The 60,948-nt window shown below is 41.9% G+C and overlaps 2 protein-coding genes across 4 annotated transcripts; both read left to right on the top strand.

The window, feature by feature from the left end:
• Positions 1 to 2,747: 2,747 nt before the first annotated feature.
• On the top strand, positions 2,748 to 37,485 carry LOC135548823 (prolyl 4-hydroxylase subunit alpha-2-like). 3 transcript variants are annotated; one of them, XM_064978780.1, is made up of 15 exons: positions 2,750 to 3,011; positions 20,942 to 21,044; positions 23,725 to 23,821; positions 24,023 to 24,174; positions 27,280 to 27,417; positions 28,109 to 28,348; positions 29,374 to 29,573; positions 29,890 to 30,066; positions 30,281 to 30,351; positions 30,473 to 30,572; positions 30,795 to 30,848; positions 32,037 to 32,102; positions 33,160 to 33,228; positions 33,529 to 33,625; positions 36,972 to 37,485. In XM_064978780.1, exons 2-15 carry the CDS (start codon positions 20,960 to 20,962, stop codon positions 37,040 to 37,042), a joined length of 1,617 nt encoding a protein of 538 aa, XP_064834852.1. In that variant the 5' UTR covers positions 2,750 to 3,011; positions 20,942 to 20,959; the 3' UTR covers positions 37,043 to 37,485. The 3 variants fall into 3 exon arrangements, 2 of the variants coding, with proteins under 2 accessions (XP_064834852.1, XP_064834854.1); XM_064978782.1 differs by lacking the exon at positions 32,037 to 32,102 and adding an exon at positions 31,920 to 31,973; XR_010456894.1 differs by lacking the exons at positions 33,529 to 33,625; positions 36,972 to 37,485 and having other exon boundaries at positions 2,748 to 3,011; positions 31,920 to 32,102; positions 33,160 to 33,193.
• A 3,078-nt stretch (positions 37,486 to 40,563) lies between these two features.
• Positions 40,564 to 51,699, top strand: LOC135547886 (prolyl 4-hydroxylase subunit alpha-2-like). Its single transcript, XM_064977098.1, has 13 exons — positions 40,564 to 40,700; positions 41,221 to 41,378; positions 43,491 to 43,622; positions 48,635 to 48,874; positions 49,084 to 49,259; positions 49,474 to 49,662; positions 49,751 to 49,821; positions 50,102 to 50,201; positions 50,323 to 50,373; positions 50,453 to 50,512; positions 50,614 to 50,682; positions 51,049 to 51,145; positions 51,616 to 51,699. Exons 1-13 carry the CDS (start codon positions 40,564 to 40,566, stop codon positions 51,684 to 51,686), a joined length of 1,551 nt encoding a protein of 516 aa, XP_064833170.1. The 3' UTR covers positions 51,687 to 51,699.
• The last annotated feature ends 9,249 nt before the right edge of the window (positions 51,700 to 60,948 follow it).

The following is a 60,948-nucleotide window of genomic DNA, read 5'->3' as shown; positions in this document are numbered from 1 at the left end:
CAGGATGAGCCTGCAGGAAGGGTACCACATGAGGGAGGAGGATGTCTTCCATGTAATGCACAGCATTGAGATTGCCTGCAATGACAACAAGCTTAGTCCAATGATGCTGTGACACACTGCCCCAGACCGTGATGGACCGTCCACCTCCAAATCGATCCAGCTCCAGAGTACAGGCCTCGGTGTAATGCTCATTCCTTCAACGATAAACGCAAATCCGACCATCAATCCACCCTGGTGAGGCAAAACCGCGACTTGTCAGTGAAGAGCACTTTTTGCCAGTTCTGTCTAGTCCAGCGACTGTGGGTTTGTGCACATATGCGAAATTGTCGGTGATGTCTGGTGAGGACCTGCCTTACAACAGGCCTGCAAGCTCTCAGTCCAGCCTCTCTCAGCCTATTGCGGACAGTCTGAGCACTGATGGAGGGATTGTGCGTTCCTGGTGTAACTTGGGCAGTTGTCGTTGCCATCCTGTACCTGTCCCGCAGGTGTGATGTTCAGATGTACCGATCCTGTGCAGGTGTTGTTACACGTGGTCTGCCACTGCGAGAACAATCAGCTGTCTTCCTGTAGCGCTGTCTTAGGCATCTCACAGTACAGACATTGCAATTTATTGCCCTGGCCACATCTGCAGTCCTCATGCCTCCTTGCAGCATGCCTAAGACACGTTCACGCAGATGAGCAGGGACCCTGGGCATCTTTCTTTTGCTGTTTTTCAGAGTCAGTAGAATGTCCTCTTTAGTGTCATAAGTTTTCATAACTGTGACCATAATTGCCTACCGTCTGTAAACTGTTAGTGTCTTAGCGACCGTTCCACAGGTGCATGTTCATTAATTGTTTATGGTTCATTGATCAAGCATGGGAAACAGTGTTTAAACCCTTTACAATGAAGATCTGTGAAGGTATTTGGATTTTTATGAATTATCTTTGAAAGACAGGGTCCTGAAAAAGGGTTGTTCTTTTTTTGCTGAGTTTATTTGACAACAATATGTATTAATGTACATATTGGTTATGATCAGTAGATGATTACAGGTTTTTGTAATAGACATGCACTGATGAATAAGGCCTAATGTCATTGTCAATATGATACTTTTGCAAACAGTTTACTAGTTTGTGAGCAGGTTTTTGGGGCCGAGTGGTTAGAGCATTGGACCAGTAACAGAAAGGTTGCTGGATTGAATCCCTGAGCTGACAAGGTGAAAATCTGTCGTTCTGCCCCTGAACAAGGCAGTTAACCCACTGTTCCCTGATAGGCCGTCATTGTAAATAAGAATTTGTTCTGAACTGACTTGCCTAGTTAAATAAAGGTTAAATAAAAAATAAAACAAATAATCAACAGTGTTGCATTTTTTCCTTTATGGTTTTCATTCAACATTGATCAGTAGACTTGTGGCTTAAAAGAATACAGGCTGCACACAATTGACCTCATAATCTGAATCCGTCCTTTATAATTGATCACTTCATGACTGGGTCAACAATTAATCATCATTAACCAAATGACATATGAGATTGGCACTTTATAGTCCTACAATGCAGTGGTGGAAAAAGTGACTCTTTGTCATACCTTAATAGAAAATGACTCAAGTAAAAGTGAAAGTCACACAGTAAAATACTAGTTGAGTAAAAGTCAAAGTATTTGATTTTAAGTATACTTAGTATCAAAAGTAAATGTAATTGCTAAAATATATTAAATAGCAAAAGTAAATGTATAAATCATTTCACATTCCTTATATTAAGCAAACCAGGCAGCACAGTTTTCTCGTTATTTTAATATATGGATAGCCAGGGGCATACTCCATCCCTCAGACATAATTAATAAACAAAGTGTTTGTGTTTAGTGACTCCGGCAGATCAGAGCCAGTAGCAATAACGAGGGATGTTTTCTAGATAAATCCTGTGTGACTCAGTTGTGAGCATGGTGCTTACAACGCCAGGTTTGTGGGTTTGAGTCCCATGGGGACCACTATGAAAGTGTATGCAGTTCCTCTGAAGAAGAGTGTCTGTGAATTGGACCATTGTGTACGTGTATGTAAATTTCTGACCCACTGGAATTGTGATACAGTGAATTATAAGTGAAAAAATCTGTCTGTAAACAATTGTTGGATACATTTCTTGTGTCATGCACAAAGTAGATGTTCTAACCGACTTGCCAAGAATATAGTTTGTTAACAAGAAATTTGTGGAGTGATTAAAAAATTAGTTTTAATGACTCCAACCTAAGTGGATGTAAAGTTCCGACTTCAACTGTATATACAATTGTAAACTTGCAGAAGGGTGCACCCCTCTGTATATAGTCTCGTTATTGTTCTTTTACTGCTGCTCTTTAATTATTTGTTACTTTTATTTCTCATTCTTATCCGTATTTTTTTAAACTACTTTGTTGGTTAGGGGCTCGTAAATTAGCGTTTCACTGTAAGGTATTCGGCGGCATGTGACTAATACAATTTGATTTGATTTGATTATTATATTACCGTAATTACGCTCGGTCCAAAGAGCATCATGCATTTGTGAAGGTTGCATCATGTAACATAATATACCCAAATGTATTTCTTCCTCCAAGACGTGTCGAACTCATTCTGTACAGAACGTTCCAGTTTAACTGGCTTCGGAGAAATGTCAAGTACAGACAAGTTCCAATAGGAATTGAGTCATGTCCACAGATGTAATCATGTCCAAAATGTAGTTTGATGCACTCGGTAGGCCTTCTATTTTATAATACATAACTTTGGTAATAAGGATCTGCCTACTAGGTGCAACATGATAGCCCTTATTTTATGGTTGCCAACAGTAGCCAAGATATATGGCTCTGATTTAGCCTACTGTTGTAATGCAAAGACAACGGTTTGAGCTGAGGGGTCCCAGAATGAAGTGCGCATTTCGTAGAAGGTTTTTGACCAGGGTCTGTACGTGGCAGAGAAAAAATCTCTGCAGATCACTAACTCCGGCGTCTACAATAGATTTGCACATACTGTTAAAGGTTTAGGATTATTTTACAATCACAAGGGAACGAAAAGGTAAGCGTACATATGCATACTGTCATATCTATTTTTAAATCTGTGTGTTGCACAGAGGAGCGCAGCATGTAATTCCTGTAACATGATGTGTAGGCCTATTGTTGTCAATAACAACTGACCCCTTTTTTGGGACATTCTTGTTGCTAAACCTGAGATTTCAGCAAAATAATTTAATGAACTCGTGAATTGGGTAGGCCTTATACTGGCGTGCTCTTTTTTTGCGCATTCGCTTGCTTTACATGCCTTGTTGGCAACTGTAGCTGCAGCAACAACATATCAACACTGACAGAAAGTTTTGGAAGGTTTAGCCAACATTACATAATTCCATTATAACTTCAGGGTTTTGAGGGGTAGGTAGGCAATATGTATTTAGAACGTGACATTGGCAGTCACCTTTCTCTCAACTGTTTTTATGATATTATTTTTTTCAAAAAACTTTTTCACAAGAAAGACCCTGATGTGTTCAAACGGGGATTTATAGAATAGTCGCCGTCTTGGCTGACGTCTCAGGCATTGTAACGGAGTAAAGTACCGTAGCAAGAACCCATGGGCGCAGACGTCAGTTCAACGTCTAGATTTGTTGTCAGCTAACGTGAATTCAATGTGAAAAAAATATGAAATGCCCTTACATTGATTACTTTTTGCAAATCCAGTCAATTTTCCATGTTGGTTCAATGACATTACATAGATCATTTTGGTTGAAAGACATGGACACAACGTTGATTCAACCAGTTTTTGCCCAGTGGGAAGACTGAGTGAAAAGGGTCGATATCTTTATCAGTATATTTCTGACATTTTATTACACGAAAGGAGTAGACGTACTCCAGATAAGCATGTCCTTAATTTCATAATACAGAGCTAGAATATTATCTGTAATGGGACAGCTTCTACATGCATCCAATCTGGACTTGAATTCTCCTTGCAACCATATGGATCCAGGGAGATTTGGAGTGATATAGGTTCAAGACACGCGCCTGATGCATATTAGTAGAACGTTCTAACTCCGGAAAGGGTATGTGTCAACATGCTAACATGTCTAAGCCTTTACTCAGGCATGAACGAATCCACATATTTTCAGAAATGTATCATATCTGTAATCATTACCTGACCTGATTTATTTCAATAGATATCCTTACATGATATATGAATCAATGTGGATCATGGATATTTTAATGTTTCATCAATGTATGTCTTATCGAAAATCAGCTAAATCTGATTTTATGAAATGTCCATCGCACAAATTATTTTACGTTGTTCAGGCACCGGAAATCAGCGCACTTCTTGACATGAAGGTGACATCTCAGCAAACATTGCATCATTTTCAGTAGTAGGCTATACAAGGCACAAAAAGGCAACCTATTTCATCCAAGTTGCTACTTCCAAAGCGCATCTGGTTTTTCTATTTAAATAAATGCAGCATAGCAAATACAGAGTTCCAATCCCAACACTTGAAAAAAATGCCTGGAATGTAAAATATCGTTATTAACCGGTTCCCATGCTTCTAAAATAACAGTTCTGTTTCGGAACAGTATGGATCCCTTTCTTTTCAGTTTCAGTTCCTAGAAAAATAAAATTATTTTCCGGTTTTCGGTTCTGTTCCCTGAACCGGTACCAACCCCTGCCAGTTACCACTTAATTTAAGGTTAGGCATAAACTTGACAGTGTGCTTTAGGTTAGGTTTAAAATGAGATTGTAAGAAGGGAAATTCTAGAAAGCCGGGTTTAGAATTTTGTGGCTGGGGTAAATAGTGACAATTTTTATCCAGTGGGAATAAAACATTATAGTGTCAGAAAGATTTATATGGATTTAATATTTGTTAAATTATTGAGCATGTCCTCAACTCAAATAAACATCACATTGTCCTTATTTAGCATATCCAAATCATGAGAAAATATGCTATGTAGGCCTACTTTTAGTTCTTGTCAACATATAGAGAAAATAAGATGTCCACATAGGTCTATCTAATGAGTCCTTATCCGGCCATACCATGTATGATATCCGGAGGGAATTCAAAAATGATATGTTCATGAAAGAAAAATATGGATTTCATATTTGTCATTATTGAGCATGTGATGAAAACTCAGAAATCATACTTATTTTCAGCATATCAAAAAGAATTGCAAGATCCAGATATGGACCTCAGCCAAGAGATGCATATCTTGACTCAATATATCTTCTTATCTTGAATATACAGTGGATATTTGTCAACATGAAGAGGGAAAATAGGATGTTACACATCTCTGGATATCGAATGAATCCATATCCGACCATAGGAAAGTGCCATGTGTGATATTTGGACTACTCTCCAAATTTATATATATTCCAAAATCAAGGGCATTATTTTGGAGTTGGCCTCCCACTTTGCTGTTATAACAGCTTCCACTCTTCTGGGAAAGCTTTCACTAGATGTTGGAACGTTGCTGTGCGGACTTGCTTCCATTCAGTTTCAAGAGCATTCGTGAGGTCGGGCACTAATGTACGGTGATCCGGCCTGGCTTGCAGTCGGCGTTCCAATTCATCCCCAAATGTGTTTGATGGGGTTGAGGTCAGGGCTCTGTGCAGAACAGTCACGTTCTTCCACACCGATCTTAACAAACCATTCATGTATGGACCTCACTTTGGTTGATTGAGACTGCTGTCTTATGTATGTTTTCTAACAGTTATTGTGGCCTTTGTGCTTCTCTGATTGCACGGTCACGTTGGCAACGATAGATATTGTTGTCCTTGTTCAATAGAGCCATTGGTCTCGACGATGTTCCTATCTGCCAGGACATTGCAGGATATCTAGGTTTACTCATTTCCCCTGGCTTTGTAAAGACAGGAAATTGTACAGCCTGATGGGAGCCCTTCTTCCTTGTTCTCACCCTCGAATGCAGGCTATGTTACTGTGTACTGTCTATCTGAGATTGCTAAATTATTAACTACAATGGCTGCTTCTGATGATTCCTCTATCCAAGATAAGCTGGATGACGAAACATTTTTAGATTCTTTCACATAGGAACATACAGCCTAATTCATTTGAGCTGGAATAAACTGAAAAGGAGTTCAGACAGCGAGGAAAAATAATTGCGAGACCAGCAAGCAGAGGCACCAGCCTAGACCAGCTGGACCAGGAGTTGTTTTTCTGTCTGCAGCTAGCAATATAAGGTATCTTTTAAACTAAGCAATGTAGTAGAGTACAATTTGGTGATTGTTTCGAACACAACGGGACATGCTAGTACCACTACAAACCAAGCTATTAAAGTTAACCTAGTTAGCTAGCTGTGTTTGCTATACCTAAAATATACTGTAGTCTAACAGTATAGGTAACTAACCTAGCTTGCCTCAGTGCCTCATATTAGGAGCAAAGCTCGAGTATAGGTAGCTGTGTCCTGGATTGGTCTCGGAGTAATGGCTGTGTTGAAAGGAGTGGGTGTGTCAAAAAGTTTAATTCCAACCCTAATTTAGCGCACCTGATATTAATAATTTTCTGGTCGTAACTAACCTGATTCAGCTTATAACTGAGGTTGGATTGAAAACCTACAGGAGGGTAGCTTTCCGGGAACAGGGTTGGAGAGCTCTGGGTTAGACACTTGACTGAACGGTGTTGTCTACGCCAATGAAAGTGTTTCCATTGGTCAACTTTTTACACATTTAACTGCAATACAGCCTTATTCTAGAATGGATGAGAAAAAAAGTGTGCATCAATCTACACACAGAACCCCATAATGACAAAGTGAAACCGGCCATGGGGTTGAGCCAGTTCCTGGAGAGTTTTACCACTAGTGGTGTCATCAGCAGGATTGTTTGCGCTATCAACATACCTCCAGTCATTCAATTCCAAAAGTTACGACAAACACCTTATACCTGTAGGACTCCGACTTGAGCCATGTCAGTATCGTGGTCGAATTACCCTAGTAGATGACCCTTTGGATTGGCAAGGTGACCTCGGCTTGCAAGGTGGAGGCCAACTGGGCTCAAGAAAGGGCAGTGCTGAGTTCCAGCCTAGGCATTGACAACTGCTTCTTGGGTGTGACCCTGGCCATGACAAAGGAGACATGGGTCTGGCCAGCATCATCCCCCACTCAGAGATAGGAAACCACTCCATAATCCTGCTCTGAAGTGTCACAGAACACATGAAATTCCTGGCTTGGACCTAGTTGGTCATCATAGGATGGGACGTAACACCTTGGCATCTGGACTTTGGAGAGCGCCGACAACTGTTTCCCAACATATCCATCTTTCTACTAAGTCAGCTGGGTAGATTGGTTGATTCCAGTCCCTGTTGGTCTGCCACAGATCCCGGACTAAGACTTTGGCCCGGGTTGTGCAAGGCAAGATATACCCGAAGGGATTTTGGTGCTCAGGCTGAGCGGCACTTGTATCCGGTGTGCAGCTCCATCTCAGACCTAGAGTGGGCTCTTGTGGGTTGGTGCCAGACTGTGGCAGCCATACTTCAATGCTACTTGTCCTAGCTTGTGGCGGGAGGTGCTGGATAACCCTCTGCTGTGTTACTTGCCCTCTGTCATGCCTTGAATCCCCCTTTGGACAAGAGATTCCAGACTTTGTTGAGGAGTGCTTTTGCTTCGGCAGTGGATGAGAGGCTCTGTAAGCAGTTATCCACATAGAAGGCATTCTCCACTGAGTCCCAGACTTCTTTGTCACTGTCTGGGTGCTCCCAGGCATGTCTCTGCAGAGTGTATATGGCACAGCAAGGACTGCATGTGGTGCCAAATGTTAGCACTTGCCATTCTTAGATTGTGGGCTCTGCGTCTCGTTCCATATCTCACCCTATGAAACGTAGCAGTGCGGTGTCGGAAGGCAGCAGCCAAATCAGATAAACATGGCTTTGATGTCTCCACTGATGGCTGTGGAGTCCTGCCAGAACCGGAGAAGGACACCGAGCAAGAAAGGACCAAAGGTTGGTCCAGGCAGCAGACAGTCATTTAGGCTTTGACCAGCATCCTGGAATGAATAGTTGAAGACAAATTGGTACTTACCATATTATCCAGCAATACCAATGGGGAGGGAGATACCAGGATTCACTGGGCGGGTTTCCCTCTTCATGAGCAGTCACTTTGGTGACATCCTGCCTTCACAAGGTTATGAATCTCCCATTTATGAACTTCAGCAAGCTCAGGGTTCTTCAGGAGTCACCATTCTGTCCCAGGGAGTAGTGGAAGTACAGCCCGTGTTGTGAATGACAGAAGAGGATGGTTGGACACCTCTGAACTGTTTGTTCCTCTCCAGGACGGATGAGACTATCCGTGCCTCCTCCAATTCTGTTCTTGCTTGATGCTGCTGCTGTGCCAGGTCTTTGACAATTCCTGTTCCTGTATAGCTTTACGGGCCTGCACGTCCAATAGGTGACATCGTTCATCAGTCTGTAGTTCCTCCTCAATTTCCTCCAATGCTAGTAGTTTCATTCTCTCTTGTAGGACAGTGGTCTGTGAATCTAGTGAATGGAGGTTGGCAGGGCCCAAAGGGGGTATCCACTGGTCGAACTCTCACTCCGTCTTGAGTCACTTCATCGAGAGTGCCTCTGATTTCCCATGACTTGAGGGTTGAGCGGACCCCACCTTGGAGAGCTGGTCCAACTGTGCTGTGGGAGTTACCTCTTCCATGGGTTCTCCCAGTAGACCACCCTCCTGTTCCGAAGCAGTTTCCGGTCTTTAGCTTGGACGGGATGTTTGATGGCTGAAACATACAGTTTTATGCATCGCTGCTTTGAGCCTTCGTGATGAGATGGCAAGATGGTGCCGACCGATGGGGCAGCTCTGCTTCTAGCTCCTAAGCAACTTTGCAGTATTTCATTTTTTTATGTGTTAATTCTTACATTATTAGCCCAGGGAATGTTTTGTGTTATTACATACGGCTGGAAAGATCGTTTGGATTTTAGAGCGGCGGTAACTCGCCAGCATTATGAACGGGAATACAACTTTCCCAAATTGGATCCTTTGTTCGTTCCCCCCAGGACATTTTAACTGTTTCCAGAGGCTGATCCAAAACACTGCTGGCGGCGGAGAAGAGGTATTCAGAGTGGACTACCAACCATATTACCTCCCAAAAGAATTCCTGTTTATTCCCCCTCAAGCCGATACCATAACGGCCCTCAAAAAAACGTCACTGGACTTTCTGCAAGCTGGAAACCACATAGCCTGAGGCCGCATTTATTGTAGCTGGAACAGTTTTTTTCCCACTAATATTTATATATTCCATACTTTTGGGTTTGTGTGAATTGTTAGATATTACTGCACTGTTGGAGCTTGAAACACAAGCATTTCGCTACACCCACAATAACATCTGCTTACCATGTGAATGTAACCAATAACAGTTGATTTAGTGGGCTTGCCCTTTGGTAGGAGAAACCTCACCACATAATCCTTCAAATAACCTGATAGTTGTCTGCTCATTTTTTGATTTGATTTGTTGCCTGGTTCTCCTGGTGATGCTGGTAGTTGAGGATGAATCCTTCTTCGGTGCTTTAGGCTAAGCTCCTGAATATTTTTAATTCTTTCCAGGACTTTAGCATCAGCTGCTATTTCCTCATCTTTCCTCCCTTTCAGTGGAGACAATTCTTCCTTCTCCTCTTACATTTCCTTTTCACCTGTCTTTGGTTCAGTCATCATCTATCTAGGTGGGCCATTGAAAGATTCTTGGAATCTGTGTGTGTAGCCAGACAGGTGGGATGACTGACAATAGTGAAGGGGAACAGGTGGTCATGTGTCAGGTGACAGAGGAACGGAGGAGCCTGAGGCAGGAAATCCTTTAACCACAAAGTGGTATATTAACTGGATAGTTTTTGTTTTTGTCTGCTCCATAACAAAAATATCAGAATAACGTATCAAATTCCTAATCACAAAAGTCAAATCTTAATTACAGGTATTCTCATTATTAAAATTATAGTGGCTAAATTGTCCAATATAATTGCCCCAATACAAGTTCCATTCTAATCCTTTAGCCACAATGGAGATTGGACTTGTATGCGTGAAGACTAACCTTTCCCCAATGTCCAGAGTTTGATAATCCATTTCTTTGTTGTTCTTCTGGATACAAAAAATGTTAAAATTATACCAAAACAAATTCTGATCTTTAAAACTAAAGAAACAAACATCATGGTTAACATGGGTTGGTGTGGTCAAAAGGCTGTGCTGTCATTCCAATCACTCCCAGTAGGCTATGGAGCACGTATGCCTTTTGTTAACTGTATTAACTGAGGCGATACACACACTTGACAGGGGATTAATGGCAAACACACTTTGCATCATGAATTGGAAACGGTTCATATTGTATATTTTTATATTTGGCCCCAAATATATTTGGTGTGAAATCAAAAACAATTCTTTACTTAACTTGATGGAGCCTTCCTTTTAGACTGCACCTTCTTGCAGTAGGCAGATCTTGGATATTGGTCTTTCTATAATGTTGTTTTGTTTGTTTTCAGGCGTACTGCACGCACTAACCCCTTGGAATCAGGCTTGGCCACTAAGTGGTGCCGTGGGGTCCATGACCAGAACCACATCTCCTTCACAGAAGCTGCGTCTTCACTTTACCCCACTTTTGTCTTTCCTGTAAGAATGGCAGGTTCTCCTGTGTCCATCTCTTCCAAAATGTACAGACTCAGTGAACATAGCCTTGCTGTTGAGAGAGGCCGCCATAGGCAGACCTGGCTCTCAAGAGAAGACAGGCTATTTGCACACTGATCATGAGGTGGAAATTGAGCCTCACTTCCTAACCTCCTGCCAAATGTATGACCATATTAGAGAGAGATATTTTCCTCAGATTACACAGACCCACAAAGAATTTAAAAAACAAATCCAACTCCAATATCTATTGGGGGAAATACCACAGTGTGCCATCACGGCAGCAAGATGTGTGACCTGTTGCCACAAGAAAAGGGCAAACAGTGAAGAACAAACACCATTGTAAATATAACCTGTATTTGTTTATTTATTTTACCTTTTGTACTTTTTTTTATTTGCACATTGTTATAACACTGTACATAGACCATAATATGACATTTATTTTATTCTTTTGGAACTTCTGAGGTTTACTGCACATTTTTTGTTTATTTCACTTTTGTTTAACCCTTTTACACATACCATCGCACGGGTGTGATCATTCTACAGTGGTCCCTGTAACATACGATCACACCGGTGTGATTAGAACGCTTATTTAGAACGGCCAGTTTCGATTGACGCAACAATCAGCATTTGAGCTGGCCACACTTTTTTCGGAAACTATTTACACAAACACCGTCCTTAGAAAGTTATGTCCAGAATGTGAGCAGTTTAGTTTTAGATGCAATGTTCAGACATTCACAGAAGTATCTAAAGCATAACACAATCATCCAAACCGGAAAAATGTAGGCTACATTTGTCCTAGCGTAAACTGAGGAAAGATTGACTAAACACAAGCCGGTCATATTTGTATAACTCTCAGCTGACATAGACTACAAAATGAATTAGCTAATAGAAATTACTATTTATAATTACATTTACATTTACATTTAAGTCATTTAGCAGACTCACATCACGGGTGAGCTCACCATTGATCGAAATAATTGAGTAAAACACTCTCTAGAAATCAAAAGTAATCTGATGATGGGTAGTTTCTACGCGCTGCCATGCTTTTTTTTTCTCACAGAAACCAAAGATCTGTTGGGCTGTTTATGGTATGCATGTTGAAGGGGGTGTGTCGTTTACCTTCGTTCACATCCCACCATTCACTTTATGAAGTTTTCAAAAAATTAGTGAACCCTTACTCACTTACCTCATTTATAACATCTTTGGTCCGACAACCCAGAATGCATTGTATGTCAACAAACATGGCTTCACACACAGCTGGAATCAGCTTAGTTCATCATAATCAGTACAACCTTCAAAAATTGTACAAACATAATATGTAACCATTGCAATCTATGCAAGAATCAGAATGAGTGATTAATCACCGGTAATTGAAAACATGTGAATAAAACCGTAAATATATAAGTACAGTGGGGCAAAAAAGTATTTAGTCAGCCACCAATTGTGCAAGTTCTCCCACTTAAAAAGATGAGGCCTGTAATTTTCATCATAGGTACACTTCAACAATGACGGACAAAATGAGAAAAAAAAATCCAGAAAATCACATTATAGGATTTTTAATGAATTTATTTGCAAATTATGGTGGAAAATAAGTATTTGGGCAATAACAAAAGTTTCTCAATACTTTGTTATATACCCTTTGTTGGCAATGACTGAGGTTAAATGTTTTCTGTAAGTCTTCACAAGGTTTTCACACACTGTTGCTGGTATTTTGGCCCATTCCTCCATGCAGATCTCCTGTAGAGCAGTGATGTTTTGGGGCTGTTGCTGGGAAACACGGACTTTCAACTCCCTCCAAATATTTTCTATAGGGTGAGATCTGGAGACTGGCTAGGCCACTCCAGGGCCTTGAAATGCTTCTTACGAAGCCACTCCTTCATTGCCCGGGCGGTGTGTTTGGGATCATTGTCATGCTGAAAGACCCAGCCACGTTTCATCTTCAATGCCCTTGCTGATGGAAGGAGGTTTTCACTCAAAATCTCACGATACATGGCCCCATTCATTCATTCCTTTACATGGATCAGTCGTCTTGGTCCCTTTGCAGAAAAACAGCCCCAAAGCATGATGTTTCCACCCCCATGCTTTACAGTAGATATGGTGTTTTTTGGATGCAACTCAGATTTCTTTGTCCTCAAAACACGACGAGTTGAGTTTTTACCAAAAAGTTATATTTTGGTTTCATCTGACCATATGACATTCTCCCAATCTTCTTCTGGATCATCCAAATGCTCTTTAGCAAACTTCAGACGGGCCTGGACATGTACTGGCTTAAGCAGGGGGACTGCAGGATTTGAATCCCTGGCGGCATAGTGTGTTACTGATGGTAGGCTTTGTTACTTTGGTCACAGCTCTCTGCAGGTCATTCACTCGGTCCCCCCGTGTGGTTCTGGGATTTTTGCTCACCGTTCTTGTGATCATTTTGACCCCACAGGGTGAGATCTTGTGTGGAGCCCCAGATCGAGGGAGATTATCAGTGGTCTTGTGTGTTCCATTTCCTAATAATTGCTCCCACAGTTGATTTCTTCAAACTAAGCTGCTTACCTATTGCAGATTCAGTCTTCCCAGTCTGGTGCAGGTCTACAATTTTGTTTCTGGTGTCCTTTGACAGCTCTTTGGTCTTGGCCATAGTGGAGTTTGGAGTGTGACTGTTTGAGGTTGTGGACAGGTGTCTTTTATACTGATAACAAGTTCAAACAGGTGCCATTAATACAGGTAATGAGTGGAGGACAGAGGAGCCTCTTAAAGAAGAAGTTACAGGTCTGTGAGAGCCAGAAATCTTGCTTGCTTGTTATTGACCAAATACTTATTTTTCCACCATAATTTGCAAATAAATTCATTAAAAATCCTACAATGTGATTTTCTGGATTTTCTTGTCTCATTTTGTCTGTCATGGTTGAAGTGTGCCTATGATGAAAATTACAAGCCTCTCATCTTTTTAAGTGGGAGAACTTTCACAATTGGTGGCTGACTAAATACTTTTTTGCCCCACTGTAATTACCACACAAAACATTTTCTGATAGTGATTTATTGATACAAGTGGCGCGTGCCGGGCAGTCAATCACGTAAGCTCTCACTTCCACTCTGAGCCATTCAATTTTGTTGTTTATGGATGTAGCTAGTGAGCTAAGCTGTAGTATTAGCAATCTCTTTCAAAAGGAGACAACTCACAAATGTGGATATTCTGGATATTTAAAAAAAATTCTGACAATGAGTCTGAGTATGAAACTCAGGACTCAGATTCTGACAGTGAGGAGCTGCCTCCCCATCTTGTAGTCATTGAGAACCCTGAATCTGAGGACTCCTTGTCCACTGATGAAGTCCCAGGTCCCTTTGAAGATGATGGAGGCAGACCGACAGTGGATGAAGTACAGGAGTTCTGTGGTCGCTGGAAGCTCGCCAGCCATTTCACCCCTCCTGGCCCTGCTGTTTGCTTTGATGAGTCCCAGTCTGGAGTGCAACGCCCCTTGCCATTTCCATCTGCGGCAGAGTGCTTCAAGTTGATTCTGACAGATGAGCTGGTGGGAGACATAGTAGAGGAGACCAATCGCTATGCCTTGGAGCTACAGGAGAAGAGGGAGCAAGGAATGAGGGGGAAACTTGCTAAATGGGTGACAACCACAATTAGTGAAATGTATACTTTCCTGGTGACAGTCCTTCTCATGGGGATAGTAAAGAATAACTCCCTAAGAGAATACTGGAGCACAGATCCTCCCTTTGCACCTCCCTTCTTTGCCTCCCTCTATTCCCAAGACTGCTTCCTGGTTCTGCTGCGATGCCTGCATATTGTCAACAATGCTACTTCCATCCTAAATGACCCATTATCAAAAATAAGAAACGTTCTTACCAGCCTGACATCAGCATTTGGTCAGGTCTTTGTGCCATACAAGAACCTATGCATTAATGAGTACCTGATTGTTTGGGAAAGGTAGGCTGGCGATCCATAAATATATTTCCTCCAAAGGCACAGGTTTGAGGTCAAGTTCTTTCTCATGTGCGACGTGAAGACAGGATTTGTCCAGGACATTATAGCTTACACAGGGTCCACCACTGACATCCAACATTATGAGGGGCTTGGGGTGTCTGGGTCCGTGGTGAATGACCACGGCTCCTCATCTCAGCAATGGACACATTTTGTACGTGGACAATTGTTACAGCAGTCCCACACTCTTCTAGCACCTGCTCTTCAACAGCACAGGGGCCTGTGGCACAGTCAGGTCGAACAGGAAGGGGATGCCGGCATTTGTAGGCAGGAAGATGCAGAGAGGGTAGGTGTAGTTCAAGGAGAACGGTCAACAGCTGGCAGTAAAGTGGCATGACAAACTAGACATCCATGTCCTCTCCACTGTCCATACAGCAACCATGTTGGCAACAGGGACCACCTGACGGGGGAGAGAAATCAAACCAGACTTTGCTTGACTATAACCTCAAAATGGGGGCATAAGGTGGATAAGGTGGACATGATACACAGCTTTGTGGGATGCACTCAGAAAACTACCAACTGGTATAAGAAGATATTTTTCAATCTGATCGACGCTGCCCTGGCTACATAGTTCACCGCCAACTTGCAGGTGAGATCAGGATAAATATTACACCGATTGTCCGAGTCACCGATTGTATATTATGTTTTTTTTATTAGCTAATCAATAAATGGTCAATGCAATTTTCGTATATAGGGGTCTGCTGTAACACCACGCAGGGTAGAACAGAGAACTGGATTACTGAACATGGTATTTTTTGTAAAGAGATATACAATTCACATTTAAATCACATACAGAAACTATTACCGCAATAAGTCACTTACTTTGATAGAAACGCAGCCCGGATTTGAACCAGGGTGTTTGTAGGGACGCCTCTAGCACTGAGATGCTGTGCCTTAGACCGCTGTACTACTTGGGAGCCAAGGCCAGGGTAGCTTTAAAATCCAACGCAAGCTAATACTTCTCTGATGCTATTAGCATTGTTTTACAGAGCTAATAGAATAATGTAGCTAGCTACATAAGCACGATTGAAAATAACACCATAAAGGTTATGAAATTAGTAACGTGACCTCGCGTGTCCGTGGTTATAAGGAATATACACAAATATACTATGCTCCATACATACAGTGAGATTAGCTTGCACGCCCAATTTTTCAGTTTTTGATTTGTTAAAAAAGTTTGAAATATCCAATAAATGTCGTTCCACTTCATGATTGTGTCCCACTTGTTGTTGATTCTTGTTCACAAATGCTCAAAAAAATACAGTTTTATAACTTTATGTTTGAAGCCTGAAATGTGGCAAAAGGTCGCAAAGTTCAAGGGGGCCGAATACTTTTGCAAGGCACTGTATCTTCTTTAAATACTCTGACAGTAGTATTTCCTGCTTCCGAGCTGGCCTGTCAGAGTAGAGATCAAGTGTGGTTTAAACTTACTCAACCTATGTTGATTGTTGGCGCCCAGGCTGGTCCCAGCCCCCGGGCGCTCCCATTGATAGGTGTAGTTGTTGCTGGGCGGAATATCTATGCTCTCATACCCTAAATACCGTTATCTCACATCTGGTTCTTGTTACTGCTAAGTTTGAGTTCTAACAAAAAACAGTCTGTTTAACTGCCTACGTTCTGTACGTGTCTCCCACAACTCATGATAGCTGCCTACACCTCAAGGTCAGCCACAGCCTTTCCGCTAGTCACACCATATATTGCAAAATGTTGCTTTTAACATACACAGACACCCTCATGATAGGCCAAGCATATTTTCAATCCTCACAGTTTGAAGGGTGCAAGAGAGGATGTGCATTCGGAGTGGACGCAGGGTAAAGACTGGGAGATGTGTAGAAACCTTTGTGCACTCTGTGTTCTGTGCCACTTTACAGGATGGGGCCGTGCTTCCAGAAGTTCCATGACATGTTGTCGGCTAAATGCAAACACTAAAGTGACTGTGTGAAATATGAATTTGTCCTACAAAATATTTGGTCTCTGACCAGTTGTTGTGTTTTGTATCTTCTCTCTTTATTCGGTCTCTATCTAATACTCTTTGCATTCACTGAATTGTTGTCAAAGCAGGCTATTATTATCACATTTTGTGTAAGGTCTAGTCTGTACTAAATCTTATTGAGAGAGGTTACCTACATTTTGAAATAGTATTTAGCATTTTTACATTGCTCGTTGTCAATCAAATAGCCTGCGTTGTGTGGGTTTTGAAATACTTTCTGAATATTGTCCTTTGGTCACATTAAACATTTATAAATAATAATATATTCTACTTGGTACATTTTGAGTGAGTAATTACGTCAAATTTACTAATTTCAATACACTAGGGTTTTTTGTTATTGCGTGTTAATAATTTTTCAATAGTGAGTGAATACAACATGGAAGACAGAATTACTTTTATTCCTATTGACATGAATATGGTGTTCATGAGATTTTAGCTCCATTAAATTGATTTACATATGGTGTTTCTATTCAAAGAAAAAAGTAATATTTTCAGTAGCCAATGTATTGCCTGCCTAAAACATAATTTAATACATTTTAACTACATTTCTTGATGGTAGAATATAAACTAGACATTGGCTACTGTGGGTAGGGTCACAGTAATTCAAAGAATAGTGATAAAGGAAATACAAAATGCTAGGCAGAGCATGCCCAAAGGGAAATTGGAGCGGAAGAGACCATTTTGTTTTTAATCTGCTGAAATTATGCTCTGCTCCTCGCTCCACACTCGCCCACCTACATGCTCTGGCATTCAAAAGCAGCCAACTCATGTCAATGAATAGAATCAGTGAATGAATGGCAGCAGCAACCATTACAAGGTCTGACAAGCCGCATAACAAAAGATGCCTATATAGACAAAACAACAATTAAGTCATTCAAACGACTTAGTATCTTGAACAATTTAGTTTAAAAATGTATTTTTACTAAATTGCTCAAACCAGATACTAACTAAATAATTCCTAGAGTCTAAGTTACTTTTTTTTTGCCTTGGGCTTCAGGGCTTCCATAAGAAAGTTCAGTGAATCCTCCTCTTTTTAACAGTGGCCATCAAAAAAGCTTTCAAAGGTGTTTTTTCTCTCGACTGCATTCATAATGTTATAGGCTACAATAACTGGGCATGCATATTTCTCTCCCTATTCGGCACTCGCAATTTATATACAGCTCGAGAGGAATATTATGTTCTCGCACAGAATGTGACAGGCTGAACAATTGAATAGGTCAACTATTCTGCTATGGAGTTTTCTGACTCCGCTGTTGCTGACTCGTGTTGTTGGCTGTGGAAAATTTTGTGTGGACAACATTTGAAAGGTTTTTAGCTCTGCCTGGCTCTCATTTGGATCATACATACGTACCAGGTCCTGGACGAATTTAACCCCTGGGGCTTACTGTATCTCAGCTCATAATAAATACTGGAAAGGTCACTCACTACCCTATCCTGCTCTGGAATGGTTCTGAGCTGTGTTCTTGTACACCTAGAAAATGTGAAAAAATATGACAAATTTGACCGGTGTGCTGCAGAGTTGGAAGGGAGCAATCAGTCGGGCCTCCCTGTTGGGACCTCCTTAGGTGAAAGGGGTTGTGGGATGTATGTTCTAGCAGTGTGTTGTGAGGAATGAGTTAACATTAGGCTATGACAGAAATCTGGAAAGGTGAAGTCTGAGGCTTGGGTGGGTTGTCTCTGCATTATCTCAGCCTGGGGAGGGTGTGTGTTTGTGTATGATCATGCCCTTTTATCCAGCTTCACTGATTCACTTAAGCTGATGATATATTTCTACACAACAGTTTCACTGTGAGTTCATCCCAGCCCGAGGCCAATGTTAAGTTGAAAGAAACATGATACAGTATAAGCCTGTTTTGTATTAATGCAAAATGTACTGTAGTATTTTCACTTGTATCAGTACACAAAGAGTACAGCAGTGTATTATTTACTCTCTAATTGGACTTGTGAATTGGAGATTTCCCCTACTGGAATCTGACTGGCCATAGACAACCATTGCTTGTACAAGCCAGATGCTCTTCCATGGAACTTCTTTCAGCTAAGCTCCAACAGCATTACAACATGCCCCAGGTGGAGGCATCTGCTGAGTAAACTTTTCCGGATTTCTCAGTCAGAAACCTTTTACTATGTCCTCCAAAGTAAGCTCCTACTGCACATGTTGTCCTCTGTCCTTTCAATACCAATGGTGGCAATAATGACATTCTTTGTAGCAGTGGCAAGGCAACAGTTTAGCAGCAGCTGCTAAATGAATATAGGGGGAAACCCTGCCAATGGTCAGAATTGCAGGACTAACCCATGACTAGCAAAACTGGGAGTGGGAGGTCAGAAGAACTCGAGGCGTGGTGATGCGTGGGATGATGGTGCTGAATTCACAGTGCACAGTATTCAGTTACTCAGCAGTTCCACATCTACACACTAGTTTGGACATTTGGTAAATACCATTTAGTAATGGTAAACTGCTCTCTAACCAAATATCTGCCTTTATCATGAATGTATCAAATTCCACAATTGCTTTACCTTTTTGCATAAAAAAAAAAGTTTTGTTTTTTTATCTGTTAAATTTGAAAGACTGCCAGTCAGCTATGTAGTGCTTTAGCTCGAAGTCACTTCTGTTCCTCCTCCTCTCCCCTTTCTCATAGCATCTGTCATTGTCCCGGAAGGATCTCTTTTTTTCTGGGAAGTGACTGTTTCCCTCCATTCCTCACAAAAAATGATGTTTGACTCATCTGGAAAGGCTCAAGGGATTGGTTTTATTTAGATTTAAAAAACTACGATTTGCAAAAACATAGCATTTTCCACACATATAAATGTATCCATACATTCTGCTCTCCACGGCCAGTGTAAACAATTTGAAGCATAATGTAGGACTAGTGACAAATATTTAAGAATGTTTAAATCTATTGTCAAAACTTTGTAAAAACCTGCCACAATCACTTAGCAATTAGGTTTAGTCTTATTCTTCTCCAGATGCTTAGTATGCTTCAAATGAGGTAGTTTTGACAGTTAGGTATCTATCATACTGTGTTTCAGCAGGTCGTTGGCGATAATCCAAAATTAGAGTTGGATTAAGGAGAAGCTAGGAGTACAGTGGTTCAGAAGGAGTGTGAAGTGAGCTGTGCTTAATTAGACAGACCTGCGGGTAAACAGTCCTCACTGAGGAATGTTGTGGTGAAGCAGCTGGGGAGAGTTTAGACACTCTGTACAATACTGCTTCACGCCCTGTATAACCTCACTGTAAACTCCCTCTCTGAACTATGTCATGTGTGTCTATGTCAACATTATTTGGGATTTTATACAGGAAAGAGAAAGCGGAAAAGGTTGTTTTGTCTTTGGTCGAAAGACTACTTCTATCAATCAACTACTGTAATTTCTCTGTATGTGTGAGCCAGACAGGTTTACAGACTTCTTAACCATTACGGAAGCAGATGTGACTGCTTTCTAATAATACACTCTGCCCTGTCCCCTGACCCATAACCCAGACATACAGTAGTTGGTAACCAGACCATTTCCATTGAACATTTTAAGTAATTTAGCAGACACTCTTATCCAGAGCGACTTACAGGTGCAATTAATGTTAAGTGCCTTGCTCAAGGGCACATCGACAGATTTTTTTTTAACCTAGTCGGCTCGGGGTTTGAACTACCGACTTTTCGCTTACTGGCCCAATGCTCTTAAGCGCTAGGCTACCTGCCGCCTTTTAGCAGGGATTTTGTGAGTCTTCACCCAATGCTCTGCTACAGATGTAAGATCTTAATTTGAGTCAGTTTGCTACAGCAGGAAAATCATCCTGCAGCAACAGGAGATGTGAATCATACGGATTATAATGAACAAAAATTGTTATAGGGGTTGACCAATTTTTCGTAAGGGGAAAATCTAGTCTTAAGATTTCGAAGTGGACCTTTCCAACTCTTTTTAAACCTCAAATACCCTGCAAGTTAAAAATGTCCTGCGCTGTAAGAAAGTTCTCCTACAACAGGGTGAACAAATTAAGATCCTATGATCAATGAAAAGACTGATTTATAGATTCACCCTTATGAGTCATAATTTCTCATCAGTCATGTGGTGGCCCAGCCCTCAGCCATTTTTAGACTCGGGAGACAAACCACCAGAACGCACAGGGCCTCCCAGCTGGTGGGTAATGGCTAACAGAATAGTAAAAAGCCTGTTGGAAACTATGAACACACAGCACCGCAAGCTTTTTCATAATGAAGACATTGCCTGTTTAAAAAAAAAAATAGTTTCATCATCACATCTCTGATAGTACAGTAGCCAGTGTGGATCATTAAAATGGATATGACCGACTGACTTGCCTGTCTTAATTGCCCATGAGAGGATACATAAAGTTGTAATTGAATTAAATATAATGACTAATTGATGTGATTGTATGATGTCATTGCAGGTCTTATCTACCAGTACAATGAGGAAACACCTGTCTCTCCCAGCCCTGGCTCTGGTTTGCTGCTGCTTCTGGGGCATTCAGGCTGAAGTCTACACCTCTATAGGTAACCCTACACTAACGTTCAAAAGTTTGGGGTCACTTAGAAATGTGCTTGTTTTCCATGAAAACAGACATGAAATGAGTTGCAAAATGAATAGGAAATATATTCAAGATGTTGACAAGGTTATAAATAATGATTTACATTTTTTTTAAATAATAATTGTGTCCTTCAAACTGCTTTTGTCAAAGAATCCTCAATTTGTAGCAATTACAGCCTTGCAGACCTTTGGCATTCTCGTTGTCAATTTGTTGAGGTAATCTGAAGAGATTTCACCCCGTGCTTCCTGAAGCCCCTCCCACAAGTTGGATTGGCTTGATAGGCAAACTGCTCCCACAACAGCTCAATAGGGTTTAGATCCGGTGACTGCTGGCCACTCCAATATAGACAGAATACCAGCTGACTGCTTCTTCCCTAAATAGTTCTTGCATAGTTTGGTACTATTCTTTGGGTCATTGTCCTGTTGTAGGAGGAAATTGGCTCCAATTAAGTGCCATCCACAGCGTATGGCATGGCATTGCAAAATGGAGTGATAGCCTTCCTTCTTCAAGATCCCTTTTACCCTGTACAAATCTCCCACTTTAACACCACCACTAAAGCACCCCCAGACCATCATATTGCCTCCACCATGCTTGACAGATGGCGTTAAGCACTCCTCCAGGATCTTTTCATTTTTTCTCATGTTCTTTGTGATCCCGAACACCTCCAACTTAGATTTGTCTGTCCATAACACTTTTTTCCAATCTTACTCTGTCCAGTGTCTGTGTTCTTTTGTTCGTCTTAATCTTGTCTTTTTATTGGTCTGTCTGAGATGCGGCTTTTTCTTTGCAACTCTGCCTAGAAGGCCAGCATCCTGGAGTCGCCTCTTCACTGTTGACGTTGAGACTGGTGTTTTGCGGGTACCATTTAATGAAGCTGCCAGTTGAGGACTTGCATCTCTCTCAAACTAGACACTCTAATGTACTTGTCATTTTGCTCGGTGGTGCACCGGTGGCCTCCCACTTCTCTTTCTATTCTGGTTAGGGCCAGTTTGTGCTGTTCTCTGAAGGGAGTAGTACACAACGTTGTACGAGATCTTCAGTTTCTTGGCAATTTCTTGCATGGAATAGCCTTCATTTCTCAGAACAAGAATAGACTGAGTTTCAGAAGAAAGTGCTTTTGTTTCTGGCCATTTTGAGCCTGTAATCGAACCCACAAATGCTGATGCTCCAGATACTCAACTAGTCTCAAGAAGGCCAGTTTTATTGCTTCTTTAATCAGTACGACAGTTGTGCTAACATAATTGCAAAAGGGCTTTCTAATGATCAATTAGCCTTTTAAAATGATAAACTTGGATTAGCTAACACGACGTGCCATTGGAACACAGGAGTGATGGTTGCTGATAATGGGCCTCTGTACGCCTAATGTAGATATTCCATTAAAAGCCGTTTCCTGCTACAATAATTATTTACAACATTAACAACATTAACAATGTCTACACTGATCAATGTGATGTTACTTTAATGGACCAAAAAATTATGTGCTTTTCATTCAAATACAAGGGCATTTCTAAGTGACCCCAAACTTTTGAATGGTAGTGTGTAATGTGTGTACCCACATTACACCAACAGAGGCGTAATGGTTATACCATTACGCCTCTGTTGTTACCCTTTACCATGACACACCTATAAGTAGGCCTATACCATTACCTTTGTATATCTGACATGACACCAGTCAACCTTAGTTTCTGCATGACCTAATTCCTGTCATAAATCATCTCATTTAGAATTCTTAAGTCTATAGGATATTGAATTCAGGATTCCTGCTTTTCCATGCATGTTGATGACGCTGTCTTTGCTGTGTCCAGTATTGAGAAGAGAGAGCTTTACACCTCCAGCCTACGGCGCCTCTTTGTCTTCGACTTGACTGACGTTCTTTCTCTCGCCAAACCTCCAGTGTTCAACATGCTTCTAAAAAGTCTCTGGAAAACAATTCGCTAAGTCTCTGAACTCGCCTCACATCTCTCCAGCATAGCTATCAAATGAAGGAAACACCTGCTATAGACAAGGCTTAGGATAGTTTACAGGATAAGCGAGTAGCAGCAGGTCTTTTTTTAGTCCAATTTCTAAAATAACATGGTGAGCATAATTTCACTGAAAGTGGCACCATCAGCCTGCATAATGTCAGTTAAAGTAATCTGTGTAATTTATATACTTACGTTGGCTGCTACTACCCTAAAATATAAATATTGCGTGAAGCTGTTTCGCTTTCCTTCTGGCAACAGCATTGAGTTCACTCTTGACTGTCTAGTGTTGCTATGGAATTGTTTTCTGCAAACAGCAGCATTCCCACCCCCTTACCCCAAGATCCATGGGTATTTAGAGTGGTGTGTGTGGTTGGACACATACCGGTAATTCTATACAATCACAGCAGAGAATGCTACAGGTTGAAACTTTTCACTTACTGAAGTCTGTGTGAGGAAACCTTTATTTTCCGGACAATGAAACCAAAGCATATTCTACATCCTCCACTTTCCCTCCAGGAAATGATGATCATGTGAAAATACTTGATCTGGTTGCCGAACACATTTATTGCATAGGTGCAGTAGTCTATAACACAGAACACAAAAGCTTCAGTGTATTTAATGAGTCATCTCCAGTTTCATATTCAGCATGGCCCTATTTTTTTTCTTTCCACTTTTCATTAGGTCAAATGACAGACCTGATATACACAGAGAAGGAGTTGGTTCAGTCCTTGAAAGAATATATTCAAGCAGAGGAGTCCAAGCTTGCTGCTGTGAAAAGGTGAACACTACACTCTGTAACCAAAGTGCTAATAAAGGTGACTTTGATAACATAATTGTATACATGGCTAATTTGCCAAAATAAGACTAGACAGAATAAGCCCATTTTGAGGAATTATCAATAATCAGATTGTAGCACGATTAGAGATAATTGTGTACTGTACTGAACCTGACTGTTTTTTTCCCCTGTGCTGTGTTGTAGCTGGGCTAACAAGCTGGACGTGCTGACGCTTGCCTCCACCTCAGACCCAGAGGTCTACCTGGCCCACCCCGTCAACGCCTACAAGCTGATGAAGAGACTCAACACCGAGTGGTCCGAGCTGGAGAGCCTTGTGCTGCAGGACCCCTCAGATGGTAAGATGGGGTCGGAGGGAGGGAGGGGGAGAGAGAGGTTACAGCTTCTACATAGCTCCTCTGTGTGTGGGGGGTGTGAGGAGCCTTGTGCTGCAGGACCCCTCAGATGGTAAGATGGGGTCGGAGGGAGGGAGGGAGAGAGAGGTTACAGCTTCTACATAGCTCCTCTGTGTGTGGGGGTGTGAGGAGCCTTGTGGAAAAGAAGGTGTGAGGCCAATTCTGATCCATCATGCTCCTCCCCGACATCTGCAGAGTAGAGTGGAGCTGAGAGAGAACACAGGCTGCCGTCTTTCATGTGCAGCTGCATCTTTCCTCTGTTGACATTGGCCACATCTGCAGTGTATGAGACCGCATACCACTGGTATGACAAAACAGTTATTTTTACTGTTCTAATTCCGTTGGTAACCAGTTTATAATAGCAATATGCACCTCAGAGTTTGTGGTATATCAAATCAAATGTATTTCTAATTGTATATGACCAATGTAACACAGCTAAGGGCTGTATCCAGGCCCTCCACTTTGCCTCGTGCATAAGAACAGCCCTTAGCCGTGGTATATTGGCCATATACCACACCCCATCGTGCCTTATTGCTTAATTATATCAGCTAGTCTCCGTTGTGTGTCCCTGGAGAGCTCTTAGCCACTGCGTGACTAGCATCCACAGTTTACTCATTCCAAAAAGTGTTGGGACACCGTAAAGTCCATGGAGAATAAGAGCACCAGCTGCCCACTGCACTGAGGCTTGGAAACACTGTCACCACAGATACATCTGCGATAATCGAGAATTTCAAGAAGCATTTTTCTACGTCTGGCCATGCTTTCCACATGGCAACCCCTACCCCGGAGAACAGCTCTGCACCCCCCGCAGCAACTTGCTCAAGCCCCCCTGCTTCTCCTTCACTCAAATCCAGATAGCTGATGTTCTGAAAGAGCTGAAAAATCTGGATCCCTACAAATCAGCTGGGCTAGACAATATGGACCCTCTTTCTAAAATTATAAGCCCGAAATTGTTGCTACCCCTATTACTAGCCTGTTCAACCTCTTTCGTATTGTCTGACATCCCTAAAGATTGGAAAGCTTCTGCGGGCGTCCCCCTCTTCAAAGGGGGAGACACTCTAGACCCAAACTGTTACAGATCTATATCTATCCTACCCTGCCTTTCAAAGGTCTTCAAAAGCCAAGTTAACAAAAAGATCACCAACCATTTAGAATCCCACCATACCTTCTCTACTATGCAATCTGGTTTTCGTGCTGGTCATGGGTGCACCTCAGCCACGCTCAAGGTCCTAAACGATATCATAACCCCTATAGATAAAAGACAGTACTGTGCAGCCGTTTTCATCGACCTGGCAAAGACTTTCGACTCTGTCAATCACCGCATTCTTATCGGCAGACTCAATAGCCTTAGTTTCTCAAATGACTTCCTCGCCTGGTTCACCAACTACTTCACAGATAGAGTTCAGTGTGTCAAATCGGATGGCCTGTCTCTATGGGGTTGCCACAGGGTTCAATTATCGGGCTGACTCTTTCTCTGTATATATCAATGATGTCACTCCTGCTGCTGGTGATTCTCTGATCCACCTCTACGCAGATGACACCATTCTGTATACATCTGGCCCTTCCTTGGACACCGTGTTAACAAACCTCCAAACGAGCTTCATTGCCATACAACACTCCTTCTGTGGTCTCCAACTGCTCTTTTTAAAATAGTAAAACTAAATACATGCTCTTCAACCGGTTGCTGCCCGCACCTGCCCGCCCGCCTAGCATCACTACTCTGGATGGTTCTGATATAGAATATGTGGACAACTACAAATACCTAGGTATCTGGTTAGACTGTAAACTCTCCTTCCAGACTCACATTAAGCATCTCCAATCCAAAATGTACATCTAGAATCGGCTTCATATTCTGCAACAACGCCTCCTTCACTCATGCTGGCAAACATACCCTCGTAAAACTGACTATCCTACCGATCCTTGACTTCGGCGATGTCATTTACAAAATAGCCTCCAACACTTTTCCCAGCAAATTGGATGTAGTCTATCACAGTACCATCCGTTTTGTCACCAAAGCCCCGTATACGACCCACCACTGCAACCTGTATGCTCTCGTTGGCTGACACTCGCTACATATTTGTCGCCAACCCCACTGGCTCCAGGTCATCTATAATTCTTTGCTAGGTAAAGCCCACCTTATCTCAGCTCACTGGTCGCCATAGCAACACCCATCCGTAGCACACGCTCCAGCAGGTATATCTCACTGGTCATCCCTAAAGCCAACACCTACTTTGGCAGCCTTTCCTTCCAGTTCTCTGCTGCCAATGACTGGAACGAATTGCAAAAATCACTGAAGCTAGAGACTCATAACTCCTTCACTAAATTTAAGCATCAGCTGTCAGAGCAGCTCACATATCACTGTACCTGTACACAGCCCATATGTAAATAGCACACCCAACCACACTAACTCCATACTGTTAATACAGTTTTTGCACTTTTGCACTCCAGTATCTCTACTTGCACATCATCATCTGCACATCTATCACTGCAGTGTTAAAGCTAACTTGTCATTATTTCACCACTATGGCCTATTTATTGCTTTACCTCCCTGATCTTACTACATCTGCACACACTGTACACCGATTGTTCTGCTGTGTTATTGGCTGTACGTTTGTGTGTTATTGGCTGTATGTTTGTGTGTTATTGGCTGTACGTTTGTTTGTCTGTAACTCTTGTGTAACTGTTGTTTTTGTCACACTGCTTTGCTTTATCTTGGCCAGGTCGCAGGTGTACATGAGAACTTGTTCTCAATTGGCCTACCTGGTTAAATAAAGGTCAAATAAATAAATAAAATAAACATTCTGTAGTTGTCTTGACCTCACACACTACATTATCACACATCATAGCAGTGCACACCAGGCAACTCCAATGCAGATGTGCTGTGATGCCTTTGACTCATTGTTTGGTACCCTATTCCCTATATAGTACACTACTTTTGACCAAAGTCCCTATCAATGCTCTGGTCAAAAGTAGTGGGTAGTGTGGTATTTGGGATGCAACCTTTTCACTGCTTCACTCTGTGTCCTTATCACTGTGTTCCCTCCTCAGGGTTCATCTCCAACATGACTGTACACAGGCAGTACTTCCCTGACGAGGAGGATGAGAAAGGTGCTGCCAAGGCACTGATGCGTCTCCAGGACACGTACAAACTGGATTCAGAGAGTTTCTCTAAGGGCAAACTGCCTGGTGAGGCTCTATCATCTCCTTGACTCATCCATACTCTTTGTGTGTGAACAGTCACTGAAACTCTGCCATGGAAGATTCCAGAAGCCTCCAGATGTGTTCAGCACAGTGTTTGCATCCCAAATAGCTCCCTATTCCCTACATAGTGCACTACATTTGATCAGAACTCTGGTCAAAAGAAGTGCACTATGTAGGGAATAGGGTGCCATTTGGGATGAAGACGGTGTGAGAGCTGAGCATTTCTCAGCCTTCCCTTCCAGCACTACCAGACTGCAGAGAACGGTTGCTCTTTCGTCCAGCCAGATGTTTACCCTCTCCAGAAATGCAAGCTCAAACAGAACAGTTTTGATACCGGGAGCAAATGCTGTGGCCACACATTCACTATGTATATATTTTAATATTGCACACCCCACCATGTCTGGGAGGTCTGTCAGAAAAAGGTTGCAAAAGCAAAGTGTTTTGATATGACCCTCTTACTGCTGCTATAGCAACGTCCACTACAGTATCATAACACCATTGTGGATTTATGGAGCACTCTTATGTAGTAACCTCGTAAGCAGTTGATAAACTGCTCATAAACAACTGTCTTATTAATGGATGTTATTATGACATGCGACCAGGAGACCTCAAACAGAACAGAATGGTGCTGTATTGCCAAAAGGGTGCATCATACTATACTATACTATACCTGCAGGGATGCACCACAACGCCATCCTGACAGTGGATGACTGTTACGACATGGGGAAGACTGCGTACAACGATGCAGACTACTACCACGCGGTGCTGTGGATGCAGCAGGCCCTCAGGCAGATGGATGCAGGGGAGGAGCACGTGGTGTCCAAGGCCGACGTCCTGGACTATCTCAGCTACTCCGTCTACCAGATGGGAGACCTGCCCCGTGCCATCGAGCTGACACGCCGCCTAGTGGCCATCGGTAGGACTCACACGCGCTGTTTCCACTGTTTCATGTGTTTGAGGTGTTTGACAACAGGAGAGACGTCTTACTCTCTCATACCATTTCTCTCACACATTCTCACTTTCTCAATCTCTTCTACTCTCACTCTCCCTCACACATTCTCTTTCACGCACTCACTCTCCCTCACATACTGTCATATTTTTGCACATTCTCACATAATCACCCTCTCAAAACCTCTCGTATTTGTCCAGAGTTACATGGTGTAACTCTGAGTGCTCACGGTTTGCTAATTTGAGCTGCATCAGGAATGTTGTTGTTTGTTAAAGGCTGCAATTATGGAGTTCTGGTTACTTTGCTTAAATGTGAAGTTGAATGAACCAAACCCAAGGTCAACAACTAGTAAGATCTACCAGCATATTTACCAAGTAAAGAATCAGATTTAAAATAATAACATTAGCTGCTGCGGTTAGCTAGAGCAACATATTGTTGGGTAGTTGTCTCTAGTTTGCGTATCTTTTTTTACAGCTGTCTGTGACTCCCAATCCCCAGTGTGATTGTGGCAGGAAAAGTGCTACTTTTAACTCTTCGAAGCCTTTGAAGTTAACAAAAGGGGAATACCGTATTAGGGAGATGGTATAACATTTTTGTTTTAGAGGCTCCTGTAATTCAAACTGAAAAGACAACTGGATTTAACTAAAGTAACTGAATGTCTTTTTGCTATACTGAATTAAATGCTTTATCATGTCTCTCATCTCATAACATGTAATGGCAATTATGAAACGACTGACTCCAAACACCACACCGCATCTTATTTCAGACTTTCAATGTTAGTGTTTAAGCCTATTTCCCTTGATACTCAAAACGGATTCATTTTGTATGGTTGAAGTAGCATCACACAGAGAGAGACAGTTCCTTTTCACTCAAACCATTGACGAGAGTTAAATGTTGTTGAATTGTGCCGTGCCGTGCCATCACACAATTCCCTCATATTCCCCCATGTCCTGTTAATCTGTCGAACTGCATTACCCATGGTGTCCTTACAGACTCTAGCCACCAGAGGGCAGGAGGGAACCTGCGCTACTTTGAGAAGCTGCTATCCAAGCAGCTGAAGGAGCTGAACCAAGAGGTCCAGGAGCCGGCCACAGAGGAGCCCATTCAGTTGGGGACCTACAAGAGACCCAAGGACTACCTACCTGAGAGGGAGATCTACGAGGGCCTATGTAGGGGAGAGGGAGTCAAAATGGTGAGACCGACTGACTCTTGTAACGCACAGACAGTGTTTTTAAAAGTAAGGAGCATGAGATGTAGCCTGTTCCCAGTATGTGATATCATGTCAACTCCTTGTCACTCGTTGTCATGGTGTGACAAGGAGTGACATGGAGTTGAGAAGAGAGCAGAAGCAGACGGGGAGCTAAATGAGATGGTGTCAAAAGGGTGATGTCTAAAAGAGACAGTTATTGTGAGGGAACTTTTAGAGCGGTGCGGTAATTTGACAGGGTTTTGGAGAGGAGCTGTGAGTTCCGGTCTAACTTCCCACACCCTCGACCCATCCCATCCAGACCAGTGCGAGGCGCAGCCGGCTGTACTGCCGCTACCATGACGGGAACAGGAACCCTCGCCTGCTGCTCCAGCCCATGAAGGAGGAGGATGAGTGGGACAGCCCACACATCGTCCGCTACCTCAACGCCCTTTCAGACTCAGAAATTGAGAAGATTAAGGAGCTGGCCAAGCCCAGGGTGAGAGGAGCAAAGGAGCAGCAAACAGGACCAGCAGAGCCACTATTACCTCACAGATGATCTATATTTTTTTAGATATAACACTATACTGTATGTTTCAGTGGTAGTATTGAAACATTGTATCATAAAGTGGTGAATGTCCAAAGGGAAAATGAGATGTTACAAGTGCTGTATGTCAATATTTATTCCTACTTGTCTGTAAATCTTTGTATAGCTTGCGAGAGCAACTGTTCGAGACCCCAAAACAGGCGTTCTGACCACAGCGAACTACAGGGTGTCAAAAAGGTGAGTCATTATGGGTAAAGCAGGGTTTTGGCGCCCTCTGTGGTTCATGTTTAGCTATGCTTCATGTCTGGGTGAATGAGTGGTGTTGTTGTGTCGAGTCAGTGGATCTGTTGTCCTTCAGTGCCTGGCTGGAGGGGGAGGAGGACCCTGTTATTGAGCGTGTCAACCAGAGGATAGAGGACATCACAGGCCTGACGACGCAGACTGCCGAGTTACTCCAGGTACTCACCACATACTATATAAGACTGTACATGCATTCTACCTGTTAAGACACGCATATTACCTAACACTGGATACTATTTTCTGGTGGCCCACTGCAAGAATACCCCTGTTCACTCTTTGAAACTATACTGACAATCTTAACAGGCACCTGGTTTTGTGTGACTCGTCTTAAGCTTCAGATGTTGTTAAATAATTCAGCTTCTTCTCTTTTCACTGAACAGATTGCTAACTATGGGGTCGGAGGACAATATGAGCCACATTTTGATTTCTCCAGGGTAAGGGTAACCTCTAGACGGCCTACAATTGCTCTCTGTTGCATCTGAGAAGGGATGCAACAGGCATGCAATGGTTTATCCTGCTGGGTTCTTTGGAGAAAGTATGTTTTCACGTGTATGTTGACCTGTGATAAGAAAAAAGACTTCCGTAGCACACACGTTTACGGTGTTGGCAGTCAACATGCAAGACATTGTCTAAGACAAATGTAGACCTATAAAGTTTTGTCGGGGGTTCTCCATCTCATTGACCATCCACTGCTAGAATAGTGTGTAATCTAAGAGAGGCCCTGAATTCCTATATGGCAGATTGACAAACGAGACCTAGGTATTATCTCAAATGGCACCATATTCCCTATATAGTGCACTACTTTTGACCAGGGCTCTTGGACGTGGCCCTAGATGAAGGGTTGAGTCACAGTTCAACCATGTCCATAACCCCAGAGTGCATCTTCCTATAAGGAAAAGAGTCTCTAGTAATAATATACAATTGTAATTTAGAAAATCATCACATTTTTGGACATGATCAAGTTTGCCCATGCATGCTGGCTTTGATATGTGGTGATTGAGTAATGGAATTCTTTAAAAACACATTTAATACACGGTCAGAAGTTGTTATTTTACGTTTCTGGCACACAAAAAAATCACAGCAGGATGAAGATTGCATTTTTAAACTCGGGCACAGTTTAAGGTTTTATAGTGAGTAATGTGTGTAGGTTTCTTCTGTCTGGAAAGTTTCAGACTGCCACGCAAGGGGGCCACCACCCATTTGTAGACAGTGCCACTGGGAGGTGCACAAAGTATCAATTAACTTCATGAAAATATATCCATATTAATCAAATAGTGAATCTAATCATCTCCATTATTCTATATTATATTCAATATGCTAAATATTCAGTAGTAGCTCATATTGTGTGAAATTGGTTAGGCCTCACTAATTTTTCAATGACTATGTTAAGTCAAACAGTTGTGAATAATCAATGTAGTTATAGATGATTGATTTAGTGCCCTAGTGGCGGGATCCAAGAGTTATTCATTTCAGTCTGGGTTAAAAGTTATAAACATTTGTTGCAGCGTCCTCAGGACATCATGGTCGATGGAAATAGACTTGCTACCTTCCTGAACTACGTAAGTACATGTCTCTGTGTATTTTTTCAATGTGTGTTTTACTCTCAAATTTTATCTTCATAGAAAGATGAACCTGATGCTTTCAAAACATTAGGCACTGGAAATCGCGTGGCTACTTTTTTAAATTACGTAAGTATGCGAATCCAGTTGCTGCCGTCAATTTACAGTAGCAGTTACTGATTTTAGATTTTGACTCTTCTTTTTTGGGTCTCCATTTTGCATAATTATTGTTTTTGGCAGATCCATGAACTCTACTTGAATATTGGACTTCAATTGATTGACATTTCCATGTTTCTCAACCATTTGGCAATCCGTGTTACCGCATACTCATACCATCACTAAAAAAGGTGATCAAAAACAGGACATTTCCACTTGGAGTCTCTGTCAGTCAATTTCAGTGCATATTGCGTCATGTTGTACCCCCCCCACAACATGCTACCATGTTTCTTGGTCCATGCTAATACTGTATGTGTGATGTGAGTGTAAATAGAAGAAGAATGCCACGCTTTGCAAAACTACAGTCCTTTTGGATCACTTAGTTTTCTGCTGCACTTCTGTATAGTTGAATGACTGGCTGTTATGGACTTGGTGTTGCTGTATAATGGTGTGTAATAAACATTATGTTTAGTGTCATTGAACAATTTGCCATAGTTTCAAGACTTTCAAGACACTTATTTAGATCGTCAGTAGTTTTTACATTGCTACATGTTATTTTTTTATTTAGACCGTCAGTAGTCTTTACATTAGATCGTCAGTAGTCTTTACGTTGCTACATGTTATTTTTTTTTAAATTAAGATCACTTTATTCGTCCATTGGTCACATGGTCCAATAGAAATGTCACTTTGCTTTATCCCAACCCCTCTGAAAGACACAAATATTCATGTACAGGTTGGAGCAGGGGGCTGCCACACTGGGCGCCAGTGGAGCAGTTGTTGTGGGTGGTTAAGTGCCTTGCTCAAGGGCACAACAACAAGCAATGTCATCTCGGATTTGATACCGTCAGACGTGGAATTGTAACTGGCAACATTCCGGTTGCTGGCTCGCCTCTCTTACCACTAGGCTACCTGTAACTTGTATCATTACGCGCCTGTTAAAACAGTGTATCCTTTTAAAGGCAGTACACATTTCTTACAGTAAACTGTATATCAGTAAAGCCAGCTGACAGGGTTGTGTTTTCCCTGACAGATGAGTGATGTTGAAGCGGGAGGAGCAACTGTGTTCCCAGACTTTGGAGCAGCTATCTATCCCAAAAAGGTGAGAGATAAACCATTAACCTACTCTTAGACAAGTACAGCCCTCATCACTATAGGGCCATGTCACCTGGTCATGAAAAACTCTAGATGAAAAACTCTAGATGAAAGGCTCTAGATGAAAGGCTCTAGATTTTCCTGGTCAGGTCACATGGTCAGGGAAAACTCTAGATGAAAAACTCTAGATGAAAAACTCTAGATGAAAGGCTCTAGATGAAAGGCTCTAGATTTTCCTGGTCAGGTCACATGGTCAGGGAAAACTCCTGGCTCTTTTCATCAAATATATGTAACCCTGGGTCCACAGGGAACTGCAGTCTTCTGGTACAACCTCTTTAGGAGTGGAGAGGGAGACTACAGGACCAGACACGCTGCCTGTCCTGTGTTAGTAGGATGTAAATGGGGTGAGTTGGATGGAGAGTTTAATTCAAACTCACAAGCAGCGTCTAATCTATATCAATCAATTAATTGGTGTCAGTCAATTGATGTTTCTTTGACTACTTCCTAGTCGGTGCTCCTTGTATGTATCTCTCACATAGGCTGCAATCAAACCTTCATAGGAATGTTACCTCGGGGTCGTTCCACATCAAAAAAACACAAGAAAGAAGATTGACACCCACCATCTCAGATTGGTTTGAAATCGTTTCTGTAGTTAGAAACAGGTAGGATTTGCATTCCTGAAACATTATGTCAAAATATAATTTAGTCTTTGAGAATTGAAGACAATTGATTGCACCCAAATTGGCCATTTTAATTTATATGATTCATATAATATTCAATAGATATCTGATTTGGACCTGCATTCTTCTAAGCAAAGCCATGAGGAATCCCCAAAAAATTATGAAAGCCACCCCCACATCTCACACCAATCCCACCCCAACAACCAGTGTTCAGTATCAGTTATCTGTGTTTGACAAGTAGTATGGAGCTGCATCTTGGAGTATTGTTTATTCATACTATGTAATGTATTCCCTGTGAATCTGGTGACAGTTGTTTCCCCCTGTTCAGAGAAATTAGTCATTGAAGTCACTTGACTTATTTCCTGTTAAACTTTGTGAAAGTACCAGGTTTTGACCACTAGATGATTCTGTTCCTGCTATACTGTCACACCTTTTTACCAATTTTGCTGGTCACTTGTATATATTAAATGGATCACAACATTTTCTTTGCACCTTTGGGTAGAAAACTAATTGCTCATGGTAAAAATACTGTAAATGATGTGGTCCTACAAGTCAAGACAGTTCTCCATGAAATAGATGTTGTTGACCTTCTCTTAGCAACCATTTTTGGATTCCTCATGTCTTACTTATTGGTAAGAAGAAGTTTGGTCCAAATCGGAGGTTGGATACTATATTTATTGAATAATATATGAATCCTATCAAATAAAATGGCCAATTTGTGTACAATCAGGTAGCTTAAATTCTCAAAGATCAAATTATATTTCAACAAAATAATGTTGAAGGGAATTCTTATCTGTTTCTAACAATCTGAGATGGTGGGTTTCATGGCTTGTGGAAATGACATGGAATGATCCGCAGTGTTTGTTTTTTGAAAGTCTGCCTGCACATACACTTACAGTGCCTTCAGAAATTAATCACAGCCCTTGACTTTTTTGTGTTAGAGCCTGATTAAATTCAGATTTGCTTTGTCACTGTCCTATACACAATGCCCCATAATGTCAGTGGAATTATGTTTTTCAAATTTTTACAAGTTAATTAAAAATTAAAAGCTGAAATGTCTTGAGTCAATAAGTATTCAACTCCTTTGTTATGTCAAGCCTAAATATATTTGCTTAAGAAGTCACATAATAAGTTACATGGAGTCTGCAAAATAATGTGGCAAAGCAATTAACCAATTGTCCTGAATACAAAGTGTTCACTGAACAAAAATGTAAAAGCAACATGTAAAGTTTGGTCCCGTGTTTCATGATCTGAAATCAAAGATAGCAGAAATGTTCCATATGCACAAAAAGCGTATTTCTCTCAAATGTTGTTCACAAATTTGTTTACATCCCTGTTAGTGAGCATTTCTCCTTTGCCAAGATAATTCATTTACGTGACAGCTGTGCCATGTCAAGAAGCTAATTAAATAGCATGGTCATTACACAAGTGCACCTTGTGCTTGGGACAATAAAAGGCCACTCTAAAATGTGCAGTTTTGTCACACAACACAATGCCACAGATGACTTAAGTTTTGAGGTAGTGTTCAATTGGGGTGTTGACTGCAGGAATATCCACCAGAGCTGTTGCCAAAGAATTTAATGCTAATTTCTCTACCATAAATTGCCTCCAACGTTGTTTTAGAGAATTTGGCAGTACGTCCAAGTGGCCTCACAACCGCAGACCATATGTAACCAGGCCAGGACCTCCACATCCGGCTTCTTCACTTGACGGATCATCTGAGGCCAGCCACCTGGACAGCTGAAACTGTGGGTTTGCACATCTGAAGAATTTCTACACAAACTGTCAGAAACCGTCTCAGGGAAGCTCATCTGCATGCTCTTCGTCCTCACCAAGGTCTTGACCTGACTGCAGTTTGGCATCGTAACCGACTTCAGTGGGCAAATGCTCTCCTTCGATGGCCACTGGCACGCTGGAGAAGTGTGCCCTTCACGGTTTAATCCCAGTTTCAACTGCACAGATAGCAGTGTATGGCGTAATGTGGGAGACCAGTTTGCTGATGTCAACGTTGTGAACAGTGGTGGTGGGGATATGGTATGGGCAGGCATAAGTTACGTACAACAAACACAATTGCATTTTATCGATGGCAATTTGAATGCACAGAGATACCATAACGAGACCCTGAGGCCCATTGTCGTGCCGTTCATCCGACGCCATCACCTCATGTTTCATGTTTGTGATGCTCTGGATCGACGTGTACAATAGTATGTTCCAGTTCCCGCCAATATCCAGCAACTTCGCACAGCCATTGAAGAGGAGTGGGACAACATTCCAATGCCACAATCAACAGCCTGATCAACTCTACGCTGCATGAAGCGAATTATGGTCATGCCAGATACTGACTGGTTTTCTGATCCCTACCTTTTTTTTAAGGTATCTGTGACCATCAGATGCATGTCTCTATTCCCAGTCATGTGAAATCCATAGATTAGGGCCTAATAAATGTATTTAAATGTATTTAATTTAATTATATGAACTGTAGCTTAGTAAAACCTTTGAAATTGTTGCGTTTTATATTTTTGTTCAGTATACTGAAAACTATTGTCTAGGATTGATCCACAATCAATTTGACAGAACTTGAAGAATTTTGAAAAGAATAATGGACAATTGTTGTACAATCCAGGTGTGGAAAGCTCTTACAGACTTACTCAGAAAGACTCTCAGCTGTAGTTGCTGCTAAAGGTGCTTCCAAAAAAGATTCAGGGGTGTGAATACTTATGTAAATAAGATATTTTATTTTCAATAACTTTGCCATAATTTCTAAAAACATGTTTTCAGGTTGTCATTATGGAGTATTGTGTAGATGGGTGAGATTTTACATATTTTTTTGTTGCCCATTTGTTTTTTAGGCTATAACACAAGAGAATGTAGAATAAGTCAAGTGGTATGAATACTTTCTGAAGGCACTGTACTTCTGGAATAGGAAGCATCTACCTGTGAGTGGAGTCTTCCTGGTAGTTGTAGGTTTTAACAGAGCCCTAATCTCACACATTGGAGATAATTGAGACTTCCACTGAATTGAGACTGACATTGACATAATGTACTTTTTTTTTTAAAAATCTGTTGCCAGTGTCCAACAAATGGATCCATGAACGAGGTCAGGAGTTCAGGAGGCCATGTGGCCTGACAGAAGTGGACTGAACTTGACCTCTCACCCCTGACCCCTGGCTGGAGGAGTACACTCCACCTGCAGTGCCTGAACTTTTGATTGAACACACACACACACACACACACACACACACACACACACCTACCTACCTACTGTGGTATCCATTATGGCTTTTAACAATGATCTGAAGCTTGGGATAAAGAGAAATGGATATGTAGCGTTAAAGTATCTGATTTCTTGTTTTGTTTACATGTTTGTTTAGCATTCAGATGTTTCATACAAAATGACTTATGCATAACCACATACTGACTGCACAACCCTATCAGAACATACTGCTTCATCTATTCCTGTCCATTTACGTTTGTATTTATAGACTTCTTAAATTATTACACTGTATGATTGTGACATTTTTAAAAGATGGAAAATGTGGAGCAGAATAAACAGTGTATTTGATTAAAAGTGCAGTAGACCTACATTCACTATTGTGATGGCTGATCTCTTGACGGCTCTGTCAAATGTAAGTTGTTATGAGGTTTTGCCTAGCCCTAACCTATTTTATGATGACATTTTTCTAAATTAGCCTAAAATTGGCTAAGGCTCATGATTTATATCTGACTGCCTGATAAATCCCATCAACGCTGCCTGCATGATCTCAGTGCAAGAAAAAAGGACTCGTCATCATCCGATATGAACCACTTCAGGAGTTAGCCACAAGAGGGCCAGTCTGTTTGTGCTATCCTGCCAACTCCTTGTCAGTCATTGTCAAACAGATATGAGACCAGGCTACATTGGAAGGCCTATATTGTAACCTTGTGAACAAAGTTGTTTAACATTACTGTTTCATAATGTCATCACCTCCACCATTGAGAAAGGCTATTCATGTATGTAACCGGGCGTGATTGGGAGTCCCATAGGGAGGCACACAATTGGCTCAGCGTCGTCTGGGTTTGGCCGGTGTAGGCCGTCATTGTAAATAAGAATGTGTTCTTACCTGACTTGCCTAGATAAATCAAATATAAAAAAATAAAAAAAATGTAAAGCCATGCCACCATCACCACCTAGTAAGGATGACATATTTTCCAGATGAACACATCCCAACTGTTCACAACAGAGAATTGTAGCAAAGCGGTGATGAGGGTGCCATTTTTCTGACACACATGGGCTGTGTTCCTCTGCCCAGGCGTTGATGATGCATGCCAGATTTTACAACGCCTGGAAAGGTATTTTTATCATATGTTATAGCAATGTGGTGTCCAACAGGAAAGTTGATGACCTGGTACGCAACCATTGGTGGATGGATGCAATGTCTGAGCAGGGGAACTTGACCAAACTCTATGGGCGTGTTCAACATTCCAGTCGACTTTAAAGACGAGTCAAGACTGACTAGTCCAATCACCTACAAAATAACTATTCAGTATTATTTGTCGATCAGTCAGTCACAATTTACCCATGCTACATCACGGTTTTGACACTCTCAAACACAGCCTCTCACTTTGCGAAAGTCAGTCATACATTCACTATTAAAATGAGCCTTTTAAGCACCACACTGAAAACATTGAGTGTTTTTCCGCATGTCACAATGATTATTTTAAACGCTGTTCGAGAATGCTCTGACGAGATCATGGACAGGGACACATGTCTGAGCAGACTGCGATTTGGTAACATCTCAGCCTTTACCCTGTAACTCATTACAGCAGTGTTGGTGTCAACATTTTCCATTTCCACCTTCCTAATATTGACTTGCACCCCGTCAGGGCATGGACTGCAAGGTGGTGAAAGCCTTCCATGGATGTTGGCCCATGTTGACTCCAATGCGTCCCACAGTTGTGTCCAGTTGGCTGGATATCCTTTGGGTGGTGGACCATTCTTGATGCACACGGGAAACTTTTGAGCATTAAAAACCCAGCAGCGTTGCAGTTCTTGACACACTCAAACTGGTGCGCCTGGCACCTACTGCCATACCCCATCCAAAGCCACTTAAATCTTTGTCTTGCCCATTCACCCTCTGAATGGCACACATACACAGTTGTTTTCTCAATTGTCTCAAGGCTTAAAAATCATTCTTTAACCTGTCTCGTCCCCTTCATCTACACTGATTTGAATTTGAAGTGACATCAATAAGGCATCATAGCTTTCACCTGGTCAGTCTATGTCATGGAAAGAGCAGGTGTTCCTAATGTTTTGTGCACTCAGTGTATATGGGAACCTATGTACCATAGATGAGATCAGCTGTGGGCCTGCAGGTAAAGGTCTCATTCCCTCCTCTCTGCCATGATATCGCCAAGCTGCCTTGTTCCATAACTTGCCCTTACCCTACTATGACTGTGGGGCAGCTTACCATGTGCTTTTATTTTAGTATTGACTGAACACAGGAAAGTTAATTTACCGCACAAGTCTAATTTACTGTCCCTCCACACTCATAAATACCTTTCTCTCTACCGCTCCCTTAGCCTTGTTTGGATATTATGTCAAATTGCTGTCAAAATTCCCTAGAGATCCTCTCATGACAGGTTTGTATGTTGATAAGGGTGCACTTTGTGGTTCATTTGAGACAAACAGATGACACCCTAACAGAGTAAATGCGTTGAGTAAGAGAATTGAAGAGTTTGTGTAAGAGGGACTCAGCCTATGATTCATGTTGCTAAGCATGGCTTTATGTCTTCTGGTGTTTCACCATAAATGAAGCCATGTCCACACCCTGTCATTAAAGGATTAACAGAAGCCCTTGGTGGTATCTCCATAACCCTGGTTCAGTTCAGCGCTAAATACGCAGTTAAACGAAACTCATTTCTACTTAGGTGTTATGAGACACAGGCCATCAGGGAGTTAGTTGTAGGGATTTAGCGCCTACATGGTTTTGCACAACTTCCTGGCACTTTTCTATCTCTCTTACAAATGCTGTAGACAAGAGATAGACAATGTAGCTCGCACGCTCTTACTAGTGCCATAATCTGTGGCCTTAAACTGTACAGTAGGTTACTCAATTGAGATTAGTGCGAATGAAACGATCCTCTATTTGCCATGACTGTGCTTTATGAAAACTGTAGGTGCAGGTGACTCGAGATGTAAGGGTTTGACCAGACTCGTTGACGTGGACATGTTTGGCTTCTAGACTGACTTTGGAGTAGTGTCTTTCAGAACGTAGTCGTTGTGTTTTACCACATCATTTCTGCGTTGGACACTCGTCTTGGAATCTGAGAAGAATACGATTTGTATTTGCTGGTTCAACATCATCATTGGGTATTCCTTAATGTATATATAACATATACATTGGGTATATTTGGAGTTTTACTAAAATAGGGCTAGAACTGTGCGACTGGCCAGGAAATGGAATCAAATAGTCTTCGACGTGTGATTTTATTATTGCTGATAGGCTGGACTTTCTGTGCTGAAGAGACTGAGTTCTACTCCTCTACAGGTAAAGTTCTGTTACTTTTTAGATGCACATTCACTGAATCAAAACTTTAAAGTCAGGATTTAGGTCATTCGCAGATTTGTGATTAAAGAGGATTCACTATTAGTGTATGTGCACCTCTGTGTCTATGAGCGTCAGATGACATTCATTGGGAACGGCATTTTCCCCTTCCTGACAGATCACATGATGGAACTGCTTGTCATTGAGCGGAGCCTCATCCAGAGCCTCAGAGATTTCATCACAGCACAGAAACAATGCATAGACCGATTTAACAGGTGACCGTGCAAAGGGTAGTGGGTTTCAGTGAAATCTCCACTTTGTCACATAATATTCAGCAATTAACCTCATCTATCCGTTGAGGAATCCGAAGTACCCAGTTTCCGACTTGAAAGTTATATCTTTTGGCACAATCATCTAGTCTAAGTCCTCTAAAAAGAGAGTTGGAATCAATTTTAATTGTTTTATTGATCTACTTGGCAATAAAGAGAAAAAACGGAATACTCCTAGACTGCTGTCGGAAATCTTCATATTATGAAAAAAATGTAAATGTTGCATGTGTGGTTTCGGCCCCATTCTGGCCTTCACCAGGGTAGGTGGACATGTAGATATAGTATGTGGCTGTTGAAAGAAAATGAACATTTTCCAACCGTAATCTAGGAGTTACTTGGTTTTTCAAAACAGAATGTATTTTCTCTTTTTTTTGTGGCCTCTGGTGCCATAACTCCTACATACTACATGCTGCTGGTCTTAGAAATGGGCTTTCAGTTAATCATATTTTCTAATAATCAAACACAGTGTTGTTGAAGCCTGTGAAAATGCCTCTGGAGACTTCCCAGAGGATCTGGAAAAATACATCAGCAACCCTTTCACTGCATACAAGCTGGTGCGAAGACTGAGGCTGGAGCGGAACATCGTGGAACAAGTTACCAAGACATGTTCTTCATATATTGCAGGTAAATGATCTAATATCTTCAATTGAAATTAACATCATTATATGTATACACATTAGTATCTATCTGCTTGATAGACACACTTCCGCTGTTGATTGTGCGTTTGTTAATACAACCTCATGTTTTTATGGATTGATGATGCAGATACAGTTGAAGTCGGAAGTTTACATACACTTTGGTTGGAGTCATTTAAAACTCGTTTTTTAAACCACTTCACAAATGTATTGTTATCAAACTATAGTTTTGGCAAGTCGGTTAGGACATCTACTGTGTGCATGACACAAGTCATTTTTCCAATAATAGGGGTCAGAATCCAGTGGGTCAGAAGTGTACATATACTAAGTTGACTGTGCCTTTAAACATCTTGGAAAATTCCAGAAAATGATGTAATGGCTTTAGAAGCTTCTGATCGGCTAATTTACATAATTTGAGTCATTTGGAGGTGGACCTGTGGATGTATTTCAAGGCCTACCTTCAAACTCAGTGCCTCTTTGATTGACATCATGGGAAAATCAAAAGAAATCAAGCCAAGACCTCAGAAAAAAAATTGTAGACCTCCACAAGTCTGGTTCATCCTTGGGAGCAATTTCCAAACGCCAGAAGGTACCACGTTCATCTGTACAAACAATAGTACGCAAGTATAAACACTATAGGACCACGCACACGTCATACCCCTCAAGAAGGAGACGCGTTCTGTCTCCTAGAGATGAAAGTACTTTGGTGCGAAAAGTGCAAGTCAATCCCAGAACAACAGCAATGGACCTTGTGAAGATGCTGAAGGAAACGGGTACAAAAGTATCTATATCCACAGTAAAAGGAGTCCTATATCGACATAACCTGAAAGTCTGCTCGGCAAGGAAGAAGCCACTGCACAAAAACCACAATAGAAAAGCCAGACTACAGTTTGCAACTGCACATGGGGACAAAGATCGTACTTTTGGAGAAATGTCCTCTGGTCTGATGAAACAAAAATAGAGCTGTTTGGCCATAATGACCATTGTCATGTTTGAAGGAAAAAGGGGGAGGCTTGCAAGCCGAAGAACACCATCCCAACCGCGAAGCACGTGGGTGGCAGCATCATGTTGTGGGGGTACTTTGCTACAGGAGGGACTGGTGCACTTCACAAAATAGATGGCATCATGTGGAAGGAAAATTATGTGGATATATTGAAGAAACATCCCAAGGCATTAGTAAGGAAGTTAGAGCTTGGTCGCAAATGGGTCTTCCAAATGGACAAGACCCCAAGCATACTTCCAAAGTTGTGGAAAAATTACTTAAGAACAACAAAGTCAAGGTATTGGAGTGGCCATCACAAAGCCTTGACCTCAATCCTACAGAAAATCTGTGGTCAGAACTGAAAAAGCGTGTGTGAGCACGCAAACCGAACTCAGTTACACCAGCTCTGTCAGGAGGAATGGGCCAAAATTCACCCAACTTATTGTGGGAAGCTTGTGGAAGGCTACCTGAAATGTTTGACCCAAGTTAAACAATTTATAGGCAATGCTACGAAATACTAATTGAGTGTATGTAAACTTCTGACTCACTGGGAATGCGATGAAAGAAATAAAAGCTGAAATAAATCATTCTCTCCAGTATTATTCTGACATTTCACGTTCTTAAAATAAAGTGGTGATCCTAACTGACCTAATACAGGAAATCTTTACTTGGATTAAATGTCAGGAATTGTGAAAAACAGAGTTTAAATGTATTTGGCAAAGGTGTATGCAAACGTCCGACTTCAACTGTATGTTCACCTTATTATAATTATCGGTTGTATAAGTGAGTCTTAAATAACCTTGTTCAAACTAACTCAAGCTTACACAAGACCCTTACTAAACCAGTTATGCTTGGTCATGACATATTAAGTGTGACTACAAGACCCAAGCTGTGAACCAAATGGCCCCATATTCCTAATATAGTGCACTACTGGTCAAAAGCAGTGCGCTAGGGAACAGTGTGGCATTTTGTACGCAGACTTATTGAACCTTACACAACTCCATTACTAAATCAGTTATGTATGCTTGGATATGAACGTGTTAAAAGTGACTAGACCCAGTGTCCATTAACTCTTGTTCCATTTTTTCCTGCCGTGTTTAAACCTTTCCATAAATCTAGATTTCCTGGCTAATGTATCATTGGTCTCCCAGCGGCTCCCCAGTGAGAAGGACATGGATGGGGTTGCACTGGGTCTTATACGTCTACAGGACATATACAGACAACTGCAAATCATTACAGTGGATGTGTCAGGTGAGACTAAACTGGGAACTGTACGTCTAGAAATTTTGGTAAATAATCACTCTGGTAAATCAGACCATTGCAATTTAAGCCTCCTATGAATAGTCATTTTCCTAGGCCTTTTCTCTTGATAGCAATATACCTAAAAGGATCATTCAATGGCCACAATTGCTTGATGATTTATGTAAGATGAATCATTATTTTGCTTTATTGGGTAAAAAAAAAGATGTCATATTTTAGTAGTATCTTTCCTTTAATGTAACATTTGGGCTTGTCACTGGGAGTGGTGGGTAGGTGTCAGGCGCAGAGAGCCAGAGGGTTGGGTGAAATGTAATTATTTATTCTCCGGCACAAACGGTCACGCCAAATTACAGGGCGCATACCACTGTCCAGCCCAAACACAGGACAACTAGTCCGGAGAAAACAAACAAAACGAAAACACATCCACAACCACCAGAGTAACAAAATAATCCCGCACAAACCTAAGCGGGCCTAACAGGTTTAAGTAGACAAAAATCAAGAAACACAAAAGGAACAGGTGCAACTAATAAGACTAAACTAACAGAAAAGGAAAAGGGGACCAGTGGCGGCTAGTTGACCGGAGACAATGACCGCCGAGCACCGCCCGAACAGGCAGGGGAGGCACCTTCGGTGGAAGTCGTGACAGTACCATGCGTGGCTCCCGCAGCGATCCCGGTGGAGGTGGTGAAAGTCAATCAGAAGTGAAGGGTCCAAAATGTCCCCCACCGGTACCCAGCACCTCTCCTCCGGACCGTACCCCTCCCAGTCCACGAGTTACTTTAGGCCCCTCACCCGGCGTCTCGAGACCCAGAATAGCACGTACTGTGTACGCTGGGGACCCCTCGAAGTCCAGAGGGGGCAGAGGGACCTCAGGCACCTCACCGTCCTGCAGGGGACTAGCCACCACCGGCCTGAAGAGAGACACATGGAACGAGGGGTTAATACGATAGTAAGTAGGAAGCTGTAACCTATAACACACCTCGTTTATCCTACTCAGGACTTTAAATGGCCAGATGTGGTACTAAACGCGGTCTTCCACTCATTTCCCTCCAGGATACCCACCAGATTATACTCCTAAGGTCCAGTTTTGTGAAGAAACGCGCCCCGTGAAATGATTCCACTGCTGTGGCGATAAACCCCACTGTGATTGAATTTAGACCTCTATAATCAATGCACGAACGCAGACCTCCCTCCTTCTTCACAAAAAAGAAGCTTGAGGAGATGGGTGACGTGGAGGGCCAAATGTACCCCTGTCCCAGAGATTCAGTGATGTCTCCATAGTCACTGTCACCTCCTGGGACAAAGGGTATACGTGACTCCTAGGAAGTGCAGCGTTTACCGGGAGGTTTATCGCGCAAACCCCTTGTCGATGGGGTGGTAATTGGGTCGCCTTCTTCTTACAGAAGGCGACAGCCAAATCGGCATATTCAGAGGGAATGCGCACAGTGGAAACCTGGTCTGGACTCTCTACCATCGTCGCACCGATGGAAACTCCTATGCGCCTGCCTGAACACTCCTCTGACCACCCTCGAAAAGCCCCCTGTCTCCTTGAAATCTCCAGATTGTGATTAGCCAGCCAGGAAATTCCCAGCACCACTGGAAACGCAGGTGAATCAATAAGAAAGAGACTAATCCGCTCCTTATGATTCCCCTGCGTTACCATGTCCAGTGGAACCGTGGCCTCCCTGACCCTAATGGTCGGCTATCTAAGGAATGCACAGGGAAACGTTGGTCTAACGACACCAGGGGAATCCCTAGCCTTAACGCGAGCGCACGATCCAAAAAGTTCCCAGCTGCGCCTGAATCGACTAGCGCCTTATGCTGTAGAGAGGGAGAAAAAAACAGAAAAATAAATGAGTAAAAACATATGGCCAACAGGGAGCTCTAGGTGAGTCTGGTGCTGACTCACCTGAGGTGTCCAAGCAGTGCTCGACCTGGCGTCTCGACTCCCGGAAGGACCCCTCCAGCACCGGTCAGCAGTGTGCCCTCTACGACCACAGCTGGTACAGGAAAGGGCCCCCCCTCCGGTCGCCCTCGCTGCAGCACCTCCTAGCTCCATGGGTGTTGGAGTGGAGGGGCTGGGGAATGAAACTGACAGGAACCGATTCTACAGGCTCGCTCCCTATGGACGTCCTCGTGCAAACTGCACCTATAGTGATCGATCAGGGCCCTGTCATTCCATCCCACGCTCCCTCGGGAGTGCGAGTTGAATAGCACTGGACCCAGGCAATGAAGGAGAGGGTTGTGGTACTGGTTGGAGTGTGGCTGATGGAAGTGTGGGAAGGCCACCTCTCTCCCATCTTTCCATCATTGCCATCACCTGATCCATCGCGGTTCCTAGCCGGTGTAACACTGCCGTGTGGTGTTGAACGCGCTCCTCCATAGATATTGGGAGCGTGTCCGCTCCTGCTGACTCCATCGAATGTGGTGCTGGATTCTGTGATAATGTTGCGTTTAGGACGAAGGTGAAAGAGTCGGGCGCAGGAGAGCAGAGATGTCTGAGAAGCATACTTTAATTGGCAAGTCCACCAACACAGGTATGGCACAATAAAAAAAAACACAACGCCCTCGACAACAGAGAACCCGTACGAACGCACGGAGGAACAAACAAAGTTCAGACAATAACACTCTTATGAATCTGTGAAAACAAAGAATGGCATAATAGAATATTGCAAGTTAAACACTGGAATGGTAGATTTGCAGTGGAAGAATGTGCAAAGTAGAAATAGAAATAATGGGGAGCAAAATAAATAAATGAATACAGTAGGGGGAGAGATAGTTGTTTGGGCTAAATTATAGATGGGCTATGTACAGGTGCAGTAATCTGTGAGCTGCTCTGACAGCTGGTGCTTAAAGCTAGTGAGTGAGATAAGTGTTTCCAGTTTTCAGAGATTTTTGTAGTTCAGCATCCAGTCATTGGCAGATACCCAGAGAACTGGAAGGAGAGGCGGACACAAAGGAGGATTTGGTTTTGGGGGTGACCAGAGAGATATACCTGCTGGAGCGCGTGCTCCAGGTGGGTGCTGCTATGGTGACCAGCGAGCATAGATAAGGGAGGACTTTACCTAGCAGGGTCTTGTAGATGACCTGGAGCCAGTGGGTTAAAACGAGTATGAAGCGAGGGCCAGCCAAAAGAGCAAACACAGGTCACAGTGGTGGGTTTTATATGGGGCAGAAGGTGACAAAACGGATGGCACTGTGATAGACTGCATCCAATTTATTGAGTAGGGTATTGGAGGCTATTTTGTAAATGTGAGTCTGAGCAAAGTCGAGGATCGGTAGGATGGTCAGTTTTCAACTAAAAGGCAGCATGAGTGAAGGATGCTTTGTTTGAAAAGGAAGCCAATTTAGATTTAACTATTGGATTGGAGATGTTTGATGTGAGTCTGGAAGGAGAGTTTACAGTCTAACCAGACACCGTAGAATATGTGGACAACTACAAATACCAAGTCAGAACTGTCCAGAGTAGTGATGCTGGACGGGCGGGCAGGTGCAGGCAGCGATCGGTTGAAAAGCATGCATTTAGTTTTACTTGTATTTAAGAGCAGTTGGAGGCAACGGAAGGAGAGTTGTATGTCATTTAATCTCGTCTGGAGGGTTGTTAACACAGTGTCCAAGGAAGGGCCAGAAGTATACAGAATGGTGTCGTCGCAAGAGCGACATCATTGATGTATACAGAGAACATACACTTAGTATTACTTTCTTAGCTACAGTATACATCTTCCTGGTATATTACATAATTTATGCAGCAGCATACAATGCATTTTTGGTCTTGGACAGGAAGTTTGCGTGCCTGTCCATCGTGGGGCAAATTTTGTCATCAAAGTCTGGCATTGTCTGGATTTATGGTGCTTTTTCAAAACAACTGGAGGACGGGTTTACAATTCCAAGTTGGATGACCATTCAAAACGTATTTTCCCAGTCGGAGCTCGTTTATTCCTGACTTCCCAGTTAACTTGAGTTCAAGATTTTGCAGTTCCGAGGTGGACAGTTGCTGTGAGCGTGGCACAAATAATGCTTCATTGACAGCAGGGCCAATGTTGAATGTTTATCATTTTTAAATTTGGAAATGAGCCCATTAATCCCAGATTTGGGACCACACAGTCACTGCCACTTCATTATTTCTCTTCATATGACAAGGATTAAAAATGATTTGCCAGTAGATTATTGACTTGATTCATGATGATGACCGCTAGCTAAGATTGTGAAAGTATGATGTTGACATGATCAGTCCAATCAAAGCTACTGTAGATATAACGCGATTTGACATTTTATCTGTGGCCAATGACCTTGAGCCTTCTTGGATGGGCACTTCTAATGTAACTCTATGGCACCACCCAAGTGCTAGAATGTTCAAGGACTCTTCTTATACTTGGCAGTGACGTAAAGTCCCCATGAGTGACAGAACTCTGAGCCAATCACGGCGCAACTCTCCGTATTTTCTGCTGACTTGCACCATCACCACAGAAAGCACTGAGCTAGGCTGAAACATCTGCATTTTGGAGCTACTTTACTCAAGAAAACAAAAAAGAGACCATGTTTGTATGAGGCTTTATTAACTCAATGATATATAGATTATTTTTTACATTGTTTGCAAACTGATATGTGATGCCTATTAATTCCAAAATAACATGGAAAAAATGCCAGCACCGCCATATGAGGGGCTCAAAACATGTGGGACCAAATTCAAAATTTCATCAATCTATTTTGTATAATTTTTTTTATACCTATAGGGATCCTAAAATTCCAAATCAAATAGCTAAATGATACATTTTACAGCCATCATAAAGCAATTCCACATTAGCTAAGTCGATATTGTGATCTGCCATTTAGTCTTATGCTGCCTCCAATAGTCTGTGTTTCTTGTATAGTATCTGACCAATATCCTTTTAAATGAAGTAAAAAAAATAAATACATGTTTAAGGTTGTTGCTGTATTCAGTGCGGTCTTAAATGAAAAGGGCTGTACAAATAAAATGTAGCATGATTTGCTTTGCTTCACAGGACAGGTAAATGTGACACCCTTGGATCCAGATGACTCCTTCCACGTTGCCATGGTGGCCCTGCAGAACCACAAGTTCCAGTATGCCCTGCTCTGGCTCCAGGAGACCTTCAGGCAGCTGGAGGATGGCATCCCAGCCCTGGTGACCAGGAGAGAGGTTCTGACCTACCTGGGTCCCCTAGCCTTTCAGATGGGTAACCTGCCTCTAGCATTGGAGCTAACACAACAGTTGCAGGAACTGGGTATGTGGCCTATGTTACATAAAGGAGCAGTTGTTTCTCTTATGCACTGGTTTCAAAAACAATACAGTGATCATTCATCTCTAGAGAGTGAACCCAAATTCCTGTGAAGTATTTTACCATGTTAATTTGATATCTGGACTCAAGTTTGAGAGTTAGCTAAGATGTGCTACATAACAGTGTGTGTCTGTCAAAACACTTCCTCCCCTTAGACCCCAGTTGCATGCAGACCAAGGTGCACCTGGCCTACTACAGAACCCTGAGAGAGAGCATCCGGTGTGGGAGCCAGACACAAACACCCTCATTGCCCTTAGATGCACCAGTGGACATCTTAACACTAATCAAACCAGCAAGCGAAACCTCCTACGAATCTCTTTGCAGAGGGGAGGGCGTCAAAATGGCAAGTCCCTCGTACTCAATTACAAATAGCAACATCCTATGAATGTAAATGAACAGTCTGTCCTTAACATCCCGTAACAAAGCTGGCCATAGTTCAGCGTTCACACAAGACTTGCTTCTGAAGTGCAACATGAACTTTTCCATGAATTCTATAGTCATCGTCTACCTGTCTTGTGAGTGTTATGAATGAAAGACGCTGTGTCTGTGATGATCAGACCCCGAGGAGACAGAGGACATTGCAGTGCAGGTACAGCACTGGGAGAGGCAACCCTCGACTCATCTATGCCCCTATAAAAGAGGAGCAGGAATGGGACCATCCACTAATAATACGGTATCATGACCTTGTATCTGAAAGGGAGATTGAGACCATAAAACACCTATCCCGATCAAAGGTACTGTAGCTTCATTTTAAACTACTAAGAAAATATTCACAAGTGTCTATTTTGTGGACTCAATTTTGTGTTGTGCATTGTGACCAAGCTTGACAGAGCAAAGGTGTCAGACCATGTGACAGGGGAAAGATTTTCAGCTGAAACCCGTGTGGCTAAAAGGTTGGTTGTGTTTATGTTGTTATGAAATAGTGCCTTTTTATTAGTGCATTGAATTCCACTATGCATTAAGAAGACAGGATGTAATGTGTAACTTCTATTTGAATAGCTACTTATACACAATAAAGCCTTCCTCTGTTTTTTTCTATACATTCTCTATTCTTGCAAGTTCCACTTGTGAAGCTGGACAGTCAGGATCGATCATAGGCCAAAGATTCTGTGATATCCTCTGACCTTATGTGACCCTATGACTTTATCTAAACCCATTGTGTTGTGTGGCCAGTGCATGGCTGGCTGACGAGGACAACCCTGTCATCTCCCGTGTTACCCAGAGAATGGCTGACCTGACTGGGCTGGACATGGAGGCAGCAGAGATGCTCCAGGTAGGTGACAGCTAGAGGCAGAGCTCAGGGTTAAGCCCAGGTGTTGGCTGGAGGATAAGGATAGGGTTAAGGGATTAGGTTGTGGAATTTTTCAAATGTCTCAAATGCCAGATTTTTCCAGGTTGCAAATTATGGGATTGGGGGCCAATATGAACCACACTTCGACAACAAGGTAAGCATTAAAATAATTTGATAATGGTATGTGTTGTTTGTTCAACAAGCATATTAAGTAATATTCTTATGCTCCACAGCTGACCAATGACACAGACTACATGACGAGGGGTGGCAGGATCGCAACGATCTTAATCTATGTAAGACTGCTGTATATCGACATCTCTGGTTAAAACGTGACAAAGTAATGAAACGTGTGACTGTGTTGTACATAATGTCTCCCTCTTCTGATCCACGTCAGATGAGTGATGTGGAAGTGGGTGGATCGACTGTGTTCCCTGATATAGGAGCTGCTCTCCGACCGTACAAGGTACATTCAAAGCTGACTAATCATCATCATCACTCATGGTTACATGGGTAGTGACAGCGACGTTAAACACTACTGGTGTCCATGTGCGTTGTCCAAAAGCCAGCGATGCAGAACTCAGGCCCGCAAGTTCTGCCGCGTAATGGTTTTCCCTGGCCCTGAACTGGTTGATTAATGCTACTGATTGGCAGGGGAGTGCATGTACCTAGTTCCTCAGGTAGAAATCAGTCTCATACGCTATAGGTGGTCCTTAATGAGCGCTGGAGCTGTGCATCTCTGCCCTAAGCCAGTAAAACATGTGAGTAGTGCTTGTAGATCTGGATTGAGGCATATCCGTGAACTCATTGTTACCTGTGTAATCTGCTATAGGGTTCAGCGGTGCTGTGGTACAACCTTTTGCAGAATGGAGAGGAGGACGCTAGGACCTTACACGCTGCATGCCCTGTATTTGTGGGCAATAAATGGGGTACGTTCCCATCAAAACCTATGCCTCATAGTATGGACAATTACGTTGAAAAAAAGTTTTTCTGTCTTATTATTAACATTTTATTGAAATTAAGACATAATAATCCATATAATATAAAAAGAATAATTAAAAAACATATTGAGATGTAATAATCAAAACAAATGTATTCAAATAATTAAAAAAATATATATTGTAATGTAAGTAACCGGTATAATAATTTGCCAAGACACAGGTAGAGTACATTGATGGTACTTTAAAGCAGAAGGGTACAGAGAGAACTTGAGCCATAACATCTGTTTTATGTTAACAACATTACAGTCAGATGGGAAAACAACCTATCAGCTGATCAGTACATAATAAAGGGAAAATAGTATAAAGTGATAAGATAATTAGATAATATAATGGGTAAATGAGAGATTACAAAAAATGAAATGAACAGAACTTGACTCTTACTTCTTCCCTGGTTTTAGTTGCCAATAAATGGGTGCGGGCCCACGGACAGGAGTTCAGGAGAAGATGCTCTTTGTCCCAGATGGACTGAAACTGGAGCCAGGATGGATTCTCCCCTCAGTTTACCTACACATTCCTGAACATTTCCCCATTGTTACTCTCCTTGGCCTCAGCTGGCCACCTGGGGGAGGGACCCACTGAATCACCCAAAGCAGGACAAGAAAGAAGCAGGACAAGATGTCAACAATACCAATCTGACATTTGAACTGTGTGGCATTTTTTTTTTTTACAGTGATTGTGGAAAATTATATTGTTTGCGGGTAGTCCATAGAGTAGTTGACGTGATTGATTAGATCTGTATGAGCAATTTAAAATACATTGTCGAAGACAGAGTAATAAAATATTTGGACCAATAATCACTGTTCTTCTATACATACCACAGAATATATTTTGCTTGCTGTTTTGATTTTAGCATCCACTTAATCTGCAGCACACACACACACACACACACACACACACACACACACACACACACACACACACACACACACACACACACACACACACACACACACACACACACACGAGAAAATAGAAGAGGTCAAAACTAATGTAGAGGAATTGCTACTATGTCTGTTTCTGCTCTCATGCCTAATGGAATTTTTGGCATGAAAATGACAGCAATGGAGTTAACAAGAGCACTAACAGATTTGGAACCAGGTTACAAAAGGAGCACAATGTCCCATTGATGCATTGCAGTGCAGGTAAAGGCTTCATTCAGAGATGCTATACATGACTCTGAGTCTGTGTTCTCCACTCTGTATAGACAAACGTCAAACTAACATAGACAAAAATCACTCTGTATAGATAAACGTCAAACTAAAATCCAACAAGGCATGTGTGGGTGAAGAGGGTGCCTGTTTCTGGATGGTGCCACTGCCGATGTGAAGACTAAGCACAAACAAACATTTTTTGCACGTGTTTTTGGCGCCTCCGACGCACCAGGGATTTACATCTTTCTCTGAGACTCCACAGTATATTCTCGTCCCCCACTGTGAAGGAGAGACAAAGAACTTGTCTGGCCTGCACAGAGCCCTGACCTCAACCCCATCGGAATACCTTTAAGATGAATTGGAACACCGACTGCGTGCCAGGCCCAATCGGCAAAATTCAGTGATCGACCTCACTAATGCTCTTGTGGCTGAATGGAAGCAAGTCTCTGCAGCAATGTTCCAACATCTAGTGGAAAGCCTTCCCAGAAGAGTGGAGGCTGTTATAGCAGCAATGTTCCAACATCTAGTGGAGAGCCTTCCCAGAAGAGTGGAGGCTGTTATAGCAGCAAAGAGGGGGACAAACTCCATATTAATGCCCATGATTTTGGAATGAGATGTTTGACGAGCAGGTGTCCACATACCTTTGGTCATGTAGTTTATATCGAGACCAATTAGACTACAGACAGTAGCCAATAAGTAGCAAAATATAACATTAAAATGTATTTCAATATGATTGAAATAGGACTATAGCCTAATGTATTTCTACTACGGTTCAAGCGTTTGGGGTCACTTAGAAATGTCCTTGTTTTTAAAAGAAAAGCACATTGTTTTGTCCATTAAAATAACATCTCATTGATCCGAAATACAGTGTAGATTTTGTTCATGTTGTACATCACTATTGTGGCTGGAAACGGAAGATTTTTGATGAAATATCTACATAGCCGTTTTCTGCAACCATCACTCCTGTGTTCCAATGGCACGTTGTGTTAGCTAATCCAAGTTTATCCCGCACGTCACCAAGAACAAAACGTATGGAATGAAGAACACACCTGCCAGACAAGCAAAACCAGGTGATTCAACACATGCACAAATGGCACTGTTAGTTGTTTTTATCACCATCGTGACCATCACCACCATTAAAATTACGCCCATGAAATCAAATGCATTGCTCTGATGCAACCCAATGACCGATTTTGGACAAATCATCCATTTTTACTGGTTTCCACCAGTTAACACAGCCACAAAGTCAGCATTTGCTAGTCTATATCATAATAATTCATGAAAACATACATTTGCTTTTTGGTCTTAATTTAAGGTTAGGGTGGAACATAAAGTGAGATTAATGTATTAAGATTAGGATTAGGTTTAAAATCAGATTTTAAGAAGAGAAATTGTAGAAAAAGACCAATGTATGGCTTTGTGGTTGTGGTAACTAGTGATGACCATGTTCACTCACCTCCTCCGTTATTGTAGCACATGTAAGAGAATCTCCACACGTCTCCAGGTCCGATTATAGCTCCGATAACCTTTAAAATTGTCACGTCCTGACCAGAGAAAGCTTTTAAGAAAGCTTTTATTTTCTATGGTAGAGTAGGTCAGGACGTGACTGGGGGGTTGTTCTAGTTTATATTTTCTATGTGGGGTTCTAGGTTTATTTTCTATGTTGGTGATTTGTATGATTCCCAATTAGAGGCAGCTGGTTTTCGTTGTCTCTAATTGGGTATCATACTTAAGTAGCATTTTTTTCCACCTGTGGGTTATGGGATATTGTTTATGTTTAGTTGCCTGTTAGCACTGCATTGTTAGGCACGTTTCATTTATTCTCTATTTGTTTTGTCTTTACTAAAGTTTCACTTCATTCTTTAATAAATATGTGGAACGCTACATACACATTGTTTGCATTTCTTCTCTTTGCAGGTCATGAGGCCTGATACCTTTTCGGATGTGCAAGTAAAGTTCTCCTTGGATTTGAGAAGTTGTAGCTGACGTTGGCACAGTCTTAAACCTATATAGACAGATGGGGACAGACAGGATATGTGTGCAAACAAAACCCACCAATCCTGCTGTAAATGGGGTCAAGCGAGAGAGAGAGAGAGAGAGAGAGAGAGAGAGAGGTGGGCTGCCCACATAAAAAATACATTTTACCCCCTAGTTATCTAACATTTTCTCTCTACAACAAGTAGATTATTTATCTTAAGGCTTTCCTACTTGTATATTTAAAGCCCCAGTGGGCTTGTGCTTACTATTGACTTTTGTAGTACACTATAATACACACTGGAGTATCCTTCGATCAATTGTATTACTTACTTTATAATGTTGTAGTATACTGTAGAATACAGTATAATATCCCTCGATCATGTAGTGCTTACTTTATAATTTTGTAGTACAGTGCGTTCAGAAAGTATTCATACCCTTTGACTTATTTCACATTTGTTGTGATATAGCCTGAATATAACATGTATTAAAATGTGTTATATTTCCTCACCCATTTACACAAAATACTGCAAGATGATAAAGTGAATACATGTTTTTCGAAATGTTTGCAAATGTATTGAAAATTACATACAGAAATATCTCAAGTATCCCTCTGAGGTTCCCCCTTGAATTCAGGCTGTAACACAACACAATGTGGAATAAGTCAATCGATATGAAAACGTTCTGAATGCACTGTACACTGGAGAATACTATAAGACACACTCCCTTGATTTTATTTGACTATGGAAAAACACAATACAACCACAACGGTGTATACAATGCATTTAGAAATGTATTGCGAATAACACAAAAAAAATGTTATATATTCTGTTATATATTATTATTATTATAATGTTTTTCTGTCAGCTGTACAATGGTGAGATCCTTGTTTGAATACATTAATGTGAAGACACTACAGGTAATACCTACACTTGAAGTCGGAAGTTTACATACACCTTAGCTAAATACATTTAAACTCAGTTTTTCACAATTCCTGACATTTAATCCTAGTTAAGATTCCCTGTTTTAGGTCAGTTAGGATCACCACTTTATTTTAAGAATGAAATGTCAGAATAATAGTAAAGAGTGATTTATTTCAGCTTTTATTTCTTTCATCACATTCCCAGTGGGTCAGAAGTTTACATACACTCAATTAGTATTTGGTAGCATTGCCACTCCAATACCTTGACTTTGTTGTCCTTAAGTCATTTTGCCACAACTTTGGAAGTATGTTTGGGGTCATTGTCCATTTGGTAGACCCATTTGCGATCAAGCTTTAACTTCCTGACTGATGTCTTGAGATGTTGCTTCAATATATCCACATATTTTCCTTCCTCATGAAGCTATCTATTTTGTGAAGTGCACCAGTCCCTCCTGCAGCAAAGCACCCCCACAACATGATACTGCCACCCCTGTGCTTCATGGTTGGGATGGTGTTCTTCGGCTTGCAAGCCTCCCCCTTTTCCCTCCAAACACAACGATGGTCATTATGGCCAAACAGTTACTACTAATCATGTCCGCAAAAACCCACCCGTGAATACTACAATAAAGTCTGCAGAAACACTACAGTGAATAACATAGAATATAAATATAGTAATACTAGACCATAGTATTTTGTCATGTGGGAGAGGATGTGTGGTTTCGTAAATGTGTGCATGTGCGTGCTTGCTGTGAAAAGAGAGGGGAGGAGAGAGCGAGAGAGAGATTGAAAGGCAATTGGCAATTTCCTTGTTTATGTTTCTGGGAAACTATGTCATAGTCCTCAATATTGGCTACACACTTTGAATACAATTTTTAATTAGGGCTGAGAGAATCACATTATCTGTCTTATTATGCAACCTGACAAAAAAAAGCTATGAATAAATCTGAGAATGTCTTGTGTAAAATGACATAGGCTACACTACAACTAGCAAAACAATGGTCGCTGACTAGTTTGATTCATGTTTCCAAAGTGATTGATGGTTTACAAACATATTTAACTTATGAAGCCCATGCAGGAATTTAATCGACACTGTCATGCAGCACTATGCCTTCAACCAACTGAGCAATCTAACAAACAGCCAGCTTTCAAATGACCCAAAGCACACAGTATAAATGTCAAACTAGAGGCAATTACATGAAAAATAATGTTAAAATGGTCCAAATCAACCAACAGTCAATTACACTACATCTAAGTATGTGATTTAAAGGGTACCACATTCTTACATTCCAGTGCTGGGACTTTGCCATGATGCCCTTCATCCGCAGTTGGAAGTGATGTTCCAGGGTCCATCCTTGTAGCCAGAAATCATTGCTCCTTACTCTGTATCTTTCCTGTATTCTGTCACACCCTGCCTGTACCCTGAGTATTTCCTGTACCCTCCAAGGGGCAGGTGAAAGCAGAAACACTAGTGTCAAAGTGTCATGTATCTGTATACTGTCCCAAAAATACACTGAGGAACACCACCCTACTGTATTATTGAGTTGCACCTCCTTAAGCCCTCAGAACAGCCTCAATTCATCGGGACATGGACTACAAGGTGTTGAAAGCATTACACATGAATGCTGGCCAAGTTGACTCCAATGCTTAACCACTGTGGTGTCATGTTGTGCTTTGGGTCGTGGTGTCACACCCTGATCTGTTTCACCATTATCCCCTGTATTTATTCCTGCGTTTTCTGTGTGTCTACTGCTAGTTTGTCTTGTATTGTCAGGTCGTCCCAACGTGTTTCCTGGTTATCCCTGCCGTGTAGTTTTTTTGTTTCTAGCTTTTCCGGTTCTGACCGCCCTGAGACTGCCTGACGTTCTTTACCTGGGTGATTCTGACCTGGTTTATGAACTACTTCCTGTCTGCCGTCCTATACCTGTTGGACTCTGTTCTGGTTACGAACCTTTGCCTGTCCTCAACCTGCCCTATGCCTGCTCCCCGTGTTAGAATAAATTATCTGAGAGCTGAACCATCTGCCTCCTGTGTCTGCATCTGGGTCATACCCTGAGTCATGATAGGTGGACCAATCTTGATACACACTGGAAACTGTTGAGTGTAAAGAAAACCCCAGCAGCGTTGCAGTTCTTGACACTCAAACCAGTGTGCCTGGCACCTATTACCATACCCATGTTCAAAGGCACTTCATTATTTTGTCTTGCCCATTCACTCTCTGAATGGCACACAATCCATGTCTCAATTGTCTCAAGGCTTAAATATTTAATCTGTCTCCTCCCCTTCATCTACACTGATTGAAGTGGATTTAACAGATGACATCAATAAGGGATCATGGCTTTCATCTCGATTCACCTGGTCAGTCTATGTCATGGAAAGAGAAGGTGTTCCTAATGTTTTGTGCACTCAGTGTATTAACTTCAAATAAACTTCTTATTTATGCATCAAATAATTGCATCCATTTGCTTTTATTATTTTATTTTGTATTTTTTTTGTTGGCACTGAATGTTGCTGCTAGGGCCTTTTCATCCAACCTAGACACAAAACAAAAGCACAGCATGAAAACTGTGTTTCAACTCCCTCCAAAGATTTTCTATGGGGTTGAGTTCTGGAGACTGGCTAGGCCACTCCAGGACCTTGAAATGCTTCTTACGAAGCCACTCCTTTGTTGCCCGGGCGGTGTGTTTGGGATCATTGTCAAGCTGAATGACCCAGCCATGTTTCATCTTCAATGCCCTTGCTGATGGTAGGCTTTGTTACTTTGGTCCCAGCTCTCTGCAGGTCCTTCACTAGGTCCCTGTGGTTCTGAGATTTTTGTTCACCGTTCTTGTGATCATTTTGACCCCACGGGGTGAGATCTTGTGTGGAGCCCCAGATCGAGGGAGGTTATCAGTGGTCTTGTATGTCTTCCATTTCCTAAAAATTGCTCCCACAGTTGATTTCTTCAAACCAAGCTTCTTACCTATTGTAGATTCAGTCTTCCCAGCCTGGTGCAGGTCTGCAATTTTGTTTTGGGTGTCCTTTGACAGCTCTTTGGTCTTGGCCATAGTGGAGCTTGGAGTGTGACTGTTTGAGGTTGTGGACAGGTGTCTTTAATACTGATAACAAGTTCAAACAGGTGCCATTAATACAGGTAACGAGTGGAGGACAGAGGAGCCTCTTAAAGAAGAAGTTACAGGTCTGTGAGAGCCAGAAATCTTGCTTGTTTGTAGGTGACCAAAAACTTATTTTCAACCATAATTTGCAAATAAATTCATTAAAAATCCTACAATGTGATTTTCTGGATTTTTTTTCTCATTTTGTCTGTCATAGTTGAAGTGTACCTATGATGAAAATTACAGGCCTCTCTCATCTTTTTAAGTGGGAGAACTTACACAATTGGTGGCTGACTAAATACTTTTTTGCCCCGCTGTATATTGTATGGCTGCAGCTTGGCATCAGCAGATAAGTGCCAATCTGGTACAGTTTTGCAAAAAGATATGCTTCAAGGAACATGTTGCGTATGTGAATAGTTTGCATTAATTGGGGGAGAGATTAGACTCACACTACTGATGCCAGGAGACATTTAACTGATTAAAAAAACAGTAACTAAACCGTTATGTTAACAGCAAAAATATTGTAATCAGATTACAGCAGTGCTTAATATGTAAATTGTGAGGTGCCAGAGCAAAATGTGAGTGCGAGAGTGTGGTAACCTTGCGAGCTCTGAGGTAACAGAAAAATCATCTTTATAATAAAGCATCGCATGCATATATCATCGCATTTGCGTATTGGCATAGAGCAGTAGAGTAGAGGCAATTAGAGAAGTTGCACACATGGAGAAGATTTTTTGTGGTCTTTGTTCTGGGAAAAATTTGGCCTTTTATAAACGCATTTCATGCAATGCTATGTAATTTTACATGACAGGAGACTTTAGCATAATCTTTTTTAATGCCGCATTCAAAACATGGGAACTCGGGAATGGGAAATCTCCGACTTCCGACATCAGTGCATTCAAGACAACTGCGAAGTTGGGAAAAACTAGCTCCGACTGGGAAAATTTGTTTTGAACGATTATTCAACTCTGAATTTCAACTCAGGCCTCTGTCTAGAACTCCGACATTTTTAGACCTGAAGATCACTGACGTCATTATTCCACCTCGTTTGTTCCCCGAGTTCCCAGTTGTCATGAAAGCACCATAATTCCAAACAAATGATTGAAATGACAGGCTACTTTGACACTGAGAATCTGAGATCAATAAAACTACCTGGTCTTGAATTCATCAATAATCCAAATAAGATGGTGCCAGAGCAGAAGGCAGACGTTTTATGAGCCCCCAACCGATTGTGTTTGTTTGTTTGTTTATCTGCGTTGTTTGTAACTTGTTTTTTTAAACAATTTTTTAAACAATTTTTACTATTTGTACATAATGTTGCCGCTACCGTCTCTTATGACCGAAAATAACTTCTAGACATCAGAACTACGATTACTCACCACGGACTAGCAGAATCCTTTTTCTTCTTTCATGACTCTGACGAGCCCGAGGCGGAGGATATACGGCTCCCTTGGGAACATGCCCTGACCCCAGTGATCTGCATGAAGAGGAGGCATAGAAAGAGAGGCCGGAGGGCGGGCTGCCTTCTGAGGAGTCGGAGGCGATTGAATAAACCCCCACTACCCTCAATTCTGCTAGCAAACTTGCAATCTTTGTAAAATAAAATGGGCAAGTTATTGGGAAGGTTAAACTACCAACGGGACATTAAAAACTGTCACATCTTATGCTTCACGGAGTCGTGGCTGAACGACGACAATATCAGCATACAGCCAGCTGGTTATGCGATGTACCGGCAGGAGAGAACAGCGGTGTCTGATGAGACTAGTGGCGGCGGTCTGATGCACAATATCTAAGGGAGTCTCAAGCTATTGCTCGCCTGAGGTATAGATTCTCATGATAAGCTGCAGACCCCATTAACTACCGAGAGAGTTTTCATCTATATTCTTTGTAGCTGTATCAGCATATTAAATGTCCAACCAGAGGGAAAAGAACTGGGCCACCTTTACTCCACACACAGAGATGCAAACAAAGCTCTCCCTCACCCTCCATTTAGCAAATCTGACCATAATTCCATCCTCCTGATTCCTCCTTACAAGCAAAAATTAAAGCAGGAAGCACCAGTAACTAGATCAATTAAAAAGTGGTCAGATGAAGCAGATGCTAAGCTACATTGCTGTTTTTCTAGCACAGACTGGAATATGTTCCGGGATTCCTCCAATGACATTGAGGAGTACACCACATCTGTCATTGGCTTCATCAATAAGTACATCGATGATGTCGTCCCCACAGTGACCATATGTACATACCCCAACCAGAAGCCATGGATTACAGGCAGCATCCACACTGAGCTAAAGGCTAGAGCTGCCGCTTTCAAGGAGCGGGACTCTAACCCGGAAGCTTATAAGAAATCCTGCTATTTACATTTGGGGAAAGTGATTTACATTTGTGGATTGGTGATTTACATTTACAAATACATTTGGCATGATTTTGATTCCATAGGGGGGGGGGGGGTAGGATGACTCAAACTCAACTCAAATTAACTTTGTCCACCTATACTCAATGTTTTACATTGCAAAAAGTGAAAATGATTTTTAATGCCACGAGAGGTACCGGATCCGGTCAAACAGGTCCCATATCTAAACAGTCCAAAAA

The sequence above is a fragment of the Oncorhynchus masou genome, chromosome 11, assembly GCF_036934945.1.
Source record: "Oncorhynchus masou masou isolate Uvic2021 chromosome 11, UVic_Omas_1.1, whole genome shotgun sequence".
NCBI classification, from domain to species: domain Eukaryota; kingdom Metazoa; phylum Chordata; class Actinopteri; order Salmoniformes; family Salmonidae; genus Oncorhynchus; species Oncorhynchus masou.
This window is presented reverse-complemented; position numbering and strand designations above follow the sequence as displayed.

What these genes read in the sequence shown, in the direction of transcription:
- LOC135547886 (XM_064977098.1), top strand. Translation starts at nt 40,564, where the DNA reads ATGACATTCATTGGGAACGGCATTTTCCCCTTCCTGACAGATCACATG. An exon ending in AATCTCTTTGCAGAGGGGAG is followed by an intron (nt 49,260 to 49,473) that starts GGCGTCAAAATG and finishes AGACGCTGTGTC; the next exon opens with TGTGATGATCAGACCCCGAG. An exon ending in ATTTGTGGGCAATAAATGGG is followed by an intron (nt 51,146 to 51,615) that starts GTACGTTCCCAT and finishes CCCTGGTTTTAG; the next exon opens with TTGCCAATAAATGGGTGCGG.
- LOC135548823 (XM_064978780.1), top strand. Translation starts at nt 20,960, where the DNA reads ATGAGGAAACACCTGTCTCTCCCAGCCCTGGCTCTGGTTTGCTGCTGC. An exon ending in GGGGAGAGGGAGTCAAAATG is followed by an intron (nt 29,574 to 29,889) that starts GTGAGACCGACT and finishes CATCCCATCCAG; the next exon opens with ACCAGTGCGAGGCGCAGCCG. An exon ending in CACATTTTGATTTCTCCAGG is followed by an intron (nt 30,849 to 32,036) that starts GTAAGGGTAACC and finishes TTATCTTCATAG; the next exon opens with AAAGATGAACCTGATGCTTT.